Here is a 72,089-nt window from a genome sequence, read left to right on the forward strand (position 1 = left end):
GGATTTGAACTCAGGTCCTCCTGACTCCAGGGCTGGTGCTCTATCCACTGCACCACGTAGCTGCCCCTTCTTTTGAAGCTCCAAATGCAGACTGGATCATGAAAAGTGAAAATCCTTCTAAATTGCTGAAAAAGCATAAGGAACTAGAAACTTTCCCAGAAATCCTCAAAATCCAGAAGGTAGTAAAATTCCAGACAACAAATTTCCTGTGGATTTCTGAAACACATAGGATGATTCCAATAGCTGTCCAAACTCGATATTCTTCGGGAAAAGCAATATAACTTACAAAGAAATTAAATTTACAAAGGCCTCATACATGTGAGGGTTAACTCTCTACAATTTTTTATGGGGTTAGTTACTTTGTAGTTTCTAGGCCAACAGGAAAATTTTACCTGATGTACCCACAGTACTTTAAGGATCTCAGAAAAACTGTCTATACTCATCAGAGTAAGGTAAGCATTTTCAGTTTGCTTAAAGGAAAAAATAATTAGCAGGGATAAGCTTTCTCCATATGCTCCAGGCAAATTACTAAGCACTAGCATGCTCCAGATATGATATGCATACTATTCATATCAGTTTCTATTCTCATAACAGACACAATAATAAAACAGGTATTAGTAAATAAAGATTTTTAAAAACTATATATTTATTTCCAAGAAACAAGTCTGGCATAAAGGAAACACATTAGAAAACAGACAGCATATTTACAATCTAAAAACTAAAGGAAAATATTTTTCTTCTCCAATGGATCATTGTGCAGAGTCATCAAGAAGGAGAGACCCCAATGCAGACTCTTTCTAGCAAGTCTCTACAAATGCACATATTCTGGTTGAAGCCAATACAGTACGGAACCCTTTCTGGGATACATTCCCCCAACTCATTCCTATAAGAAAAAGTTGGGTCATTTGAGAGTAACTTCCCTCAGAATCTATGAGCATAGTACTCGGGTATATTCATATAAAACAAAGAGCTCATGAGCTTCCAGGGCATCCACTATGAAATATTTAAAGGTTACTAAGTGGCAAAGTGCCCAGAGAACTAGACCTGGAGTCATGGTGAACTGAGTTCAAATCCAATCTCAGCCATTTCTTAGCTGGGTAATCTTGGACAATTCACTTCCCTTCTGTTTGCCTTAGGTTCCTTATCTGAAGCAGCTTTATGGTGTAGTAGATAAAGTGCTCAACCTAGTATCAGAAAGACTCATCTCCCTGAGTTGAAATCTGGCCTCAGACACTTCCTAGCTGTGTGACCCTGGGCAAGTCACTTCATACTGTCTGTCTCAGTTTCCTCATCCATAACATGAGCAGGAGAAGGGAATAGCAAACCACTCCAGGATCTTTGTCAAGAAAATCCCAAATGAGGTCATGAAGTCAGACACAACTGAAAAACGATGGAATGATAATATTAACAAATTTATCTGGGAAATGGGTTGAAAATAATAGCAACTACCTCCCAAGGTTATTATAAGAATCAAATAAGCTACTATTTATAAAGTGCTTAGCACAGTGTCTAATACAGAATAGTTACCATATAAATGTTTTTTCTTTCATGACAGAATCACTAGATGGAGGACAGATGATACTGTAGCAGATTTCAGCAAAGCATTTGACAAAATCTTAAGTATTATGTATGCTGTTGGTGGTACTGGTAATAGTGCTGGTGGTGGTGGCGGCAGTATAAGTGGTAGTGGCAGTGATAGTGGTAGTAGTACTAGTAAGGAGGAGGAGGCTCCAAAAGAAAGTGTGAGAAAGAAAAGGAATTAGACTGACCACCAGACAAAAGGTCTACAGAGCCATTGGGCAGACCTCATTGTTGTATGGACAGTCTCTACCAGTGCCAGGTCAAGAAACTGAATGGCTTCCATTGAAATTGTCTTAGGAAGATTCTGAAGATACCCCCGCAGGAGAAGATACCAGATAGTGAGGGCCTTTCCTGAGCTAAACTGCAAAGCAAATATTACTACAGAGAACATAACTATGATGAACTAGCCATGTTGTTAGAATGTCAGAAGTAAGCTTGCCAAAAAGACTATTTTATGGAGAACTCACACAGGGTGTGTGTGTGGTCACAGGGCAGGTCAGAAGAAGTGACACCAAGATACTCTGAAGGTCTCTCTTAAGAACTTTGAAATTGATTGGGCAACATGGGAGACACGGGCACAGAACAGCCCCAATATGGCGTGCCCTCATTGGTGATTGTGTTGAGCTCTGGTAAGGCAGAATGGAAGCAACTCAAAGAAAACAAGAGATACATAAGTTTAGAGTAAGTAGCCCAGGTGTTCACATGGATTATTTGTGTTCAACCTGTGGCATGGCATTCCAAGCTCATGTTGGTCTGATCAGAAACAGTCAGACACACTAATTTGTCTCTAAGATAGTGATGTCATTTGGGTCTTCTTTGATAACAAGGGATAAGAACCAACCAACGAACCAATCAACCAGTAGTAGAAGTACTAGTGACTAGTGCTAGTAGTAATAGGAGGCAGCCTCTGGGGATGGTAAACCAAGTCTCAGAAGAAAAATTGACCTGGGAGTCATCTCTACAGAAATAATAATTGACACCATGGTAGCTGATAATGTGTAGTGTGTGGTAAAAGAATGAAAAAGGGTTCAAGATAACTTTCTGGGGGAATAATCACAATAGGAGTGGCATGAGATGGGTGACAAACCAGTGAAACTGACTGAGAAAAAGTAGTTAGATAGATAGGAGAAGAATTATTAGACCGTAGTGTCACCAAAACCCAAAGAGGAGCAAGTACATAAAAGCAGAGGATGGTCCATGGTGTCAAATACAGCAGATGGGTCAAAAAAGATGAAGATCTGAAAATACCATATGTAGCAATTAAGATATTGTATTTTGAGGAGAGTAGTTTCAGTTTGATGATGTAGGAATCAAGACTTCAATGAACTGACAAGAAGACAGGAAGTAGATACAACCAGAATAGATAACTTTTTAAGGAATTTGACCAACTAAAGAATGGAAATCCAAAGTAAAGTAAACAAATGTTTAGAAAAGATCTTAGCTACTACTAGCAACAAGAAGAACAAACCTGGAGAACATAATTCTGACTGATTCACTGTCCATCAGATGAGAAATCTTATGAAGAACTGAAGAAGCAGGGCAGATGACCAATTTTCACAAAGAAAGAGACAGTGGAATTTTCCAGCTAATTGGCCACTGAGCTTAACTTGACTGGCAAGTCCTCAGAGAATGACATGATTATGATAAAGAACCACCATGGATTAAGAGGTGAACACCCTAAATTTACCCCATTTCCTCTTTTATGACAGGGTCACTAGACTGGTAAACAGAAGATGCTATAGTGGATCTAGCAAAGCATTTGACAAAAATCTTATGTATTCCCTATGGACAAGAAGGACAGCTTCAAGTTAGATCAGGCAAACTAAGGGGATTAAAGAAATAATTGGATGACACTATGACATATTTAAGGGCAGTGTAGCATAGTGGATAATTAGCTGGGCTTATTATATTCACGGAAATTTAGGTCCAAATCACATCCGTGATACTAATTAGTTCAATGACCATAGGTAAGTAGCTTAACACCTGTGAGCTTCAGGTTCCTCATCTTTAAAAGGGAGAAATAATACATGTAGGATTGAGATTCAATTGTCAAAAATTTCTTAAAGAAATAAAGATCAATTTTAAATAGGAAGAAGCATGTTCAGAGCTCATAGCTAGGCTCTACCAAACTAATAAAAATGATGATACTACAAAAGCTAGTTTACAGATTAAATAGTATATGCCGACAAAACTACCAAAGGGATAGTTTATAGAGATAGAAAAAAATAACGAGATATATTCGAAGGAACAGAAGATCTAGAAAATCAAGGAAAACCATTTTTAAAGGTAGTCCTGAAAGGAGAACAGAACTCTCAGACAGCAAAATATATTATAAAGCAATGATCTTCAAAACAATTTGATATCAGTTTTTTAATTAAAAAGTAGACCAATGGAACAGTCTAGTCAAGAAAGGATAAGAAATAAAAGAGCTTAATAACTCAATATTCAATAAACCCCAAAACTTAGAAAATAACTCCCTATTTAATAAGAACTTGAGAAAAAAACTAGCAACTGGCCTAACAGACATTAACTTCTTCTACTGTAATCCACAATCAATTCAAAATAGATACATAACCTGAATAGTAATCATAGTATCATAAAAAATTGGGAGACAGAATATATACTCTCCACAGTCACAGGTAGATGAATTTTAATCACACAAGGAAGAGATGATTAAAGATATAAAAAGATAGTTGATTTTATAAGAAATTGAAAAACTATTGCACAAACAAAAGCAAGCATTAAGGAAAAAAAGAGAAGCAATTGACTGAAAAGTAAGTGTGTCAAATAACTATGATAACAGTTTGAGATTCAAAATATATAGAAAATTGACGGAAACATACAAGAACAAAAGGAAAAAAAAAAAACATCCACAACCTAATTCCCAGATATATGTGCAATAATTCTGACATAAAATGAAGTGCTAAATTAAAAAGGTTGCAAACTTAACAAAGGAAAAAACTTCATCCACAAAAGAGCTATCATAACACTCCCCTACTACTTTGTAGAAGAGGGGGAGTCTGCAGGGGAAGAACATTGCCTATAATGTCATAATGTGAGATATTTTTAGTGTATTGGTGGATTTGAGTGACTTTTTTTCTTTCTCTTCTTCCTCTTTTTTCTTTTTTTTAAAGTTTATTTTAAGGAATGGCTTTCTGGGGATGGAGTGGAGGATACAGGGGAAAATCAAGGCAATGAAAAATAATAGTAATAAAATAATAATGAAAAACTTAGCAATAAAATCTATTTTAAAATAGTTAACAAGGCCTACTTAATAGTTATAAAGCTTAAATAAGACAATGAATGCAAAGCTCTTTGCATACTTTAAAGCCCTATGTAAATGAGTTATTATCCATGTGTCTCCTATGTGTCTTTTGAATCCTAGTTTTCATGCATTCACACATGTCATCCAGCCTCTTCCTCTCTCCAAATACCCAGATCCCTTAAAACATACAGGAATGTATATTTAGTCCAAAACATTTAGTATTACCCATCTCAAAGTCAATTATTCCTTTATTCTTGGCCTTTAGGCCTTCTGTGTAGTTTTCCTATTCTTTTAAGAATCTCCAGTATAAGTGCTTCATCTCCACTAGACTAGATAATTCTCAAAGGCAGGTATCTTGCTTTTCATTTCTTTTGTATCCCCCACAGAGCTGAGCAGAGTGGTATGGCTATGGCTGATTCACCCAATTATTAACTGTGTCACCAAGCTCAAGGTACAACCTCTCAGAGTCTCAGTTTCCTCATTTCCTAGGATTCAAGAAGACTTCAGTTCATTTCCTGCTACTGACACAAACTACCTTCATGACCATGGCTAATTTCCTTATCTTCTCAATGCCACCAGGAAAATAAGACTTCATGCTAAAGATGAATGGCCAGTTTACATTGGCAGAAGTCATTTCAATGTCACTAATTTCCCACATGGATGAAATCACAAGTTTGACTCTATTTCACAGAGCTGTTAAGGAAAGGAGCTCTGAAAATCTTCAAACATTATCAAAATGTGAATTACTGTTACCTTTTAATCACTGGTCACTGATTGAGAATAGGAACATTCATCCAATCTACTCAAGAAGGAAAACGCAGAACAGTTTATGCTTCTTTGTAATGGACCAGGGCTGAATTTGGCTCTGATAATTCTATCAGCAGTAAATATGTCAAAGAATCAGTTACAGGGTTTAGAGGAGATCCGAGGAACGGTGCCTCTGATTTATTATTCGAATAAGACCATAAAAGGGCAGCAGGGAACTTTGAGAATTGTCCTGGAACAGAAGAAGGCCACACCTATTCTTGTCAGCTCTGATCTAGCTGTGCTCCCTCTCCCCAGAGCACCAGATGGAATAAACTATTCATCTTCACCTTGAGGATGACAAATTCAGTCAGTCATCAGGATGTTTTGTCAAACCAACACCAAACATCTGGATGTTTGAAAACATCTATATGACTGATGATGGCCTTTCATGGGTGGCCAGATGTTTGCTGTCAGGTAGACACAACCTAGTGCTCACAAATATGGAATCTTTGACATTATGCAAACACTCATTCATTTAACAAACATTTATTGAGTGCCTAGTCCCATTACTTTCATTTCCTCAGAATCAACCTTCAATGGACATATGCTCCTACCAATGACCAACCCATAATAAGCTTTAAACTAGACAACCCATAGTGATCAAAGAAGTTCCAGGACTGAGCCAGAGCCAGAAGAGCCAGGACTTCTCTCTTCTCCTTGAGTCTTCATCAAGGACAAAAAGTCTGGCACCTGCAGCTCTAGCATCTGGGGCCAGAAACAGGATTGGGGGCTCAGATCAACTTTCTTGAACTATAGTTGGGGAAGAAGAAATCCTTAGACAACAAAAGGCCACTGTGGGGATGTTGCTGCTATAAAGGGAGCAGGGTGATGTCAATTCCCCAGAGTGTGACTGCCAAGGAGAAATAACATGCGAAACTAATGTCATATTTAAACCAATGTTTCCTACCAACAAGGTAATAAGCACATTTCTACTTATGCTGTCAGTACCATCTATAATCTGGTACCCTGGGGCAAAGACTGAAATACATAAAACTCCCACTCCCTCAATCCCCAGTCACAGCTCTGTGTATACACTTTCTCCTCTATCCTTCCTACATATGCTTCATGACTGCTCAAAATACAAATGAAACTGGGAACATAATATGGAAGGATTAAAATGAGGTACATGGAGCTCACATAGACACATTTCTAATGAAGAGTCATCATGAGACCATTTGCCCTTATCCATCACCACTCTAATTTATATTTATATAACCTTTAGCCCTTACAAGTTTGCAAAAAAAGATAACAAATATAGAGGTGAAAGCCAGAAGCCATCACATTCTAACATCTCATTTTAGAGATGGGGAAACTAGGTCAAGAGAAATGACCAAAGAGTAAGTGACAAAGCAGGTATGAAAACTGGGTCTTCCCACATTGAGGTTCATCATTTTGTGTACTAAGCCAAACAACTACTCATATGTGGTAATGCTGTCATCGTACCTCAAAGGTTAAAAGAACTGCATAGATGATTTAATTCAACAATCTCATTGCACAGATGAGGAAACTGAGGCCCAGGATCAGAGGTGATGTAACTGGCCTTAGGTCATCTTACAGATAATAAATAGCAAAGGCAAGATTTTAATGCAGGTTTTCTGCCTCAAAAATCAGTGCTCTATGTGCCATACTGGCAAGGGACAAACTCTTTCAGGTCATGGACCGCCTTACTCATTTTCATATATTTCACAATGCCTTTTATATAATATAATATAGGCATTTAATATGCAGTTTACTAATAGTTACTTAACATTTTAATCAAAAGTATCAGTGTTTGAATTGGGAATTTCCTCTGAATTTTTCAGGGCATTTTATTTTATTTTTATTATATATAGTATTAAGCTATGGATATTCCATTTCCCAAAATTCACTTGAATTTTTCTCTTCCTAGTTTTAACAACACATTTTATTTAATTTTTTTGTCATTTAACCTTTATGTTTTGTTAACATTTTGTTTTCCAATTATATTCAATAGTAATATGTACCCATCATCTTGTAAGGTTTTGAATTTTACAATTTTTCCCCTACCCTCCCTTCCCTTCCACTCCCACAGAAGGCCGTCTGATACTCTTTCCATTGTTTCCATGCTATACATCAAGGCATTTTACAGAATGGCCCTACTACCTTTCTGGGAGAAAAGTGAGAGTCAATTACAATCATCTATGCAAAGCACCTGCTGGCCCAGCATCTGTTCAAAGTATTGAAGATCTGGAGAAGACCAGAGAATTTATAACCCCTTATGGATACATGGGTCTTCATTCTCCTAGGTCAAAGTTCTACAAAGTGAGGCCTGAGGTCCCCTGGGAGCCATGGTCTGACACTAGGGGTCATATGATTATTACATCCGAGGGTGACTGCTTAGATACACTTCATCCATCTGATGCTGAGACAGCTAATTGTGGGGCCCTACCTTTCATTCATTCACCAGTACTCTGTATCTCAGCCTCCTTCCTCTGCCATGGAAGTTTCCAATCTTTCCTCCTCTGAGCTGAACACTTCCCTTCAGGCAGCTATAACCTTACTTCTACCTGGGCATCCACCACAAGCAATGATACAATTGCTATTGGGAAAATTCCAACCCCAAATCTATCTCCAGATCAACTTGTTCTTGCAGCAGGGTACACACTCCAGGGCAGTAATTGGTGAGTAAGTGTTCCATCTCACCTGTTTTCACTTTGGGAGGACAGAGTGAGTCATACACAATAAGAAATGATGGATGGATTATGATCTTCATCTTAGATCTCATTCCATTCTCTTTTCCCCAAAATCCACTCCTTGTCCAGATCTCTCCATCACAAAAGGCACCACTACCTTAACTGTCATCCTTGTTCCTTCATTTCTGCTTATTCTCTATCTCTTACAAGTTGCCAAGTCTCATTATTTCTATTTCCACATATCCCACATCTGTCCCCTTCTTTCTTCTCACTCAACTATCATCCTAGGTCTGCAAAGCATCTGTACAGGTCATATTAAATCTTCTGTGTCACTGAGGCTTGGAATCATGATGTGAGAATCAGTTGGGTGGATATGTAGAGTTAACTGAACCCCACCCCCAGACATGGATACATGATTTGTGAGGGTGGGGAGCAGTTCCTCTATCAATGCAGATGAAATGTTCCCTATATCTTACTAGATGTGTGTGTGTGTCTGTGTGTGTGGTGGTAAAAAAAATCAACTACTAATATTAAGCCTTCTGGTGATAGTAGAAATATAATCCATCATGTAACCCATACTCAAATCCTTTCCAACTTGTGGATCTGCCAAAAATCAGGCTCCTCTGAAGTAGCTTTTAAAAATTCAAGGTCATCTCCATGACACTAAAGCCATGGGAGGAGTTGGAGCAGAAGTCAGTGGCTGATTCTTTAGATAAGTGGTTAAGGTGAGGTCACAGAGAACCAAATCTATTTCTTACATTTTCAAATATCTGTTATTTTCTAATTTCAGGTGCTTTCTTTACCAATATGCATCTCACATCCCACCTGCTTCTGGCCAGATGGTTTTGTAAGTTGTAGCCAAATGAAATCCATGAACTCATGGGATGGGTTGACTTTCTGAGGATGGGTATCTTTGTCTTTGCTAGACTAGTCCTTGGACAAGAGATGAACCAGGCTTTTATCAAAAGACTGTCTAAACTGATATGATCCAGCCTGTCAGAGCTCCAGGTCAACAACTCAGACTCATTTGTTCATCAATTCATTCATTTGTTCATACAATAAAAATGTATTATGCAATAACTCTGTGTAAAACAGGGTTTGAGATTTTGAGCATTTTAAAGTAAACGACAACTTTTACCCTCATTGAAATGTCAGTCACTGTAGTGATGGCATTATTTTTCTGCGCCTTAAGCCCCACAAGACAATAATGATATTTCAGTCAGCACAGTTTTGGTTCTTAGAGCAACCCTGTCAGGCATCCCACTGTTCACTAAAGTCTCAGTTCTTCTATGCTTTGCCTCCAGTACCAGGGCTTATATCCTGAGGACTTTACCCTTTCAGCTCTGGAAGGCCCACCCCAGGGCCTGGCTGGCCCATTGTCTCAGAGTGGCCCCAGCCATTCTTCATTTTATTCCCTAGCAACTTTCTTGGCTTCTGGCCTGTTGCAACACAGGCTTCTGGCCTGTTGCCACATGAATATCTTCTGAATCTTCCCACCTACCTTCCATTTTCCCATCTTGGAACTAGAATTCAATCAAAACTGCCATTGCTACTTCAAAGGGCATGCTGATCCACTTGTCATCCTTGTGATAATCAACCTGACAACAATTCCTCTATTTGTGCAGTTCTGGATAATTAAAATGTAAACTTCCTGAGGACAGAGACTGCCTTGGCATTTGTATTTGTCTCCCCAGAACTTACCACAATATTAGGCTCTTATTAAATACAGAAATAAGTAGGGCCAGAGGGCTCATTCATACATTCATACCCTTATCACTTCTCACCAGGTCTAGTATTGCAGCTTCCTCCTAACTGGGCTCTATTACTGAAGGGTTTTTCCAATCCAATGGATCCTCCTTACAACTGCCAATATAATTTTTACCACTTCACTCTCCTATTCAGTCAATTCCACATGTTCCCTATTATGGCTAGGATAAAATGAAATTTCACCTTTATCTCATCTTTTTTAAGTTTCTATACATGTTTGTTTTGTAATGTATATATTATTGCAGTCATACAAAAATATATTTCATAAATAAATATGTATACACATATTGAGGATACATAATCAAATTCTATTAGTAGAGATAGGGGTATGTAATAAAAAAAGATGGGAAACTACAAGAGCTCTCTAAATTAATTCAGATTAATTTAAAAGCAAATTTCAACCACATTTATTTATCTAGCAATCAGCTTTAATAGTCACATTTCCCTGTATGGATTGTTACTCAGGAGTCTGCCTCCTTTTACTTCCCTTTGCCCAGTGGTAATTCTCACTCGTGATTGTCACTTGTGGGGAAATGTACTGTAGTTGATTTCCTTCTGGATGGCCTCACATAGTGGAGGGCAGAAAATGGACACAGCTGAAGGGAGGTGAAGGGAGGATAATGACTTCATTTTCTCCAGGAAGAGATGAGATCATTTTTTAAAGATGTCATTTCCTTTTCTCAGTAGAAGGTTGTTAAGACTCCCCTTTCTGTCCTTTCATCAGCCAAGGTCATAGGAGGAGGAGAAAGAAAAAGCTTAGAGGGATAAGAGTGTAACCTGGGATATCAGAAAGCATTTAGCCAGGATGATCACAGAGTAGTCTGAGAACTATTGGGCAACCTTAGGCTCTTGGGAGGGTGGATCATGTTAAACACTACACTTGAGCAGGTCTACAAGGCAGCTTTAGCTCAAGACAAGAAAAATAGTGCAATAGGGAATTCAATGGAGGCAAGAAGCCAAGAATGGACTTGACCAACCTGGAGCAGAATTTTCAAATGGATCCATAGTGCTGACAATGGTCTTGTTTCAAGAGTTCATTTCTGCTAGCACAATCCCTCAGGGTGGTGACTGAGGACATTAGATAGTGTGGTGTAGTGGGCAGATCACAGGATTTGTATTCGTTGGACTTAAGTTCAAATTTCAACCCTGCAACTTACTAGGTATGTGACCTTGGACAAGTCACTTCAATTTGGCAGGCCTTAATTTCCTCATCTATAAAATGAGGTTATTGGACAAGATGACGTTTAAAGTCCCTTCCCATTCTCAATTTCCTCTGATTTGTTTGTCTATACCCCAGGCTGTGTCTAGATAGTCAGTTAAAAGTGAGAGAAAAAAATCAGGAAATGATTTTTGGTTTATATTATATGAAATTTATATTATATTAAATCTAGTCACCAATCTGTATATCTAGAGGGATTAGCCTTGGTGAGGGGACAGCAGGGGAAGTGGAATGGAGGGAGGAAGAGCAGTTCACAGAAAAAGAATCTTGATTTTCTCAGTAAAATCTAAATTCTAAACCAACATAGCACAGATCACTGCAGGGTAATCATAAGAAATCACGGCACTTGTAAGCCCAGATGAGATGAAATAAGATCTGAAATCAAGGAGCTATTATTAAAACCCAACGAGGGAAAGTAGGAGCTTGTGAGGTCACTGAAAATACTCACTTAAACTCCAAAAATTCAACCAAAAACAAAAGGGACTACAAAAACAACATGAATGTCTATAACGACTGAAGATGAGTCACTTACATACACTACCATTTCAAAAGACCCTTTTTAAACTTGATTGTTTCAATCCACCTAGTAGGCCAACTATATATCAAGGCAAAATATTCCCCAAAGTTGGCATTTCCCATAAACATCCTAAACAAACACATTCTCTTAAGTTTGATGGAAAAGTATCCAAATATTTCAGGACCTACACGCAAAATATAGTAGCTGCTGTCAAGATAAAAGCTATGGGAACAAAGATGGCTGGAACAAGGAACACACACTCTGAAGGACACACATCTCAGGCAGCATCTTGATGGGGCAACTTGAAGAAAGTCCTTGGAAATGGGTGGAAACACATGGAAAATTTACACCAATATCTAGCAGGTGCACACAGTAGCAAATGTGGAAGCCATATCTCCCAAGTCAAGGCAACAAAAAAGAAATATATTTAATGGGATGCAGAAAACAAGGTTCTATTAGAAACTCAAAATTCCCTTAATTAGTAATTGAGTGAAAAAGTCAAAAGTTTGAAGATCAAACAAGGAATCAGAGCATCACAAAAAACAAAATGAAAAATTCAACTTAAATCAAAACCTTTACTACAAGTGAAAGAAAATCCCCAAAGAAGGTTATAGATTTCTAGTCATTTTTGTGGTCACAAAAAAACACAAGAAAAATACCATTTGGATCAAATGCAAAGAGAAAGTTTGTGCCCATTAATAGAATAAAGAGTTACTTCACAAAAAGTGACTGAAATCCTAATTTCTCTGCAAAACCATAAAGGATCAATCAATGAATTTACATACTATGTGCCAGTCACTGCGCTAGGCTACGGGGATTTAAAAGTGGAAAAAGTCAGTCCCTGTCCTCAAGGAGCTTCTGATCTAATGGGAGAGACAACATGTCAGCAAATATGTTCCAAGCAGCCTATATAAAATATAAGTAGGAAGGCGTTTAAAAAAGGAATTAGAATTAATGTGGAAGGCTTTCGGTAAAGGCTGGCATTTAGAGAAAACCAGAGAGATCAGTAGGTGGGGGTGAGAATGGAACAGTTGAGGCATGGAGGACAACCAGAGAAAATGAACAGTAGAGCAAAATGAGAGATGGGGTGTCTTGAACATGGAACAGTCAGGAGTCCACTGTCCCAGAATCAAAAGGTACATATCAGAGAGTAAGATGTAAGAAGACTGGAAAAGTAGGAGGGAGCAAGGCTGTAAAAGACTTTTAATGTCAAAGAGAGCATGCTGTATTTGAACCTGTGGGCAAGAGGGAGCCAATGGAGCTTATTGGGGGGAAGAGTGACATACCTGGAACTGCCCTTTAGAAAAATCACTTGAGCAGCAGATTGGAGTGGGGAAAGTTATGAAGTGGGCAGACCCACCAGCATGCTATTACAGTAACTGAGACCTGGGGTGATGAGGGCCTGCACTGAGAGGGGGACTGTCAAAGAAGAAGAGGGGGCATATTTGAGAGATGTGCAAAAGTAAAATTGGCAGACCCTGACAACAGCTTGGATATGGGGAGTGAGAGAGAATGAGGAGTCAAGAATGACTCCTAGGTTGGGAGCAGCCTGAGGGACTAGGGATCGTGCTGCCTTCTACAATGATTGGGGGAGTGGGACATAGGGAGAATTTAGGGGAAAATATAATTTTCTTCCTTTTGGACTATTGAGTTTAAGATATTTACTAGGTAGTTCAAGATGTCTGAAAATGCAAGCCTGGAGTTCAGTGGAGAGTCTGAGGCAGGTTAGGTAGATATGAGAATCGTCTACAAAGAGAAGGTCATTAAATCGCTGGGGAGAAGATCAAATGAAGCAGGAAAGAAGAAGAAGTGAAGAAGGCTCAGAACTGAAATCTAAGGAATGCCTTCAGGAAGAGGGTATGATCTGGAGGCAGATACAGCAAAGAAGACAGAAAAGGAGTGGTCAAGGAGGTAGGATGAAAGCCATCAGAGAAGGGTGTGGAGAGTAGCAAGAAGAGGAAGACAATAAATTGTTTCAAAGACTGCAGAGAGAATGAGGATTGAGAAGAGGCCAATGATTCAGTGATTAAGATTACTAGTAATTTTGGCAAGCTCAGTTTCAGTGAGATAATAAAGTCAGAAACTCGATTAAGGGGTGAAGAGGAAAGAGAGAAGATAGAAAGTGGATCCATCTATTATTAATGGTCTTTTCAAGTTTAACTACAGGGCAGAAAATATATAGAATGATAGTTAGGGGGGATGGAAAGATCAAGTAAGGGCTTTTTCAGGACAGGGAAGACTTTATAAGAATAAAAATATTGGCTCAAATGTATCACAGTGGTACATGAATTATGAGCAAAGCATTCAGACAGTTTCCCCTCAAAAAGAAAGCCAGATACCATATTTCTATGCAGAAATCCTTCTGTATTGATTACCAAAAGATGGGAATACCATTGGTCACCACTGACCTCATATAAGTCGATTTTGTGTCTTAGTACTTTAGAGAAAGCATTCATGGCTTCTGTCATTTTAAAAAGATTCTATGTACATGTACAGAAAAAATAACATATTGGAAGAAAAAATGGTATGCCAAAAATTTCCAGGAAAGGAAAAGAGCAATTTATTATTGATTTAATAATTACCGAATAAGCTGTCTGAAGTACTTATATTGTCTATTCATTATTGCAAAGCCTTTGATTCAGGTCTCTACCAATGGCTTATTCACAATTGAGCAAATTTATGAAATAGAACCAAGCTTAATGAAACACTAGAGTATTTGACTGCCTCCTCTAAAACATCCTACCAACACAATAATGTCAAAAACTGGTGATATATAAAATACGACATGTTGCGTGAGAATTTTAAGCCCCATAAAGGTCCTACCTAGGCTTAAACTGATTATCATTTTTCCAAAACAGATCAGAGTATGGTTTCCAAATTAAAAAGGGAGTCATATGAAAAATATCTTTTATCACTTGATGTTCAAGGGTAACACTGAGTTAGATGGTTCTACCAAAAATGCAGTAAATAGCTGTCCATTTCATGGGACCTTTTCCCAATGATATCAAAATCTCATTTGGCTTCCATTAGTGTAAAACTCTTAAAGTGAACCAACGAAAAGTAGATACTAAAAGAAAACTTCAAGCTTTATAGATGATGGCATTTTTTTTAGTTTTTTACAAGGCAGTGGGGTAAAGTGGCTTGCCCAAGGCCACACAGCTAGGTAATGATTAAGTGTCTAAGGTCAGATTTGAACTCAAGTACTCCTGACTCCAGGGCTAGTACTCTAGCCACCCCCAGATTATGGCATTATTTATAAATATCTTGATGAAATCAAAAAGTCTTCCATGGGCAGTATTGACATGAACTCCACAAAACCTTGGGTCAAAACAAAAGTGTCTCCAAAATTACTAACAGCCAATCAACCAACAAGGATTTATTAGTTATTACTCTGTGTCATGCAATATTCTGGGGATACAGAGACAAAAATCAAATGGCCCCGTGCCTTCAAGAAGCTTATATTCTAATGGGGAAGGACAACATTTATACATGGAGTTATATATAGAATATATTGTAGGACAATTTTGGATGGAAGATGCTAATTTAGGAAAAACTGACGGTCAGGAGAGAAGAGCAAGACTAAGACTAGGAAAGGCTTCATATGGATATGTCTGTCCAATCCATGGCCCCCAGTCTTCAAAGTCCATTCATGTGGCTACATCACAGAACTGGAAAATGGAAGGGATGGGTAAGTGCATGGGCTAACATTGCAACATCACAGACCAGCTTAACCCTTAACTAGCACAACTCGTCTTTTTCATGTAACTAACATCTCGCCGATCACCAGAGTATTTTGTTTTTGTATTTTTACAAAAATACGCACATAGAGATTGGGATCTCTGTTTTAAATGTCATATGATTCGTCACATTTGCAACAGACAACTATTGTTATTATTTTCTTTCCTATAGTGAAAAACTAACATACATTTATGTGTATTTAATGTAGCATGGCTGTAAATGGTACAATCCAACAATCTAGACAACACACTCACTGGGGGAATGCAAAGAATATATACAGTTGCAATCAGACAAGCAACTTAAAGAAAACTTTACTCAAGTGTCTTTGAAGGACTTTTATAAGTTGTACCAGACTAAAGAAAATAATCAGAATTTCACAAACATGCCCTGTTCAGAACATCTCTTTTGGGAAGAATGCATATTTGCAAACAAGTTTTTTTTTCCAATATGAAGCATACAAAAAAGTTAAAAATGAACAAAAAATTTCAGACAAATTTCATCTTTAAACAATTCTTTACAACCTCTATCAAATTGGATATAGATGCACTGGTATAGAAAAAGCAGGCTCACATTATAAATGTGTTCACATTAAAAATGGCATACTCGGGGCAGTTAGGTGGTGCAGGGGATAGAGCACTGGCCCTGGACTCAGGGGGACCTGAGTTCAAATGTGACTTCAGACACTTAATAACTACCTAGCTGTGTGACCTTGAGCAAGTCACTTAACCCTATTGCCGTGCCAAAAAAATACCCCCAAAACAAAAAACAAAAATGGCATACTCTTATTTTTTGTTTAAAAAGTAAATGTTTTATTATTACACTCATTATTTTTATTATTATATTTGATTACATTTTATCATATTTTATTACATTATCATATAGTTATAAATAAATATTAAATTATATATGCAGCTCTTGACAAGTTTTTATTGGGCAGTGCAGCCCAGAAGGGTTACAAGGTTGGATATTCAGGATGTAGATGATGATTATTGAGCTCAGACTTGAAGGAAACCAGGAAGTCTGAGAGGCAGATTGCAGAGTGCAAGGAAGGGAGTAGAGGGGAAGAAGAGAAGCAAGTGAATAGAACGGAGGACTGGACAAAGGGTCCATCCTTGGAGCAGATGACGTCTTCTTCCTGCTTTATCTTCACCCCCTAGTCTGACAAAGCCTGTTTATGGCCACGCACAACAGAAGGACTCCCCCATCTCTGGAGAACGTACAGATAACACTATTTCTACTCAACTCACTGTATGATTTTAGATGAGTTCCTAAGCCAGAACTAAATGCTCTTCCAAAAGACTCTCACAGGAATGACTCAAGTCTCTTTTCTGACAAGCTAAGAAGGAGGCAAGGACTGATGGTAGCCTCCAGGTGGAGAGAGAAACAGTATCAGTGGTCTACTCTCCCCATCCAGGTAGGAACAATAATGAACATTTATAAAGTTCCTTAAGGTCTTCAAAGTTTATAAATGTTAACTCATTTGATCCTCACAAAAGCCCTGGGAGGTGTCCATTACTGTTATCCCCATTTATCAAGGAGGAATACAGAAGTTAAATGACTTGTCAAGGGTCAATTAGTAAGTGTCTGAATCTGAATTTGAACTCGAATCTTCCTGCCTTCTGGCTGCCTTTTCCAGGTCAACATGAAGTTAAGAAAACAGTCTTGCTACTGCTTTACTTTCTGCAGTGTCTATTCTTTCTTGCCTTAGGTTCAGGAGTGGGGAAAGTAGTGGAGAGAGGGAACTCGAAATTCAATAAATCTAGGAACATTTTAGAGGTCAATTAAATGCTTGGCAAAATATAGTCCATGAATGATGTTATAAATATCTAAATGGCCCTTGGCAAAAAAAAAAAAAGGTTCCTCTCCCCTGCTTTGGCTAAAGAGATATTGGAGGAAGAAGAAAGAAGAAGAAGCATTTAGAGCATAGCTTCTTTGTGCTGGATACTGCACTAATCACTTTATAAATATTATCTAATTGGCAAAGAATGAACTAGGCTATGAATCGCAAGCTTTAAAAGGTAATGGGAGATCATGCCAGGGTTTCCAGGCAGCCAAGCCCAATGAGGAGTAAAGACCAAGATCGAGTGGAAAAGTGGATCAAAGGCAGCCAGGAGGCAGCATGTACTGTATAATCTTAATTTCATACTTCCCAAACCTCTCTCTAAGCAATGATATTCTGCTTGGACTAGCTCTTCAGTGTTTTTTTCAAACTGTCATTCTTCTATATTTGCTTCTTTCCAGGAGTTATAAGGGATAGCTAAGTGGCACAGTGGATAGAGCACTGGAACCAGCAAAAGGAAGATTCAACTACCTGAGTTCAAATCTGATCTCAGACCCTACTTTGTATTACCTTGAACAAGTCACTTCACCCCATTCTCCTCAGTTTCTTCATCTGCAAATTGAACTGGAGAAGGAAATGACACAGCACTGCAGAGGAAAAAAAGCCTAAATGGAGTCACAAGAATCAGACACAGTTGAAAAAATGACTGAACTAGAACCTTATCTGTAAAACTGGGTTGTGAAATGATCAACTATGATTGACTTGGTTCTTCTAAGTACTACAATGACCCAGGACAATTGCAAAAGACTCATGATGGAAAATATTATTCACATCCAGAGAAAGAACTAAGGAGTCTGAATGCAGATGGAAGCAGAATATTTTCACTTTCTATTTTTTATTTTTATTTTTGCAAGACCCCTAGTTTCACTTTCTTGGGGTTTGTTGGTGGTTTTTTCTTTTGTTCTATTTCTTCTTTCACAATATGACTAATGTGAAAATGGTTTACATGATTGCACATATGTAATCTACATCAAATTGTTTGCTCTTTGGGGGAGACAGAAAGGGGTGGCAGGAGTGATAAAAATTTAGAACTCAAAATCTTATAAAAATAAATGTTGAGGGGCAGCTAGGTGGCACAGTGGAAAGAGCACTGACCTGGGAGTCTGAAGGACTCGAGCTCAAATTCAACCTCAGACACTTAATAATTGCCTAGCTGTGTGACCTTAAGCCGATTGCAAGTCACGTAACCCCACTGCTTTAAATAAATAAAAAAATTAATAAAATAATGAGTCAAATTCCACATGCAGGAGGCCTTTCCTATTCTCCTCCATGTGTTGATACCTTCCATGCCCCCCCCCCCGTTATCTTCATGGTTTAGGGTAGTATCTGGCACATAAGCATTTGACTAATTCTTGTTGAATAACTGATAAAACAAAAGAAGGTAACACTATTGACCTCTCTAAATATAGACCAATTATGTGTTTATGTGCTTCATATAAAACATTCACAGTTTGTATCACTCAACAGCTTGTATCATTAAACAAAATCTATGAACATATAAATTGGCTGAAGAGCCAAAGAAGTGTGTCTGAAAGTCCCAGAGGTATAAAAACAACTTATAATCAATGTCATAATTATTGAACAAGATCCCCTAAAGCACCTGCCCTTTATCATGTCAAGCAAAAGATAACCTGGTGGCTAGAATTATGTATCAGAAGCTCACAATATTCCATAAACTGACAGATGACAAATCCCCAAATTACAAATGCAAACCTCAAAATATCCTTACAACAAAGAAGTTCCATCTGAATTCAGAGCATTATCCAGACATGGTTGTTGCCCCAAAATACCTGGACATAACATGGATTCATAAAAATTCAAGAGCATATTTAACAGGGTGGTCAGGCAAACTATTCATAATCTCTAAATTGTGTGAATAAAAATGCTTTCAAAGCATAGAGATCTAGTGGATGAAATCAAAATCATGTGGGAACATCACTGAATATACACTATCTCCAACTGTCATGTCTCCTACAGAAATCACACCAAAGATATTTTCATTGAGCCTACAGACCATGAGCTTACATCCATTCTAATACTTGTATTCAATTACAAAAACACAATCATTTTATCTTTCTGCTTAATAATAGTATACAGAACATTAAACATTAAGATATTTCCCTCATTATTACTCCTATCTGAACTCAATCGAATGTAAGATAATGACAAATAAATTACAATTATATATGTATATATATGAATAATGAATGTACCATATCTCAAATCCCTTATATTTACAATGAGAAGTATAGGTCAATGGAAAATGAGAAGATTTCTAGCCAAGAAGATTCACAGTGGGGACTTTGTGTACCCTGAGACCATTATGGTATTTGTGAAGTTTTGACAGGAGCCCTCAAACAGAAGAAGCTCATTGTATTCTGGTGGTATTACTGATTGAGTTATCACTTGGTAAGTGAAATTGAAGTATTTCATAGAACCAAGAAATAAATCAGACAGTATAAAGATGCAAGAAAGGCAATGATGATAAATGATATAGAGAACAGTATAGCTATTCAGTAGCTTTGCTTCTGGTAGATCTCTGGTAGATAAAACTAGATATATGAAAACAAATAAAAATCCCAATAGTCCACCTACTTGAGATACTTCAGCAGAAATGGCACCCTCCACTGAACTGGATAACTATAAAAGTAGATGGAGACAGGGGAGGTGAGGATGGCAAAGTGGCAGGTAAAAGTTATTGAAGACTTTTCATATAAAGCCAGCATCTGCAGTAAAGTGTACTGAGTAGTAGCCCTTAAATATAGGTTTCCCCTGATAACTGGAGGATCAGGAATATTGGGAGAGAGACACAGGATTTGATGATTAGGTCATTGGTGACCTTTGACACAACAGTAGAATGGGAGAAGGCAGGGTTAAGGGTCTGATGCATGAGTAAAAGCTAAAGAAATGTGGGCAGCAATGGAGAACCTGAAGAAGGGAGCTTTCAAAGAACTGGTCTGTCCATTTTGGCCATTTCTCATTGATGAACACCGACCAGAAACTTAGGTCAGAAATAACAGTTTCAGAATTACTCAGAGTTTACAAAATTTGAACCTTTCTGAGACAGGATTTGAATCCAGATCCTCTGACTTCAGTCCCAGCTCTATTTCCACTAGACTGCATGACAAGGATTGAACAGTCTTTCCTTCAACCCCACTCTCAATGATACCAAGATCAAGCAACAAGTTTAGACAATCCTGCTCTAAGCCACCGAAATCAACACCCACAAATACAATGAGTTCTCTCACTTTTTGCCCCTTTTAGCCAATATTTCCAACCGCTTCCCTGAATGAATGGATAAACACAAAAATGAATGGGCATACACAGTCTGGAGCAATTACCTGAGGCTCCAGGACAAAGGAATACCACTTTCCATATATAAAATACCTACGTATTTTAGGTGAAAAAAAATTGGGGTGCAAAGGCTCCAGTCTAGGTGACTTTTTTCCAATTTCCAGCTTCATTCTGTCAGTATGGACTTCATTTTTTTTTTTGTCCCAGCTCATTGTCTTGGAATTCATTTGCTCCTTCACCTTGTAAAAGTTTAAATTTTTCAGTATGACTGAAAATTTGACAGCCAGCAGAGACAAAGAATTGAAATATTTTACGTGAGCAGTTACACATTCATAAATTATAGATATTAAGACATTCATAATGAGGGCAAATTACAGAAAGGCAAAGAACAACAAGATTTGCATATTTAGCAGAAGTTTCTGCACCAATAGTAAATGGCAGAATTAGGAGATGAGTTATTTGCATACATGAAAGATTTATCTCAAGTTGAAGAATGAACCAGTGCATTTATTGATTCCGGTGTCTGTTCCATTCATTAAATGACTCCTAAATGGTCTGTTTTGTGGTTGCAAAGTCATCATGTGTCATTAGACATTATGGAAAATGTCAGAATGCTAGGCTTCCATATTAAAAGTGCCAAAAACAAGGACAAGCAGAGAGATGAGCAAAATTTTTAACAAGAGCTATAATAAAGTTGAGACTTTGGTTTTAATGAAGAAATCAAATGATATGCAAGGAAGGTTGGGTTTACGTGTATTGAAATGAATTCCCTGAGATTGACTGGGGTATGGCCAATGTTCCCAGTTGAATAACAGAGCAGCTTGGAATGCCAAGCTCTGGATAAAAGGAAAGCATGAAATACTTGAGTCAGATTATGAGCTTGGGCCATTTGATCTGAGTCAAGTGACTTGGTGTCTTTGTACCTCAGTGTCATAAAGGAAATAATGATGATGATGATGATGATGATGATGATGATGATGATGATGATGATGATGATGATATGAGCAAGGGATGATGCTAGTTCTTCATTCTTGAAGAAGACCATGGCATCAGGGGAGGTGATGCCATGACAATTAGATTTGAGTGAGGGGGTGCTGTGCTGAGTCACCAGTGTCACTTTCTCCTCCAATCTAGATATAAATCATTACTATGTCCCTGCATGCAAGGCAATCAGGGTTAAGTGACTTACCCAAGGTCACCCAGTTAGTAAGAGTCAAGCGACTGAGGCTGGATTTGAAATCCCTTCCTCCTGACTCCAAAGTTAGTGTTCTATCCACTGCAGTACCTAGCTGACATGTACAACTTGTGTTGTAAGGTTATGGTGGGCAATGGAGCAATTTGTAAATCTTAAGGTGTTCTATAAAGAAAGTCAGAGAGGAAAATAGTCAATTAGTCAAGGAACAGATCTACAAATTAATGGTAGAGCAGATTAGACATTGTGATACCTTAAGCCACTGTATCCTACAAACATTGAATTTCCTCACTTTTGAGATGATTCTCTGGCAGTGCCTGAAAAATAGCATTAAACTAAACCTTGGAATGAGCAGGAACCTACTTCCACTCAACATCCACATCCCAAGTCATACTAGTCAAGCTGTTTTTGCTGTTATTGTTTTTAAACAGGAATTCATTTACTAGAGTCAAATGCCTGGCAGTGTTGTTGGCTCAGGCTTCCAAAAGTACCCTCCTGCTAGTTGCTGGAATAGCCCTGGCTGGCCCTGATACTGATGTTGTACCCAGCTCATCTCTGGCCTCTCATAAGTTATGATGGGGAAGAGAAATGGGTTCTTCAGTGGGAGAATGTCACCTACCTTCTCACAGTTTCCAACAACGACTCTCTTCAACTTGTGTCATTTTGTTGAGTTTGGAGTGAAAAATTCCCAGGTGTTATTTATCTACATTTCTCTTCATTTTCTTCACCCAGTGCAGTCTTTTCATCTGACTGTAGAAAGTCCCTATTTCTTCTTTTGAGAACCATTTGATTATATTCTCTGACCACGTATTGATTGGGAAATGGTCTTAGTGCTTATTGGTATTAATTCCCTATATGGGGTATTCCATAATTCTTAGTGCTACTACTTTGTCCCCCAGAAATTTCCTCTAGTGATATCAAAATGTTTCTAAGCTTTAATAGTTCTTAAGAATTCTTAAGCTATTGTGTGTCTGTTCCTGGGCCAAAAGTCTTAGTGCAGTTTTAAGACTTAATAGCTATTATTAAAGTATACTAAGACTTTTTGGATATCTTATACATCTTTTTTTTTTTTTTGCAAGGTGATGGGATTAAGTAACTTGCCCAAGGCCACACAGCTAGGTAATTATGAAGTATCTGAGGCTGGATTTGAACTCAGGTCCTCCTCACTCCAGGGCCGCTACTGTATCCACTGTGCCATCTAGCCATACCAACATCTTATACATCTTGAATGTGAGACCCTTATCTGAGAAAGGGCCATGAAGATGATGATGATATAACCGCAGTTACAGTTTGTATTACTGCCGCCACCACCATCTTCCCAGAGAATCCATTCGCCATGAAAACAGAGACATGTGAAGAGAAAGCCAGCTTGTGGAGGTGGGGAAAATTGAGAAATTAGAAGATTTCACTGGTGATGAAATCACTGAATTAGATTTCCTTCATGACAAATGTAATTGAGCAATGTTTACTCTGTTAAAGGAAAAGGGGGGATGGAGCAATTGTTTTACTTTTATATTAGTTATTTCTTTTGCGCTTATTCTATGCTTTCCTTTGCAAGGTAATGGAAACCCTCTGGCTGGAACCTGGACCTTTGTCATTGACCATGGGATCCAAAAGGAAGAGGGTGAGATCAGATGTGTCCCTCCTCCTCCTGAGAACAAAGGAAAATAGATTTGATGGCAAGCTAATATCAGTTTGGACAGCTAGTCTGGGCCCCGACATTGGCCATATTAAATCCTGTGGCTTTAATGGCATATAAAATGAGATCTTCTCATTTGTTGCCACTTCGATTTTCCTCTTGGGTGTCTGCCTTACCCTTTTCACTCCTCATCAGATCATTTGTGGATTTGCCGGTGCTTCCTGACCTCAGATGTGGTCATTGCCTAACATTTCAAAAGGAATTAAAAGAGCTAAAGCACATCTGTCCTGTAGAGGAAAAAAAAAAAAAACAGGAAGGGACAAAATAGGCAAAAGCTTCCTTTCCTCTTCCTGTTTTAAAGTAATAAAATTATGTGAATGGGGGATGAGATATGTACAGATTTTTTGGCATCCACAGCACACATATATCCACCTAAAACACACATGCATGCTCACAGATACACACACACAAACAGAGCAAACCTTCAAAAATGGATATTCCATAAAAGTTACTGAATATGGCTCCTCTCTTTTAAAGAGCTGCCAACTCCCTGATCTAGTCCAACCCTTTCATTTTATAGATAAGAAAACAGAAGCCTAGAAGGCTTGTGGGAATAGCCCAACACAAGTATCTACCAGTGCTAGATGCAGGAGTAGAGAGAAACCTGGTATCCCACCTGGGATTATTCTAACCCGACTCTTCACTGAAGGTCAATCGAGGCTCTGACTAGAGTTGTGGTTGGCAAAGCCAGGTCTGTGCTCTCTCCCAGGGCTCTTTCAAAAACGTATCTGCCAAAAGACCTGAAAGGAGAAAATTCTAGACCACCAGAAGGGATGAATTCCCATCTTTTCCACTTCAAACACTGCTTGGAAGTAGGACTCGGAAAGGTAAATGGAACCGAAAGATAAAGATTCCCTACCAATCATTTTGTTTCATTTGAGGGAAGGTACAAAGGCTGTATCCCTTTCTCATCTTCCATGGGCAATAGCCAGGCCAGCACATTTTGGGGAAAACCTGCATAACCTCTCTTCCATTGGCAGAATCTGCTTTGGCCCTGGAAATGGGGATAACAATAGGGAACTCCTGATTTGATTGCTACTGCATAACATTCAGCATAACTCCATATGTATGGGGACTCCATTAAGCATAATTATGTTATTATTTTTATTCTCATTATTTTGCTTTAATTTTTCACATCTGCTTTATATACATAAATTATTCATTTTCATTTCTATATTTTAAACCTTTATTTTTAAACAAATACAAAATAAGAAATCTATTTTCATGTGAACAGCAAAATATGAGAGGAATCATAATATAAAGCAATAAATATTCTTTTTGAGAAAGTCTAAATAATACAATACACATTGTGCTCAAAACTGTCCATCTTTTCTTTGCTTCCTTGCTGCCTTTCTTCTATTTTCTGCTGCATATTTTTTCATTTGATTATCCCTCTTCTCTCCCCCAGGCTACAATTAATAGTGGATATACATACATCAGACATACATGTATGCATGTATCTATATGTATTTGTATATGTGTATATATTTATTTATACATATAAAGATATATATACACACACATATAAATACATATAGTATATACACATACACATACAGATGCGCACACAGACAGCAGATAAGCATACATGTACATTGGATATATGTACACAGAAAGATGTACACACATACAGCAAATATACATGCATGTACAGTACATATACGCACATGTATATATGCACACATGGACAGTAGATATATACATTTATATGAATACATATATTTTATATATGTATATACGCACATATATCTACAGATATATAAATATATTTACATGCATACACATATATATTCATATATATCTATATATTTGGTTTGTAAGTATCTCTCATTTTTATAACATTTCCTGAAAGCAACAATACCTCCTCACTCCTCTACTTTACTTCTTGCTACCTTGCTCCTATCTTCCTTAATCTCCCACCCTTCCAAGAATCACACCCTTACACACCCTTCTCCACCCCCTTGCCCATTGTGTATACATCTTTCTATATACCCCCTAATCCTATTCCTTCACCATTCTAACTTAGTATCCTCCTTATCTCCTCCTCTTATTTATTTCTGAATTTAATAGGTGTTATACCTTTCTTTAAATATATATATATATATATATATATATATATATATATATATGTATGTATGTATGTATGTATATTGTTCTTTCTTTAACTCATTCCTGATGAGAGTGGGTTTCCTGAATTACCAGCTCTCCTTCCCCATCAATTCCCCTCTCATTAAATTAGATGGGAACTTATTTTTCTTTATCTTTTCCCATAGCATGTTACTTTTTAGAATCACATGCTATTGAGCTCTACTCCAATTTTTCCTTCAAACAACTCAGTTACTAATAACAATCTCCACAAATAAATTTCCACATATAAATATTAAACAATTTATCCTTATTGAGTGCCCTGAAATTAGTCTTTCAAGTTTTCCTTATATTTTTCTCATGTTTTGGTGTGTCAAATTTTCTATTAAGCTAACTGCAACAAAATCCTGAAAGTCTGGCAGTACACTGAGTATCCTTCTTTTTTGATCAAGATTATGCTTAAATTTACTGGGTATGTATGGTATTTCTGACCACAACCCTGGTTCTTTTGCTCTTCAATTTGTACTATTTCAAGACCTGCGGTCTTTTAATGTATCTGGTCCTAGGTCTTAAGCAATTTTACCTGTGTTTCCTCCATATTTGAATTATGCTTTTTTTGTTGCTCTTAATACTAGTCCTTTAACCTGGGGGGTTTGGAAGGTAGCTATGATATTCCTGTCAGTTTTCCTTCTAGAATCTCCTTCAGGTGTTGATCAGGAAATGTTTTCTGTTTCTACTTTCCCATCTTGTTCTAACACTTCAGGACAATTTTCTTTAATTTCTTCTTATTATTGTATCAAGATTTCTTAATTAACTTTTAGGTAGTCTGATTATTCTTATGTCTTCTCTTCTTGATCTGTTCTCCAGTTCTCTTGTTTTTCTTATGAGATGTTTCATATTCTTTTCTATTTTTTCATCCTTTATATTTTGTTTTATTATTTCTTGGTTTCTAATAACTACACTTGTTTCTTCTTGCCCAATTCTAGTCATTTTCTTCCTTATGATTCTAGATCTCCTTTTCTGGTTGACTAATTTTCTTTTCATAATCTTTTTTGTTTTTCTGGGACTGTTCTTATTGTTTTTAGTTTTTCTTCAATCTCTTTTATTTGGATTTTAAAGTCTTTTTTGAGTTCTTCTGTAATTTCTTTTGGAGCAAGTAGCCATTTGATGTTACTTTTTGGTGTAGGAGAGGCTTTTTTGCTGTAGTATCTTCTTCTGAAAACACACCCTGGTCTTCTCTATTCCCGTACCGTCTGTGATTGAGGTGCTTATCCTTTCCTGTTCATTTTTACTTTTTTAAAAAATTTTAGCAGCTTGTTAATATTCAACTCAAGTCCTGGAGTGTGGAGGATGGTGTCTCTGGACTCAGGAGCTTTCTCCTGGACTCAAACTCTGAACTCCCTTCCCCCTCTAAGCCACAGTTGGAGCCCCTCAGCACATAGTGCTGGAAATGATCTTATTCTGTGAGAACCCTGCAGTGACTCTAACCTTCAGTTCCCTGCTCTAGCCTGGAAACAAAACCATCAACAGAGTCTCCCCTCTATTCCCCCACTGATACATCTGTCTCTCCACTCTGTCCAGGAGGTAAGGATTCCTGTGGCTGAGGCAGAGGCTATCTCCTATTCCAGTCACCCTTAGGACTCTCACCTTTTGATGTTTCAGGGAGTTATCCTAGAAGTGTTCACACTTCTAGGCTGAACCTTGATTTCTTTGAATCTTCTCTGGTTGTCCCAGGTAGAAACCACTATTCTGCCCCAACTCTTGTTCATTTTGCTGCTCTATATTTACCCCAAGATGTTTCTTTGACTTGTTTGTGGAGGAAATCTGGAAAGGTTGGAGTTTTCTGACCTACTCTACCATCTTCCCAAAATCCTCACTGTGGACACTTCAGAAATCAAGAAAAAGCACATCCCTAGTGCCATTTCTGCCATTAAGTGTGGTCTTTGTGCCTTTGTTGCTTTGGGATGTCAATACCTTCTTTTCTGTACTTTATAAACAAGAACTTTGCATAGAAGAGGACTCTTTCATGACAACCAATCTGGTTTACATACTTGGGGATGCCACAGATGATCAAGGATAGCAACAACTGGAATTGGCACATTGAAACGTCGTGGTAACCCTGACAGGTCAGTGCCAGAGGCATGATATATACCCAGTTGTAGAGGGAAGCCAAGGTTCAAAGGGAAGAAGTGATTTTCCCAGAATCACACAGCTGGTGAGTATGAAGGGTGGGGTATGAACACAGATGCAGAACTAAGTCAGGGCAACCAGAAGTATTCCTGAGGGCAAGGGAAAAGTAGAAGCTTAAAACTGGAATACATTCAGAAGGAACTGAGGTTAATATCTAGTTAGCAAGTATGATCAGTTATAATAAAATGCTACTATATTAATAACCACCATCCAGGAGCCACTATTCTAACATTCACTTTCCTAAAGGCTAAATCCATCTTAATTACTTCCATTATTTTCATATCATGAATTACGAAGTTTGTACACAGGACGAATATTGCACAATGCTCAGCTGTCAATGACTTAGCTATTCTCAGCTACACAATGATCTAAAACAATTCCAAAGGACTCATGATGAAGATTGCTCTCTACCTCCAGAGAAAGAACTAATGCAATTTGAATGGAGAGCGAAGCATCTTTTTTTTTTGTTTTTTTGCTTTCTTTCTTTTTCTTTTTTGGTCTGTGTTTTCTTTCACAATATGACTAATATGGAAACATGTTTTGCATGACTACATATGTACAACCTCTTTCAAATTGCTTTCCTTCTTGAGGAAGGAAGAGGTGAAAGAGGGAGAATTTGGATCTCAAAATTTTAAATAAAGAATGTGAGTTTTTTAACATGTAATATGAAAAAAATATAAAAGATCTGGAACAAAAAAAAAACAAAACAAAAATTACTACAAAGTTGATCGGACAATATGCTTTCAAGTGGCTTGGACCAGGGACAAAAATGACCAGTTGTAACTTTGATCCCTAGGTCTTCTCTGACCCTGAATTCTGCACTCAATCAATTAGGCAACCCACAGACACTCAACAGTTTGCATTTCCAAAATACTTTTGGGTATATACAATTCGTGTTCACTATGCTACACTATGCTGTTTTTATTCAGGTGTTTGAAAACTGATACAGAAATCAAAATGTGATTTAAAAAATGTCTCTTTCTCCAAGACCCAGTCAAGGATAATTCTTAAGTAGAAGTCCTTCATTTCACAATCTCCCTTTAAGGTACATTCAAAAAGTCAGTCAAGTGGATGGCTATTCCCCTCAGCCCAAACTAATGTCAGTGGATGACCCTCATGAATATCTGTCATTGCCTCTTCCATGGTAATCTCCATATACTCTGAGGCCTTGTGACTTTATTTTCTTTTTTGCAAATGGCTGCAGATGCAGAGAGATCATGTATCTTACCTAGAATGCAAACCAATAGCCCCATGTGATGGTTAGTCAGACAGTTAATCAAGCATTATAGATGATGTGGAGAAGTGGGGGGGGGGGGGCGAGAGTACAGGACAAGGAGGCCCACGGGAGAATTTCTCTTACTAAATGTTCTGCAGAATGGCAAGGTTTCATAGTCACGGCCTTGAGCCATTCACTCCCCAGTGGATATTAGTTATAAAAAGAATTTTTAATAGTCTACTTTATAAATGAATTCACCTTACTCATCAGATGGCTAGAAATGAGACCAAATCATTATTACTATTTATCAAAGCCTTTCTTGGGTATGTGAACAAAGAACTAAGTTGCCTTTTCTGCCCTGGGGGGGAAGGAGGGAGGATTCCAAAAAGGGCCAATTAAGAGACTGAAGAAAACACTGAAATATGGCAAAAATCCAAAGAGAAAAAGTGGAGAAGTTAAATCTACTTTGGCAGAGTGCTTAGGTTTAATTGGCAATGGGAGCCTAATGCTGCCCATTAGGAATGTTCTCAAAGCCTCTCAAAAGCACCATGGGGTGTACTGCCACTCAGGGTGCACATCTGTATCTTGGAGGGTCTTCGGCTTTTTCAGCAAACTGCTCTCTACATCTATGCAGTTCAGTCCCCATGGGTGTATATCAAAGATGGCAGGCCTGCTTCCCCAAGTCTGGACTGCATTGTGTAATTCCTTTCCTGGAAAACTTTCAGTCATTCCCTGTTGTCCCTGGACATGTTCTTACTGCCCTCTGCAAACTGCCTCCCATTATTCTTCCCAGTTTGATTTTATCTTATTCCCTTTGGCCCTCTCAGCTCATACTGCCTTGTTTATTATTTCCAGTGTGGGATATTCTATCCTCCCACTGCACCCTCCCTGCCCACCCATCTCCCACCCCCAATGCCTTTACATACATACTCTCTCCCAAGTCTAGACTATAGTCCCATCATAACTTCATTTCTTATTATTCCCAATTTCCTTCAAAGTATACAGCTTAGATGTCAGAGGCCCTTGCTAATTGCTCCCCTAATCTTTGATAGCAGGAGGTTAGCACTAATGGATAACTTGAGATTGGGAGTTTTGAGCTGCAACAAGGCCAAATTCAATCAACTATCTGCATTGGCCCACTTAAAATACTGTGAAAGCTTAGAGCAAGAGGCCATCAGGCCGCCTAAGGAAGGGAAGACTGGATTAGTCTGGATGTGGAGTGGGTCAAAGCTCCAGGCCAGTTTGTATTGGGATTGGACTTGAGTCACTGCATTTCCCATATGGGTGAAATAAAGAGATTGAGTATCAAAAAAAATCAATCAAGAAAGCAATACAGGGGTGGCTAGGTGGCGCAGTGGATAGAGCACCAGCCCTGGAGTCAGGAGGATCTGAGTTCAAATCCAAACTCAGACAATTAATAATTACCTAGCTGTGTGGCCTTGGGCAAGCCATTTAAACCTTGCAAAAAAACCTTAAAAATAGAAAGCAATACGAAAAGAAATGTGTATTGAATTGAAATGAGCAAAAGATATAGGGGAGAGAGAGACAGACAGACAGACAATAGAAAGACTCCAAGGATATGGGTGTATATTAACCCACACACCTGTAGTTTCCCTCTACTTAAAGAGAGCTAGAAGGCACAGTGGAAAGAGCAGAGGACCTAAAGCCAAGTGTCAGGTCACTTAGCCTCCAGGATCATAAGAGTACACACTTCCCAGAGTTGTTGAGGAGCAAATGAGATCATACCTGCGAAGTGCTGTGTAATTAGTCATTATTATTATTATTATTGTTGTTGTCGCTGTTATTTCTGACAATTGCTGAGGGCTTTCCTGACTCCCTTGCCTCTGCCACTGACCCCACCGTTGTTCTCCCAATCACACAGGCTCCTATCCTTGCTGTTATATGACTCCATCTTTCTAGCTCGAATATCTAATTAGAAACAGTGTTTTTGACTTGTCTTTGAAATAGCCTTTCTCTCATCTACCTTGTCCAGACACACATAATCTCACGGTGCTTTTGGGGACTCTCCCCAGCTCATTTCCTCGCCTCCACATTGTGCCTAAATCAAACTTCCTGTTGAAGTTACTCTGAATCAAAAGGTTATTCTTTCACATACTAATCCGAAAGCGTGTGGATATCCCTGTTTGCTAACATCCAGTCATTGCAACTTCAGTATCATCTGTGACCTTGCATCAAATGCAAGCAGAAATGCTAAGAGAACGTTATTTTGAATTGTGTTTCTCTCCCAATCACATCACAATACATGCCTCCCTCTCTGGCCTCTTCATCTCCCACTGATCCTGCCCAGTAATAGCAAATGACAAACAACCAGAAACTCTATGCAATATTCTGCAACTGGTACCTTTCCTACCTAGGATGCAGAGTAGATGGAGCCCTGAGCCTGGAGTCAGGAAAGCCTGAGTCCAAATCCAGTCTCAGACACTAGCTTTGTGACCCTGGACAAGTCACTCAACTTCTGTATGTCTCAGTTTCCCTAAGTATAAACAAAGGCTCAGAAGCACCATGGGCAGCAAAGGTAGATAAAGTGAATAAAATACCAGACCTGGAGTCAGGAAGACTCCTGTTCGTGAGTTCCAGTGCAGTTTCATACACATGCTAACTGTGGGACCCTGGGCAAGTCACTTCACTCTGTTTGCCTCAGTTTCCTCATCTGTAAAATGAACTGGAAAAGGAAATAGCAAGAAATTTCAGGATCTTTGCCAATGAAACCCCAAATGGGGCCACAGAGAGTCAGATCCAAGTAAACAACAACATGAGAGCCTTGATGAATTCCTCTTGATGCTGGCGCCTTCAATTCTTTCCAACTTAGCTCATCTAGAGCTTGTTTATATGTTTTTTCCCCCATTAGACTCTTTAGAAGAGGGGCTTGATGTTGGGGGGGGGGGATTTTTTACCTTTTTTTTATTCCCAATGATTACCATAGAATTTGGCACTTCATATGTACTTAAGACATGTTTACTGATTAATTCCATTATTTTTCTGATTCTGCGCTCTTTACTCTGCATCCAAGTCTCCTGAATTCCTTATAGTTACTGGTTGTTATGGAACAGTTTGAGTGCTATGTCACACACCACCACTCATTCAGTCGTTATCCGACAAGCATCCATTTATTCCCCAATATTTTGCTACCACAAAATTAGTATTACCATGAATACTTTGGGATCTATGGGATTTTCTGGGTTTTGACCTTCCTAGCGTAAATGCATAACAAGGAAATCTCTAGGTAAATGTTTGGTTTGGCGAATTATTTCAAATTGTTTTCTTAAATGATTAGATCAAGTCATGTTTCCACTAACAGTGTATTAGTGTTTCTGGCTTCTCCCAACATTTACAAATTTCATTTTTCCCACTTGTTGGGTGTGAGGCAAAACCTCAAAACTATTTTAATTTGCACTTCTTTTATTATTAGTGATTGGGAGTGACTGTTGATAGTTACAATTTGTTTCTCTTTTAAAAACTGGTCTTCCTGGTGCAGCTAGGTGGTGCAGTAGATAGAGCACCAGCCCTGGAGTCAGGAGGACCTGAGTTCAAATGTGCCCTCAGATACTGAATAATTGCCTAGTTGTGTGGCCTTGGGCCAGTCACTTAACCCCATTGCCTTGCAAAAAAAACAAACAAAAATTGTTCTTCTTATTCTTGGACTACTCATTTTTTGATGAAAGGCTCCTGCTCTTATGTAGTACTGTCAATTTCCCATAAGTCTTTAATAAAAGAAAATTTTATTAAAGATAGGTTAGAGGCTAGACCCAGGACTTCATGAGTCTAGGGAACTCCCTGGTGAGGAAACTCTCTCTACCATTTCAGGTCAATATTGCCTCTGAAACCCAGAGAAATAAGAGGTTCAGTATTTTATTCTGTGTCACACAGCATTGTGCATCAGAGGTCAGTGGTGGGACTTGAACCCTGGTCTTTCTGGCGTATAGATAGTCTCTACCCAGTTCGCTGAACATGGCCTTATTTTTATCAGAAATACATGAAGCAAAATCAGTGCAGCCTGAATAAGAAGACAAATCACTGGAAACAAAAAGAATTTTCATAGAATTTAACTTACCCATCAAAACTGACCCCTTTAAAGGAAAGCACTATAGGGTTTAGGGAATCTATATTTCCAAAAATGGGCTATTGATATGGAGACCTGAAGAGTACAAGGTTTTTGTTGTTTGTTTTGTTTTAGAAAACCCTGATTTTCAGCAAAGGATCTAGATATAATGCCAAATGAGTTGATATGGGAGTAGAGGCCTGGGGCAAGAATATAAGGAGATAGAAAAAAGAGAGTTGGAGGCATGGGGGAGGAGACAGAATCTCAGAAATGCTTAAATCTGTCTTTTCTACATCTACCTTTTGCTGTCCTCCATAGCCAAGCAAATCAAAATCAATCCAATCCCTCTTTCAAATGACAGCTCTGAGTTTCCAGTTTATTCTTGACTCCAGTGACTTGCATTGCCTCTTGATTGGGTGGGAAAAACGGGGAAGGGGGGAACAGGGCTGAGGGATGGTGACAGAATGATCTGTATGAACACTTGAGAAAAGGTTTTTGAGCAAAATTATGTATTTTTTAATCTCTCCACTTCCGTTACCCAGCTGGAAGCTAAGTTCCTCCTCATCTTACTGTTTTTGATGAGAGCAGCTGCTTATGATGACATCGGCAGCACTTTTTGCCTTTTTCTTTGAAATTGCCTGGGACCTTTGGGGTTCTTTCCTGTTCCTAAGGCACTTGTAAGACCTGGAAAAGGATCCAGGCATCTGACCTTCTCCACGTTCTTTACTGATTTTTCAGGGTAGTAACTAGAAAATAAGGAAAGTACAAAAGGAGCATCCTAGGGCTAGACCAGCCTTGGTATTTGCTTACAGAAAACCAATCATTGCCTTATAAGCTCTTTCACAACAAGGTACCTCACACCCATACATCAAAATCATTCAGATTTCTGTTAAGGATTAAGGAATACGCAGTGAATAGTGAACAGTCCGCTGGGCTGGGAGTTAGGAAGATCTGAGTTCAAATCCAGCCTCAGACCTTTACTAGCTGTGTGACCCTGGCCAAGTCACTTATATTCTGCCTTCACTGGGTTCTCTAACTATAAAATGAAGAAAATAATAATACTTACCTCTCAGGATTACCATAAGGATCCAATGAAATGATACCTCAGCAAAGCATTACTATGGAATAGCTGCTATAGAAAGGCTTATTTCCTTCCCCTTGTGATTTTTGGGTGAAGATGGGAATGAACTAGGACCTGGAGGAGCACAATCTTCTACCAACATCCCAGGGATGGTGCTCTAAAAATGTAAAAGAATAAAGAAAACCAAAGAGAACAGACTAGACATTCATCTGGCTAGTCCAAGACTATACTAAAAACTACACAACCCTGCAGAACCCTGCAGAAGCAGTGAGAACAAAAAGGCAAGCGAGGTCAGAGGCCCAGCCCCAAGGAGTCTGATCTCCCAGCAGGAAGCCAGGCCAGAGTAATGCCTTGGCCTCTGCCTCCAGAAGACTCACCCTGAAGCTCTGCCAGAGCCATAGCAATGGGTAGCACTAGGGTTCTAAAAATGCTAGCAATATGACAAGAGAAAAGAAATCGGGAGAATAAGCTGAGGAAAAGAGGAAACAAAACTATCTCTTTTTGCAGATGATAGGACGGTGTGTTTAGAGAACCCTAGAGAGTCAACTAAAAATGAATTGAAACAATGACCTATTTCAGCAAAGTGGAAGAATATAAAATAAACTCGCATAAATCATCAGCATTTCTACATGTGACCAGCAAAACTCAGAGATAAATTCCATTCAAAATAAGTACAGAATAAATAAAGTATGTGTGACTCTATCTACCGAGGCAAGCATACAAGTATAGAAAACTCTTTTTCAGAAATAACAACAGCCCTTAATAATTAGGGAAATATTAATTGCTCTTGGGTAGGCCATGCCAATATAATAAAAATGATAATACTGTTGAAATTACTTTACTTATTCAATACCACACTAGTCCAAGTACCAAAGGATTACTTTAAAAAGCTAGAAAAAAATGAATAACAAAATTCATCTGGAGGAACAAAAGGTCAAGAATCTCAAGAGAAATAGTGAACAAAGAGGGAAGGAAGGAGGTCTAGCAGGAGCAGATTTCAAACTCTGCTACAAAGCAGTAATCATCAAAATGACTCATTATGTGGGAAAAAATAGAGTGGTGGATCAATGGAACAGATTAGATACACAACTTATTGAAGCAACGACATAATAGCAGGGCATTTGATAAACTGAAAGCTTCTAGGACTCCTGGGCTACGGACTCACTAGTGAACAAAAATTTCTGGGAAAAGTGAAAACTGGTGAGTCAGAAATTTGGTTTAGATCAGCAGTAACAAACATATTCCAAAATAATGACCACATATTGTTCTTGTTCAGTTGGGCCTGACTCTTTCCAACTCCATTTGGGGTTTTCTTGGCAGAGATTCTGGAGTGGCTCACCTTCCCCAGATCATTTTACAGATGGTTAAACTGAGGCAAACAGGATAAAGTGACTTCTCCTAAGGACTTTAATCCTTACAATAACCCTGAGAGGTAAGAGCTATTATTATCCCCATTTTACAGTTGGGGAAACTGAAGTAGAAAGAGTAGAAGCAACTTGCTCAGAGTCACAAACTAATAAGGGATCTGAGGCTGGATTTGAACTTAGGTCTTCCTGACTCCAGACTTAGTACTCTGTCTACTACATCACTTTTTTTGCTGGGAAATCCTTAGGGACCTCTTATTGGTGACTTATTCCAGTTAGTAGATTAGGCAGTGGAGAAACGCTCACCGACTTGTCACTTCTGGAGAGGAATCCCAGTCTTCCTTGATGGAGAAAAGATGCATAAGGCTGAGATAGTGATGTGAATGAATATATACACGCACTATATAATGTTTTTGTAAGGCAATGGGGTTTAGTGACTTGCCCAAGGTCACACAGCTAGGTCATTATGGAGTGCCTGAGGCCAGATTTGAGCTCAGCTACTCCTGACTCCAGGGATGGTGCTCTATCCACTGTGCCACCTAGCTGACCTGAGATCACATATTCTTAAAGCAATATGTTTGCTGAGTATTATACATATCTGTATAATAGCTAGGTTTCAGATCAGCTAGGTGGCACAGTGAATAAAGTGCTAGTCCTTGTTGTCAAGAGAACCTGAGTTTAAATCTGCTTATAGATACTTACTAGCTGTGTGACCCTGGGCAAGTCACTCAGTCTTGTTTTCCTCAGTTTCCTAATCTGTAAAATGGACTGAAGAAGGAAATGGCAAACCAGTATTTTTGCCCAGAAATCCTGGTCCTGGAGGGTCAGACATGACTAATTAGGCAAAGGAAAAAACCTCAGTTATCTGAGTTAGTATTTTATTCTCCTATTAGATTGAAAAGTCAAGACCAGAACTTAGATAATCTGTGTATTTCCATCCTTTCCCTATATGTATTCCCAACACCTAGCACATTGCTTTTGGTCCCTAAGAAAGTTAAATGGTCATTGATTGTATTTAAACACACATATTTTTGTGTGTTTGTGTGTGTGTGTGTGTGTGTGTGTGTGTGTGTGTGTGTATGGTGAGAGTATATTTTCCTATTATACGTGTGAATTCAGATTAGGATAATAATAAGAAATCTTTTCTGCAGTACAGGAAAGCAAAATTGTCAAAGAAATACAAATGGGAAAGGCACAATAAATGGATTATTGCAAAGCTGAGAATGAATTGCAACTTATAAATGACATAAAGGGAATGTGAGGACTATTCTTTGAATGCAAAAGGAAGATGGGAAGGCATGAATGTAGCCCATGTATTAAGGAGTGAAAGTAAGGACATAGATCACATGGAAACCAATTTGTATTCAAATTCATTGGCCTTGTCAATTATATCCTAGAAGATTTGACGGACTGACTTAAGTCACCACTGCTACACTATCACAGCTTAGAATTTCTTTTTTATCTTTTTTTTAGTTTTTGCAAGGCAATGGGGTGAAGTGGCTTGCCCAAGGCCATACAGCTAGGTAATTACGAAGTGTCTGAAGCCACATTTGAACTCAGGGACTCCTGACTCCAGGGCCGGTGCTTTATCCAATGTGCCACCTAGTCGCCCCAGAATTTCTTGAAAAATCCAAAGTCCAGGAAAGAAAAATGCTATTCCTATTTTAAGAGAAAGACAAAGATGAACTTAAAAATGAAGGGCTGAAACATGAAAAAATACATTATATTTGTGTATATATGGTTATATATGCAGGTATAGTTATATATGGAAAGTTACATATACCCATCTGGGTATTTATAGATAGGAAATGCAATCCCCAGTGATGACAACTTTCATAGAAGAATAACATACTAGCAAATAATCAACTCTATGTCTTATCTAATTCCTCAAATATGCATTTTTCAACAGCTGAGTCTATATAAGTTTTTGAATGACTGAGAAAAAATATATTATGTATGTATGTATGTATAAACCTTGGCCACAAATAAATAGTTATTTCAAGAGAAATGGTTGTTAGTACCTGTTAGCCAGAAAATTGAGGGTAAAATGTATTTCCTATGGCCTCCAATGATCTGAATAATTTGCTTCTCTCATACCAACCTATCTGAGAACAGGAAAGGGAAGCGATTGGATGGATCTTGGCAAGGATTCTGATTTTTTCTCCTATTTTTGGAACCCAAACTGGAAATTCTAGGACCTGGGGCAAATTCAGACAGAGGAGTGCAGCCTCGAGGACATTCCAAGACTGGTAAATGCTTTTAATTTGGGGTGTCCTATGGAGAACTGGGTCCAAGGCCAGACAGAACATGGACACAATAGCCATATGCAATCATACTACTGCAGTAATAATTCAAGGCAGGCCTTGGGAGATAGGGATGATAGTGAAAGGATGTTTTAGCTGGGCCATGGAGGCATGGGAGTGTTATGGCATCAGATGAGAAAACTGGGGGGGGGGCAGGGAAGGAGGGAAGGTCTTCCTTCTCACAAGGTACCAACATGGCAGGGGAGGTGGGATAAAAACATCCTCCCTCCTACTTTTCTCTGCTCACCCTATACCCCTTGTTATACTATGCTATGAAGCTCCCAAGAACATGGATACCCTGGGGCAAGTCGCTGATGATTTCGTGCTAATCATAGCTCCGAATGTGAGTCAAGACCCAAAGCAATAAATAACCAGGAAATAAGCAGGACAGTAACTGAGTCCTTGGAAAGCTGTTGGGTAGCTGCTGGCACTAGATGATTGTTATCCTTGGGGGAAGGTAGGGCTGAGACCTAACAATCCCAAGCTTCACAACAAGTTTCCCCTTTATCAGGAATGCATATTAGTAGTAGAGAAGGAGCATTCCTGCTTTGGAGGGGCAGAGACCAAGGAGATTGATTTCCTTATCTCTGGAACATTCTGTGGTAGTGGTAGGAGGGACTGCCTTATGGATGCACAACAGGAATTGCTCTCTCACTGACTGATATGTGTGGATACCCTACACCCAAACAATTATAGCCTTCATCTCCCAAGTTTGTCCTGCAGGAAAACATTTGAAATAGGATACTTTAGGAGGTGAAGGGGATAAAAGATTTGGATCCTCACCCTAGACATTGATGGCACAGTTTGACCTTTCAAGAAGTCTACAACCTACCTGAACAAAGAAAGAAGGACCCATCAAGATTGCTTACTTACTTTTTCTCTCCTCTCCTCTTCATCAATAAACATTTTTCAGCCCCTCCTGTGAGCCAGACACTGTGCCAAGTGTTAGGGATACAAAAAGAGGCAAAAGACAGACCCTACCCTCAAGGTGCTCAAAGTAAAATATGGAGACAACCCACAAGCTACTTCAAGGATAACTTAGAAACAATTAGCAGAAAGGAGGCATAACAATGTAAAAAGATTGTGGGAGATGGGGCAGTTAGGTGGCACAGTGGATAGAATGCCAGGCCTGGACTCAGGAGGACCTAAGTTCAAATCTAGTCTCAGACATCTAAACTTACCTAGTTGTATGACCTTGGCCAAGTCACTTAACCCCATTGCCTTGCCCAAACCAAAAGACAAGAAAAAGATTTGGAAAGTTTTTTGGAGGTGGAAAGTCATGAGGTAGAGATAAGAACAGAAAGAATTCAAGGCAGAAGGAACAGTCAATAAAATGTCCAGAGTCAGGATGATGGAGCAAGCTCAGCAGTCTCTCTCTTCTCTGTCTCTCTCTTCCTCTGTCTGTCTCCTCTTTCTGTCTCTGTCTTTCTCTCTATTTGTCTGTGTCCCTCCCTTATCTGTATCTCTCTCTCTCTCTCTCTCTCTCTCTCTCTCTCTCTCTCTCTCTCTCTCTCTCTCTCCCTCTCCCTCCCTCCCTCCCTCCCTCTCCCTCTCCCTCTCCCTCTCCCTCTCCCTCTCCCTCTCCCTCTCCCTCTCCCTCTCCCTCTCCCTCTCCCTCCTCCTTTCCTCCCCACCCCAGGAAATTTATTTTGCAACTAGTTTAGAAATCTTTTTTCCACACAAAGATCTGACTTTCTGTCCTGTATCAGCCTCTGTGACCATCACATTTGGTGGCTGTCCATTCCCCCTCCTTTTCTTTCTTTGAAAGAAAAATTGCTGAGGAAACAACTCTGCCAACATTTCTTTCCTTTGGGGTGCAGGAGGAGGGAAGAAAGAGGTTTTGAACTTTTATGTGAAGAATCAAATCAATCTAAGGTCAAATAAAACCAGAGGCCTTTTTCCTCCTGCAGACTAATGGATAAAAACCAATGTAATCCTGCCCCCTTTGCCCTATTCACTTTCTTTACATTGAGGAGGGGAACAAAGCTCCTGGTAGCCAAGAAAGCCACTCTTCTCATGGCTACCTTCAGCAAAGGAGCACAACATCCCTAGCCCCAAAATTCACCATCAGACGGGTGGCTTATTTTTATCTGAATTCACAGAAATTCCTAACTTATAACCTGCACTTTCCTAGGGAGCAAATGCTGGAGGCTGACAACTCAGAAGAAAATAAAGGAAAAGCCTCTCCCACATATTCATAGGATCTAAGATCTAGAACCACTTGGGTCTGGAGAGGTTACTCAGGCCAACTCCCTCATTTTACAGATGAGAAAAATGGATCCTCAGAGTGATCAAGTTATTTGATCATGGTCACATAGCTAGTATGTGTCAGGAGGGAGATTTGAACCCAGATCCTGAGACTCCAGAGTCAGTATTCTATCCTTTGCTTACTAAAGTTAGCTTTGGGCAAGCCCTGGTCTGGGAGTCCAGGAATCTTAGCTTCATCACTACCAGAGTGATCTTGATCAAGTTACTCTCCTTTTCTGGAATCAGTTTCCCCCTCTGTAAAATAAGGAGGCTAGACTAACTAATCCCTTCTAAGGTCCATTCTAGCTCTGTCACTTCATAATTATTATACGTAGCCTAGGAGCCAGAAGGAATAGAGCCAGAGGACGCCAAAAGGCCTAGATTTGTATCTTGCTTCAGACTTTTATGAGCTGTGTGAAATTAAACTGGAACCTCAGCATACTTATTTGTAAAAAGGGGTGTTGGAAGATCAGATGAGATAATGTACATGAAGATTCATTTTAAAAAATCCTTGAAAGGATTAGATGGATAGATGGAGGGGTGGGTGACGGACAGAGAAATAGATGACTGGCTGGCTGGCTGGCTGGAAGGACAGATGGATGGATTTCTGGGTGTAAGAATTTGTTTTGCTTGTCTATATGTGTTGACTTGAAGATGGCTATAGCAAAAGAAAAAAAAAACCCAGGCACAAGTTAGGGCACCTTTTATAGCCTACCCAGTAGCACTGCTGTCTGAGAGTCGGTAGACATGGAGCATCAAATTAACAATACATACATACATATATATATATATATATATGCATATCCTTACATACATGTACATGGATATGGAAAGACACATGTCTATGTAGTCATATGTGGGTACATGTGCTTGTAGGGAGAGAGAAGGGTGGAGACAGAGAGAGGCAAAGGAAGATAGAGACAGAGAATTCATAGAGGAATTGATATACCAAAGTAGATTAAGAACTAGTCCCCCAAACTGAAAAACCCCAAGTTCCAGATCGGCCTGTGACATCATCGGTGTGATACAAGACATTCACCCTCTCAAGAGGAGATCAATCATTCACTCCCCAAAAAAGAGTTGCTCCCCAAAGGGTTCCCTAGACAAACAAAGTCATCAGTTTGGCCCCCTAGAAGAGAAGTCTTCTTTAAAAGGGAGTTACTTTAAACAGCTTACCATAAACACACTCACAAATGAATCACAAAGCCTTCAGAGCCAAGATAAGATGGAGCACATTGGGCCCTTGATCACTGATAACTTGGCAAATGATGGAATGAGAGTGACAGATGTAGGAGGTGAACATCCAAATCTATTCTAATGTCTGAAATGTATAATCAATTGATTGGTTCATACATGTTGTCAGAAGGCTTCATATTCTTCCTGGGAGTTAGATTTTTCCAGTGTAGAAAATTATGTCATCTGAGTACTCCATCACTCAGGGAGAGCAAGACAAAACAATGAATTTGCTGCAATCTCAGAATTTTGCATTAGCTATTAGGAAAAGCCCAAGAAAAAGCTCCAAGACCAATGAACAGCCAAGAAACATTCCCAAGAGATTCTGGAGCCTGTGTTTAAGAAAATCCCAGCCACATCTTGCATTTACTGGCCCTAATCTTGTTTTTTAATTTATTTAAGGCAATGGGATTGAGAGTGACTTGCCAAAGATCACACAAATAGTCAATTATTAAGTTTCTGAGGTCAGATTTGAACTCAGGTCCTCCTGACTCCAGGGCCAGTACTCTATCCACTGCACCAACTACCTGCCCCCTGACTTGCTCTAATCTTGCCTGCAAGGGAACAAAGTAGACCAAGAGCTAAATGATGACCTGGTATTTCTCTGGACATAGGTAACAAAGTTAGATTTGACAGAACAGAAGCGGAAAGGGGCCAAGACAGGAGTTGAAGGGAGAAAGTGAGATGGGGCTCAGCTAAAAAGGCTAAAGGATGAGGAAGGAGAAAGAAGAGAAGACATTTCTATTCCTGAGACTTGGACTTGGTGACTGTTGGATGAGTCTGCCATCGAGTCTAATTCATACCTGTCCAGAATCCCTTCTAAAACACCTCTAAGTAGAAAAACTTCAGGGACAGGGATCTTACTCCTATCTCAAGATGACCCACTCACTTTGGAAGAGATGCAGTTCTTTTAAAAATTAATTTCAATGTCTTTGCATCTAGACTACTGCCTATAACTTTGTCATCTGGGGTCTGACACACCAAATTTCCCTGCTCTCCTGCAAAACAGCCCTTTGCATACTGGAAGTCAACTCTATCTCTTCCTCTTCTGCCAAAGCGCCTCTTCTCCAGGCTAAACATGTCTTGAAACCTTCAACCCATCTTCCTATGGTATCTGGGATTGCATGATGTCTTTGGATCCCTAGTTTCTAAAAATGGTGACCATTTCACCAATGCTTGATAGATTGCATTAGATCTTGAGAACCATCACTATCCTGATCATGCTGTTCTGGAAGCTCTCCTCCTGAGGCCAGAATACAATAATCTGCATGTAGTCCAGGCAGAACAGAGTACAACTTGAGAACCTGGATATTATGGTTTTCAAAGCTGTGAATATAGTTTACCTCATTCGAGCTGCAAAATTATCAGCAAGCAAGAGTGTTATGCCCATTTCATGGCTTAGGAAAGTGAGGATGAAAAGGTCACATGGTTAGTAACGGCCATTGGTTAGATTTAAACTCAGGCCTGACCAGACTCTAAAGCCAAAGCTTTTCCCACTCTACTCCAAGAGGAAACTACTGAATGTGATCAGGAAAATTACACCCTCTGCCATAAACTGTCCACTCATAAACTAGATGGTATGTCAGTATTCTTTCTAGTCTTTGGAATCCCTAATGTCATCTCAGTGATCCAACCAGGAGCACTTTTCTAACAGTGAAACCACCCCATTGCCTATGCTGATTTACATTTCAAAGAGATATTCAGAGGCTGAGCAGCAGTGTACAGAAGCAGGAAACCCAGAAACATGTTTAACCAGAGGCATTCTGTGACCCAATGGGTAACTCTCAGAAGGAGAAAGTTAACTTCTTCCACCCCAACATGGCTCCAGGTAAAAGTGGCTTTTGCTGCAGTGCTCCAGGAAAAGCTAATGTGATGATCAGGTTCACTGATTGAGATCAAAAGGGAAGGGGGGGGGTTCTCAGACCATATTTCAAAAAAGAAAGCCCTCTCTGGCTCTTCTACATACATAGTATCTCTACAAACACAATAGCACACAGGTTCATTTGGGAAGCAGAACACTCAGTTTTTGGAATCAATGAGTTTCCCTGCAGCCCACATACAATCATTCTCTGAAACACTGGTAGGGAACCACTCTTTCTTTTTTTAGAAAGATTTTTATTTTGAGTTTTACAATTCCCCCCCCCCCCATCTTCCTTCCCTCCCCTTATCCCCCACAGAAGACAGTCTGTTAGTCTTTCCATTTTTCCATGGTATACACCCATCTAAGTTGAATGTGAAGAGAAAGAAATCATATCCTTAAGGAAGAAAAATGAAGTATAAGAGATAGCAGAATTACATAATAAGATAATGGGCTTTTTTTCCTAAATTAAAGGTAATAGTCTTTGGTCTTTGTTCAAACTCCACAATTCTTTCTCTGGATACAGATGGTATTCTCCATTGCAGACAGCCCAAAATTGTCCCTGGTTGTTGTACTGATGGAACGAGCAAGTCCATTAAGGATGAACATCACTCCCATGTTGCTGTTAGGGCGTACAAGGTTTTCTGGTTCTGCTCATCTCGCTCAGCATCAGTTCATGCAAATCCTTCCAGGCTTCCCTGAATTCCCATCCCTCCTGGGTTCTAATAGAACAACAGTGTTCCATGACATACATATACCACAGTTTGCTAAGCTATTCCCCAATTGAAGGACATTAATGTAATTTCCAATTCTTTGCCAACACAAACAGGACTGCTATGAATATTTTTGTATATGTGATGTTTTTACCCTTTGTCATCATCTCTTCAGGGTATAGACGCAGCAGTGTTATTGCTGGATCAAAGGGGATGCACATTTTTGTTGCCCTTTGGGCATAATTTATGGAGCCACTCTTGAACCCGAACCAGGAACCCAGCTATCAGGAATCTTAGTCTTATGTGAGCTGTTCCCTATCAAGCAAGGTCTCCAAGGATCTCCACGGGTGACCAAGAAACATTTTTTGCTCACTAATAAAAAGACTTAAATGACCTGAATTGAAAACAGCAGGCACGTGAACTTAACAAGGAAGGGTGGGGGAAATGTCTATTGTTAAAGGGAAGTGAGAACTATCTTGGAACAAAAGGAAAAAAAAAAACTATCACATCATCCCCATGATGTTTACTCCCCAACTTCCATATTCTCCAAATAGAAGGATTTTTGAGGGGAAGGCAGACAAAATGATCTGCAAAAAGGTATATTAGTTTGACTCTTAGTTTCTGCCACCAGACAAGACCTTCACTACCTTTCCCAAAGCTGCTCTCTTTGTTATTTCAAAGAGCATGGATTCTTTTTGAAAGGGGTCTGTGAGTCCTTTGTGAGGCTTTTTTCTTTCAGTCTGGATAAGAGAGGTATTTTCATCTCTGCAAGTAGCAGAGAAGTATCTTCCCTTCTCCAGGGTTTCTTTGCCTCCTGTCTGACCAACTCCTTAATGGGCTCTAGCCTCCTCTGTTAAGATCAATGGATTTGAGCAGAAAGGAACCAAAAAGACTAATATAGATTCTTCACCTTTTTTTTTTTGACATGGACCCACTTGGCACTATCATGTTTGGATATGTATAAAATAAAACATATAAAATCACTAAGGAAAACAAATTAATGGAATTATAGATATCAAAATATTGGTATTAATTGCTCTTTAAATATCTGGAATAATCCTCCTGTGAATCTAACAGGCAATTCTTTTACTTTTTGATTTATAACTAGTTCTATTTACTTTTCTAATATCAGATAATTTAATCTGTTTTTGTTATTATTAATATTTCATTTTTTAATTATTATACTATTTCTTTGATGTTCTCAGGTCAGTTGGCATATAACCATGCATAGTAGGTTCTGTTCATTCTTTTTTATTTTGTTGTCATTTCTCTGTTCATTCAAAAATTTTCTTTGATTTTTTTTCTCTTCTTTAATATGGTTGGCCAAAGGAATATCAAATGTGTTGATCTTTTCAAAGAATCATCTATTTTTCTTTGTCAAGTTGTATAACCTTTTTGGTTGCCAATTTATCTACTTCTCTAGTGATTTTCGAGATTTCCTCTTTTGTTTTCATTTTGTGTTTATTATATATTGTGTTGTTCTTGTTGGTCTTAAATGTTCTTATTGGGGTTTATATTGAGTATATGATTTTTCTAAGGCATATTCAATTTATTAGTCCTCTCCTTTAAAACCTTAGTAACAGGGGTGGCTAGGTGGCACAGTGGATAGAGCACCGGCCCTGGAGTCAGGAGTACCTGAGATAATCATCATCATCATCATCATCATCATCACTTAATAATTACCTAGTTGTATAGCCTTGGGTAAGCCACTTTACCCCGTTCCTTTACAAAAAGTCTAAAAAAAAACCTTAGTAATGTATGTTCCTAAATATATGTGTGAGTGTAATTTTTTTCCTCTGAGGATTGTTTTACCTGTATTCTAAAATTTCAATATGTTATCTCATCCATATCATTATCATTCCCATAAGTAATAATTATTTCCATGAGTTACTATTTACTTATTATATGCCTTAATATGACATCTCATTATTTAGAATTTCGTCATTTTATTATTTAGTCTTTTAAGTCTATATATTCCTGGGTAGTATTTATATTGCATTATGGTCTGTAATGGACATACTTGGTATTTATGACTTTTCATAGTTACTAATTTGTCTGTACCCTAAAATGTCACTTTTTTGGTTTGATAAAAAAAAAGTTTCCTATTTTCCTGAGAAATATGTATATTCTGTCATCATCTTATTCAAAAAGTGTCATAAGTTGCTAAATTAATTTTTCTATCGGTTTCCTCAATTCTATATTTTCCTACTTGTTTATTTTTCTTTAAAACTTGTCCAGCTCTATGACAGGAAGCATTTAAGTCTCTTCCTATTATTGTGTTATATCTATGGCTTTTTACATTTCCTTTAATTTTTTCTTTATGAATTTAGATATTATGCCATTTGATGTATATAAGTATAATATTGCTATTAGATAATTTGCCTGTAATTTCTAGAAGCATAATGTAATTTCCATGTTCATCTTTGCTAATATTCTGAATTTTTACTTTGGATTTGGTTAATAGAATGATTACAATTCCTATTACTTTGGATTCATCTGATGCACTAGTAAATCTTATTAAAGTTTCTCATTTTGAGCCCATATATGTCTCTTTTTTCAGATGTGTTTCTTGTAAGCAACAGATTATGGGGTTTTGTCTTCTTATCCAATTTGTTAGGGTTTCATTTTATTATAACATTTAATCTATTCAGATTTAAAGCTATGAAAGTTAGGTTTGTGATTTCCATAATTTGTGTTTCTAGTATATTTTAGGACTTATTTTTGAATAAGTCCCCTTATTCTTCCATCCTAACATGCCTCAGTCTTTTTGATGACGAATAAATATTAATTTTCCCACCCTACACACATACATGCACTCACATATATGCAAACACATAAATTCAGTCAAAATTGCCTGCTAGCTGTTCTCGTCACTCAACATTCCATTTTCCCATCTCCTGCCTCTGGGACTTTCCCTGGATTGTCCTTCATGAGCAGAAGACCCCCTCCCCAACTTCATCTCCACTTAACATCATTAGTGCAGGATTCCAGGTAAGTGAGACAATGAGTACAAACTCACCTAACAGCTGTTTCTTTTTTTAAATTTACATTTTTGTTTATTTACACATTACTAAAATAGTCTTGTTGTAAGAGTAAACACAACCCCCCCTCCACGAAACAGAAAAAACCACGAGAAAGAAAGTGAAAGAAAGAGAGAAAAATGACCTTTAATCTGTGTTCAGGTAGCGTCAACTCTGTCTCGGATGAATCACATTCTTTTCATAAGTCCATCATATTTTCCCACAGTTGCTGTTGCTAATTGTACTTCCCTCCATCCATTCCTCCCCACTACTATTATATTTTCTCTCTCCTTTCACTCTGTCCCTTTTCAAAAGTGTGCTGTGGGGCACCTGAGTGGCTCAGAGGACAAAGCACCGGTCCTGGGACCAAGAGGCCCCAAGCCTACATCCCATCCCAGAGACCCTGCAACCACCCAGTCTCATGGGCCCAGGCAGGTCACCCAATCTCACCAACTTACAAAAAGTAACAAAAAATGTGTTGTATTTGACTAACCTCTCCCATGATCGATCCTGTCCTCTATCTCCTACATTCCCCCCCTCCATTATCCCATCCCCTTTCTCTCCTTTTTCCTCTAGATTTCTATACCCTATTAAGTATGGGTGTTGTTTCCTCTCTGATCCATTTCTGATGAGAACGTAGGCTCAATCATTCGCCCTCACCTTCCCCCCTCCCATACTATTGCAAAAGCTATTTCTTGACTCTTTTACATGGAATACCTTAGCATATTCTACCTTCTCCTTCCTCTTCCTCCCAATACATTTCCCTTTCACCCAAAGATTCCATTTTTACAATATATTATACCTTCATATTCAGCTCCCTCCTTTGCCTCATCTGTAAAAGCTCCTTCTACCTGCTCTATTAAATGAGAAGGTTCATATGAGTATTAACAGTATCATTTTTCCATGCAGGAATACATGTAGTTCATCTTCATTAAGTCCCTCATAATTTACCCTTCCCGTCCACCCTCTCTTATGCTTCACCTGAGTCCTGTACTTGAAGATTAAATGTTCTGTTCAGTTCTGGCCATTTCAACAGGAACTTTTGAAATTCCCCTGGAAGAGGATGTTCAGTTTTGCTGGGTAGTTGATTCTCAGTTGTATTCCAAGTTCTTTTGCCTTGTGGAATATTATATTCCAAGCCCTATGAACTCTTAATGTGGATGCTGCTAAATCTTGTATTATTCTGACTGTAGTGCTAAGATATTTGAATTGTGTCCTTCTGGCTGCTTGTAATATTTTCTCTTTCGCTTGGGAGTTCTGGAATTTGGCTATAATATTCCTGGGGGTTATTTTTTGAATCTGTAAGGAGGAGATTGGTAGATTACCTCAGTTTTTCTTCAGAATTATTTTTGAATCTCCTCGATTAAGCTGTTGACTACATTTTCATGTTTTTCCTGCATCTCTGTCATTTCTCTTCCCAATTTTTCCTCTACCTCCCTAAACTGATTTTCAAAATCTTTTTTAAGCTCTGACATAGCCTGAGATCAATTCCTACTTTTCGTGGAAGGATTGATTCCAGAAGCTTGGACTTTGTCATCTGAGCATATATTTTGATCCTTCATGGGACCAAAGTAATTGTCTATGGTCAGGTTCCTTTTTTTCTGTTCACTCATATTCCTAGCCTGTGCCTGGTTTTGGGGTGTTTCCCGAGCTTTTGAGTATTATTGGGACACCACCACAAGGACCTCAGTTCCTTCAAGACCTTAAGAGAGGCTCTGAAGTTTGGTATTGTACCCAAAGGGCAACAAAAATGTGTATCCCCTTTGATCCAGCAATACCACTACTGGGTCTATATCTTGAAGAGATGATGAAAAAGGGCAAAAACATCACTTTTACAAAAATGTTTATAGCAGCCCTGTTTGTGGTGGCAAAAAATAGGAAATTAAGTAAATGTCCTTCAATTAGGGAACGGCTTAACAAGCTGTCGTATATATGTATGTCATGGAACACTATTGTTCTATTAGAAACCAGGAGGGATGGGAATTCAGGGAAGCCTGGAGGGATTTGCTTGAACTGATGCTGAGTGAGATGAGCAGAAGCAGAAAAATATTGTCCACTCTAACAGCAACATGGGGGTGATGTTCAACCTTAATGGACTTGCTCATTCCATCAGTGTAACAGTCAGTGACAATTTTGGGGTATCTGCAATGGAGAATGCCATCTGTATCCTGAGAAAGAATTGTGGAGTTTGAACAAAGACCACAGACTACTTACTACCTTTCATTTAGAAAAAAAAAATTAATTATCTTATGTAATGTTGTTATCTCTTATATTTTATTTTTCTTCCTTAAGGATCTGATTTCTTTCTCATCACATTCATCTGAGATCAATGTATAGCATGGAAACAATGTTAAAAAAAAACAGAATTTCTTCTCTGGGGTGAGGGCAGGGAAGAAAGCATGGGGAAAAAATTGTAAAACTCAAAATAAATAAAATCTTTCTGAGAGAGAGAGACAGACAGACAGACAGACAGACAGACAGACAGACAGACAGACAGAGACAGAGAGGGGCTCTAACCACTCTTCTGGTCTGGGCTCTGGTCTGTGAATGACCACAGACACACCCCTCTACCCTGGAGCTGGGAGGAGGGTCCCTGCTCCTCTATGGTAGTTTGAGACCCCTGACTTTGACCACTGTCTGAATATGGACAAAGTACGAGAGTACTGTCGTCGCAAGGACAGAGTAGGGAGCTCGACAGTCTCCCCCCACACCCCTTACATTCACTGAGCTGAGTGCTCCGGGAGCAGCTGCCAGGAAGCTCCCTCTGGGCAGTTCTACAATGCTGCTTCTGTTTCTGGGTTCTGGGCTGCACTGAGGGTAGTGGAGGTAACTGGGCTGTGGCAGTGCCGAGGGCCTCGAGGGTACTGAGAAGGGCCATGCTGGCCTGGACTCCACACTCACTGCAGGGTCTACCCACTGCTCTTCCAAGTTGTACTTGGTGCTCCCTGGGTTGGCAGGCAACACCAGGGCCCCAGGTGCCCTGTGGGCTGTTGCCAGAAAGCTGGAGCTCCTTTGCTCCATGGCGGTGTTCCTGACTGCACCTTTGCTCCCTCCAACCTCATGGAGCAGAGCCTTGCCACCATCTTCCAGGTTTCCTTGGGCTGGAGATTCACCTCACTGGGTCTTTCTGTGGGTTGTGTTTCTCAAAAGTTTAGAGTCATCCCTTTAAGATTTTTGAAATATTTTGGAAGAGAGCTCCTGGGGGGAAGCCTGTCCTCACATTGCCATCATGACTCCCCCCCCCCGCCATAACTGTTTCTAATCACTCTCAGTCTAGGTATCACTTCCCCTTAGTTATCCACAAGGAAATCAAGGATTAACCAAGCATCTGGCTAGATATGTGCCCTAGGACAACTCCTCCTCTCTAAACTCCCCAATCCCTGGTTTCTCCCTTCCTTCTTTTGTCCTTCAAACAGCAATTGAAAAAAAGACTACTATGGCTGCAGGAAGGAGCATCCAGCTCCACTAAGAATCCCAAATACTTTGCCCAGCACAACTCCTTTCCCTGGTTTCCAACAAGGATTGCCTTAATGTTTACTGTATCTCCAAAGCTTGTTACAAGGTTGGCACTTAATGAAATGCTTTTTAGTTTATTCACTCAATCCATCAGTCATTGGAATCTCTCTCTCAGTCTTTTGGGATCACTTTAAGTGAAACCACTTTTTTTTTTAGTTTTTGCAAGGCAAATGGGGTTAAATGGCTTGCCCAAGGCCACACAGCTAGGTAATTATGATGTCTGAGGTGGCATTTGAACTCAGGTCCTCCTGACTCCAGGGCCGTGCTCTATCCACTGCACCACCTAGTTTGTGCCTCAGGGGAATGATTTCAACTATTGAAAGTGGTTTCGGGTGGGGTGGCTAGGTGGCGCAGTGGATAGAGCACTGGCCCTGGAGTCAGGAGGATCTGAGTTAAAATCTGACCTCAGACACTTCATAATTGCCTAGCTGTGAGGCCTTGGGCAAGCCATTTAACCTCATTGCCTAGCAAAAACAACAACAATGACAATTATTTCCCTGAATATGCTAGGAGACTTCTTTTGAGACAGAGGATGAAATCAATTACTGAAATACTTGCTATACTCCTTTCTGAAATGTTAAATAAAAAACCTAAATAGATGGTAAGCTCCTTAAAGGCAGGCATACTGCCTCATTCATATGGATCCCTCTTGGCCCAAATCCAATCCAGGCCTATCACAAAGCCTTATACATACTAAACTCTCAAAAACCGTATAACTGGGGGCAGCTAGGTGGCATAATGGATAGATCACCCACCTTGGAGTCAGGAGGACCTAAGTTCAAATCTGGCCTCAGACACTTAATAAATGTCTAGCTGTGTTACCTTGGGCAGGTCACTTAACCCCATTGCCTGAAATAAATAAAATTTTAAAAAAAGAAAAACTGTACAACTGAATTGAATTAGACAACAAATGGAAAAGTAGTGCAGCACAGTGGGTAGACTACTGGACAAAGGGTCAAATACTGCCCTGAGACTTTCTAGTTATTCGATAACGACCACATCAGCTAAACCCTCAGCTTTCTCAACTGCAAAAATGAGTATAATACATTTGTGTATACGACCGAGGGACGACATAAGGAGAAAATGAGATAAAATAAGTAATCCGATTTATAAACTTTCTGGAGCCAGTACTTGTTATTTGGGGGCAAGGGGAGGGAGAGAATTTATTTGTTGCAACTTCAGATCTCAAGAAGCCTTTCTTTTTATTTTAACTTCAAAACTCCTATGCTACACTTATAGATTTGGACATTTTAAAAACACCACTTATACAGCTCCCACGATTGATTACTTCCAAAATAATTCAGGACATAAAGGAGACACTGGTTGAAAGCACTTCGCACTATTTCTGCCCTTCCAATAGAAATAGTTCCCAAGTTAGAGGGCACTCCAAAGATAGAGCACTCTGTTCAAGGTAATGACATATACATTTATTCACCAAGGCAGCATTTTCTAAATGTCAAAGTTTCCACCCCAAGGCACTTCTCTGGACACTGTAGAAAATACAGTTATTTAAATAAAACTTCTATTACCTTTGTCATCTTTCTTTGGGTCTATCTATAACAGGGGGAGTTCCCAATATCTTGACAGTGCTAGGTCTATAAAAGGAGGAAAGTAGTTTCTAGGTTGCTGAATTACTGTTTCCTCCATTTGCAGGGTTTTTCCAGCCTTCCCAAGTATCTAATTTGGTAGAAAGCCCCTAATCACGGACAACCATCATGGACCTTCCCACATAAGACAACAGGGTCATGTGATAGTTGGTTAGAGCTCAAGGTACATTGATTCCCATTTCTCAATGGATAAGAACACTGAAGTTGACTCGACAATCCACTAGATAAGTATTCTATAAACCTGAGAATGTCTACTACTAAGTTATCTGGGGCTCAGAGAAGTTACACAATTTGCTTAGGGTGACACAAATAGCAAGTGTTCTGGGGGTGGGGGTGGAAGAAGAGTACCAACCAATGTCTTCCTGACTCCAAACCCTGTGCTCCTTTACTGTGGCCTCCAGGCATAGGACCTCAAGATCACTGAACAGTGATGATCATATAGTCATAAGTAGGACTAGAATGGACTCATTGAGTCCAATCCCCCTTCTTTTTTCAGATGAAGTTACTGAGCTTTAATGAGGTTAAGTGATTTGCCCAGGGTCCCACAGCTGGCATCTGAGATGGGATCTGAACCTAGACCTTCCTGATATTGGGTCCATTACTGCATCTGTTATCTGATGCTACTTTCTGACTAAGGGATCATGGGCTAAAACCTTTGAGATCCTAGTTCTAATGACATCAGTCTATTTTTTCAATGCTTCCTAATCCAAAGTCATCTCCTTCTTCCATTTGACCTGAACAAGCAGCTTTCTCCTTAGCATCTTTTCTTTCACCATCTATTGTCTGAGTATCATGAAACAAAGTCTTACCATATGAAAAATAGGTCTAACCATGGACTCTAGCCCATTGTGCATTTAGATAGAGACTGGAGAACTGTATGGAATGTGATTGCTGATGGATCCAGAAATAGGAGGGGGTTCTGGGTAATAAGCATTTTCTGTAGCCCATTCTCATTGCTTCCTTCTCTGTGGGACTACCAGGGAAAGGACAAGATGTCCTTCAGTTCTTAAAAAAGAAAACTGGGAGAGGTCATGAGGTTTGGATTGGATTTACTGTAATGGACTGACCCCACCGCCAAGTCCCTAATTCTTTTTTTCTGGAAACTATTTCCCTTACTTAGCTTTTAAATGCAAAAGAAAAGATGGAAAACCTGGAAGGGCAGATGGCTTTCAATGATTCTGTTTTCCACTCTGGGGCAGCAGTCTGTCACCAGATTTTTCTAATGCCTTCTTCATCATCCATAGGCAGGACACTGGGCTAGGAGTCCAGAAAGTCTGAGTTTAAATCTGCCTTTCAACACTTACTATATGATCCTCCACAAGTCACCTGACCTGGTCCTCATCTCTAAAATGAGAATGATAATCTTAGAAGGTTAAAGTCAAGCTAAGTCAGTTCTGATGACCATTTCTATTGCTACTCAGTCTGATTTTTTGGGTAGGGGAGGTGTGTTTCATTGGATAACGTGGCAGAGCATCGTAGAACTGACATAGTTGGAAGGGTTCAAACTGTCTTGACATTTTTACAATAATTTTAGTAATAATAATAACAGTTGCAGTAATAATAGTAGTATTAGTAGCAGCAGTAATAATAGTAGTAGCAGCAATAATAATTATAATAGTACCAGTAGCAATAATAGTCATAATCATAGCAGCAGCAGCAATAAAACAGTGGTAATAATAACAACAGCATCACTAATAATGAGAGTAATAGTAGTAGTGATGGTAATAGTAATAGCCATAGCAGCACCAGCAGTAATAATAGGAATAGTAGCAGTAGCAATAGTAGTAGTAGTAGTAGCAGTAATAATAGTAGAAGTAGCATAGTAGTAGTATAGTAGCAACAGTAGTAATAAGAGTAATAGTAGCGGTGGTAGTAGTAGTAGTAGCAATAAGAGTAATAGCAGTAGCGGTGATAGTAGTAATAGCAGTAATAGCCACACCAACAGTTATATTAGGAATAGTAGCAGTAGTGGCAGCCGCGGCAGCAGCCACCAGTATTTACACAGTGCTGGAAGGTTTACAAAGCCCTTTGACTACATTATCTCATTTAGTCCTCACAACAATCCTGGGAGGTAGATGCTATTATTATCCCCATTTTCCAGGTGAGGAAACTAAGGAAGACAGAATTTAAAGGGTCTAGGGTCTCTAGCATTTGTCTAAGGTTCTATTAGAACTCATCTTTCTGACTGCAGGTCCAGGGCTCTGTGCACTGTGACGCCACCTATTGGTTCCCAGTCACTAACACAGAGTGTTTTGTACACAGGCCCAGGGGATATTTTCAACCCTGGGAGATAAGTAGTTTTGTACAACTGAAGACACTAAGGTTCAGAGATGTTCCATAGTTTGTCCAGGTCATGTGGCTGAGGTAGAATTGAACTATCAACTAACCCTCCTGATTCCAAGTCTAGCATACCACCTATTGTGCCACATAACTTCCAAATATTATTCTTGTTTGAGCTGGACAACTTTGTGAGATAAGTGCTGTTAGATTATATCCTACCCATTTTACAGATGAGGACACTGAGATTTGGTGTCAGAGCAAGGATTTGAACTCAGGCCTTTTTGACTCTCATCCTATACACTACTCCAAGTTTCCTTTGATAGCACCAGGTGACTCTCAGGGCCTCCTTCACCTCTTGTCTCGCCCCTTGCTTATGTCGGTACATTCACTTAGCTCTCAAGTCTCCTCTGCGGCCTTTAACAGGATGAGGTACTGGCAGGACAACAAGAAGCCCGCCATTACTAAGCATTACAAAGACAAACACACTTATTCTTCTTTATCCTTCTCCACATAATTCAGCTCACAAATTATTAACATGTTCCTTCTTTTTTTGTTTCTTTTTGTTTTTGCAGGGCAATGGGGTTAAGTGACTTACCCCAGGTCACACAGTCTGAGGTCAGATTTGAACTCGGGTCCTCCCGACTCCAGGGCTGGTGCTCTATCCACCATGCCACCTAGCTGCCCCTGACATGTTCATTCTTGCCTCCATACATTGGCTTGAATTGGTCCCTCAACCCTCCCCCTCCTCACCTCTGCCTCAGCTTCAAGATCTGTTGTCCTCCTTCAAATTCTCATCATATTGAGAGTCAAGTCCCATGGAGTCCAGTATATATTCCCTAAGTTGGTCAAGGAGTGTTCATTTTCATTTGAAAATCGTTGATGAGCTCTTGGAGGTCAGAGGCCTTACAATGTGCTCTTCTCATATCTGGATAAAACTCAGTTTGTTTCCCTTCCCATGCCTATGAAGATGAAGGGATCATCTTTCCCTCCCCTCAGACCATTCCCTCCCCTATGGTGCTTCTTTCTCATGGAGAGCTCAATATGCTTATGAAATCATGGGTCCTGACAAAAACAAAAATCATCTTAACATTTTTGAGCAGTGATACCACTTACCCAGGGAGCAAGGGCAGGAATCAGGAAGACCCGAGTTCAAATCCAGTCTCAGACACGTCCTAGCTGTGTGACCTTAGACAAGTCACTTTACCCCTGTATGCCTCAGTATCCTCATTTGTAAAATAAACTGAAGAAGGAAAGGCAAACCACTTCAGGATCTTTGGCAAGAAAATCCTCAAATGGAGTCACAGAGGACTGGATATGACTAAAAATGACTGAACAGCATATTCTTCAATCCTTACTCCTTCATCCACTTTTTTTTTGGTTTTTGCAAGGCAAATGGGGTTAAGTGACTTGCCCAAGGCCACACAGCTAGGTAATTATTAAGTGTCTGAGACCAGATTTGAACCCAGGTACTCCTGACTCTAAGGCCGGTGCTTTATCCACTATGCCACCTAGCCACCCCCTCCTTCATCCACTTTTGAAAATCCTCCAACACCTTTTCCAATATTCCTCTTCTTTTTCTTGAATCCCACTCCAAAATCCACATTATTTTAGTCTCTTGAGAAACTGAATATACTGAAATACTAAGCTAATATCTTTAATACAGCTAATATCTTTAACTGGTCTGCCCCCACAATATTCTATGTCCAAAATGCCCTCTTGAGGCCCATCTCTACCTTTTCCTGGTCCTGCTGGTACTGTCAAGCCCCCATCTAGACGCTTCCTCTTTCTTCATCGCCTCTGTCACATGTGCTGGACCCCTTTTCTGAATTCTCAAAACACTCTGCACTTCTTTTAGGCAGTGATTCTACTGGGTAGTTTTTCTTCATGGTTGTGGAAATTGAGGTGTCACCTCCCTTACGAATGTGAAAGGCAGTGACTGTGTGTCATTAACCTTTGTCCTGCCCCTCACACCATATAAGACCTCATTCAGACTTGGGGATCCCTATGGGGTTGTAGAAAACACAAATATTGAAGTTAATGGATAAAAAGGGAGTTTACCTGATCGGTTTCAAGATACAAAGAGCAGCAATAATGAACACATTTCTTGTGGCTGCCCCAACAGGTCCCACCACAGTTCCCAAAGGGAGTTTGTTCTCTGGGATCACTAGAACTTGAAAGTTTTCAATGAGCCTCGGGTACAGTGTCTCTTTGGAACCTCAGAACAACCCTCAATTCTTATGGATGGCATTCTGATTTCACAGATAAGGCAACTTAAGCCTAAGAGCAGAAAATGTTAAGTGTCAGCGGCTGGGTTGGAAGCCACATCTTGCTTGACTCTAAGAATAGCATCATGCTATTAGAACACACTGTTTCTTAAAAAAAAAAAAGTTGTAAGAAAGAAATTAAAATTAAATTAAATTAAAAATTAAATTTGAAAAACACACTGTAGCTCAGAATAAATATATTCCCCCAAATGATTAGAAATTCTGAATTTGTGGCATTCCTTGGAGTACTAATCATAGCTAATAGCTAACACTTAAAGAGACCATTGAGGTTCGCTGAGTATTTTCTACATGTTAACTCATTTTAATTTCTTCACCTGGGGCAAAACCAGTTGGGGTTCACAGTAGTGAAGAGCACGGTCAAAGAAGGTAGAGGTGGCAAGCTGAAACCAAAAGATATACAAAGCCTGAGTCTGCCCTACCCTTTGTTGGCAACCAGACCAAAGCTCCAGCCATTCCACCCTAGTTACAACTCTGAGGACCCCATTTTAAAGAATTCTTATGGCGATTCATTACTTAAAAAACTACTTTAAAAATGTCCCTCAACTAGGTGGTACAGAGGAAAGAGCACCAGCCCTGGAGTCAGGAGTACCTGAGTTCAAATCCGGCCTCAGACACTTAATAATTACCTAGTTATATGACCTTGGGCAAGTCACTTAACCCCATTGCCTTAAATTAAAAAAAAATTAAAAATTTAATAAAAAAATGACCCTACCCCTTAAGTGCACTGACCCCAAGTTCTATCTGTTCCACCTTCTGGGCCTTTCCCTTCCCAGGCTTCCCTCTTTGGGTAGCTTCTGCACAACACAATTCCATTTGTACCAAAATGCCAGTAGGTCCACCATTTCCTTAAAGCTATTGAATTGAGGCCTATACCTTTTAAAGGCCGAGGAAAACATGGCTTTTGTCTTTCCTAGAACTCTTGATCCATCCCAATTGCTGGCACTTGGAATGAGAGCACGCATTGTAGCTCAGCCCCTCTTGAAGTCTGTCTGAAACCTGCCGAGCTCAATCCCTTTGAATTTGGACATAAAAATGCTGGTTTGTTCCGTACTGGAACAATTCAGTTGTTGTTCCCAGGCTTGCTTTCTCTAGGAGATCTCTTGGTATTTGTAAAGAAAACTGATCAAATATTTGGCTTATAAATAATATTTGGAAACACTGCATGATACCGTATCAGTTGGTTTGTATTTACCATGAAAAGGAATGAAAGAGAATTGCAGACGACCCTCGCCTTCATCAGGTTTCCAGTTCTATCTTCCTGGGACTGCAGCTAATCCAACTGTTTTATCTTGCTTACAGATCAGCTCTGCTTGTTTCACATACTGAGTCATTTACCCTAATCCAAAACCAAGCCGGAAAACCAAGGCTGACAAGACCCACAAATGGAGGCCCAATCTGGGCTGGCCCCTTGGACTAGAGGAACCATTTCCCAATGCAAAGAATTAACTGCAAAGAGGAAAATGGTAAAATCCTGACCTACACAGACAACAGGGTTCATTTCCTTATGGTATTTTACATAAAAAGGGCTAAAGATAGATTCATTTCTAATAGAACTGTACAGGCCTGCATTCCCCAGTCATCCCATCTCTACCATCTCCTGTCACCACCAGACCCAGGTCATTCCAGGAAAACACTCATACCATCCAGCTACTCAAATTTGGATGAGATCTACTTTGTTTCATTTCCCATCATTCAATGGCAAAGAAAACAACCAATTTTATACTATAGTATTCATGCTGTTATAACATAAGTGATACTGAGGAAAAAAATAGAATAAAGCATATCTTCAGTTGAGAGGGGTTGAGATAAAGGTTGGGAGTTCACCCCAGAGTCCCCAATAGCTTTCTACTTTACCTCAGTATTCACTTTAGTCCTATATTTGGCCATAGTGAAGTTCTGAAGAAAAGCCCTGATTGTCCCATCCTGGTTTAGCTTTGGGAAGCTCTTTCAAAAATTCCAAATCTCTGCAGAGCAAAGCTAGCAGACTAAAGGGGAAGGGGAAGGGAGAATGAGGCAGATTATCTCACATAAAAGAGTTTTTACATAGAGGGGAAGACAGGGGTGGTGGATAATGCTTGAACTTTACTCTCATCAGAATTAGTTCACAGAAAAATTAATAGATAATAGAGAATATACATTTATCTTACCCTATAGGAAGTAGGAAGGGGAGGGGATAAAAGAAAAGAGGGGGAGCTGATAAAAGACAAGGTGGATTGGGGGAGGTGGTGGTCAGAAGCAAAACACTATTAAGGAAGTAGTACATGGTAAAAGGAGATCTCTCTCCTTTTAGAAGGATAAAGGGGGGAAAATAGTATGGAATGAAATATATAGTAATCATAACTGTGAAAAAATTACAACACGCAAGTATTCTCTGATAAAGGTCTCATCTCTCAAATATATAGAGAACTGAGTCAAATTTTCAAGTCATTCTTCAGTTGATAAATGGTCAAATTATATGAACAGGCAGTTTTCAGAAGAAGAAATCAAAGCTATCTATTGTCATAAAATGCTGCAAATCACTATTGATTAGAGAAATACAAATTAGAACAACTCTGAGATACCACCTCATGCCTATCAGATATAATATGACAGAAAAGGAAAATGACAAATGTTGAAGGGGTCAGGGAAAATAGAGACACTAATACACAATTGGTGGGATTGAAATCGATCCATCCATTCAGTAAAACAATTTGGAAGTATGCCCAAAGGGCTCTAGAATGCCATATACCCTTTGGTCCAGCAATACCACTAACTTGGCCTTTATCTCACAGAGATAACTAAAGAAAAGGGACCTAGACATACAAAAACATTTATAGCAACTCTTTTAGCAGTGACAAAGAACTGAAAACTGAGGGGATACCCCAAATTGAGAGGATGCCCATCAATGAGGAAACAGTTGAACAAGTTTTATGATTGTGATAGAATACTAGAGTGATATAAAAAAATGACAAGCAGAGGAGAACCTTGGGAGACTTATTACAGATATCTTCATCCAGAGGAAAGCATAGAACCAATAAACAAACCAAAAAACCACCATGGAATCTGAATACTATGTTTAAAAAAATAACAAAAATTTCTCTTATGTTTTTCCTTCCTATCCCATGTTTTTTTTTCCTTTTCCCTTAGTTCTAATTGCTCACAAGCAAAATAACTAAAATGTAAACATGTTAAATACAAATGCAGACATACAACTTTTACAGGGCTGTTTGCCACTGAGGGGAGGAGGGTGGGAAGGGAGAGTGGTAGAAAAATGAGTAATATAATTATGCAAGTAGATGAATGTTAAAAAACTTTCCTATAATTGGAACACATAATTGGAAAAATAAGATTAAGAAAAAGAAATGATAAGCTGAATGCTTTCAGAAAAACCTAGAAATATTCACATGAACTGATACAAAGTGAAGTGAGTAGAAGCAGGAAAACAGGGCATGTGGTAACAGCAATATTTTAAGACCATCATCCATCTGGGAATGACTAAGCTATTGTCGGCGATATAATGTTCCAAGATAATTCTACAAGATTCATTATAGAAAATACGATCCACATCCATAAAAAGAACTGATAGAATATGACTACAGATCAAGTAGCCTTTTTTAACTTTATTTTTCTTGGGGTTTTTTTGTGTTTTCTTTCACAAATATGGTGGATATGGAAGTATTTTAGTATGTTTTGCATGACTACATAACTCATATTCAACTGCTTGCCTTCTCAATAAGGGGAGAGGGTTGGGAAGGAAAGACAAAATTTAGAACTCAAAATTTTTAAAAAAGAATATTTAAACTGTTTTTTGGTGCAATTAGAAAAAATTAAATATTTTTAAAAAGAAAGGACTTAATTCTTATTTAATTTGATTGTAGGCTAACAAATCTGTGCTGCTTTCAGGGATCCTGAGACCACTGATAAGTAGGGAATGAAACAAGAAAAAGGAAAAAACATTCTAACAGAATTAAATCAAATAAGAACCAAGTAGATTGCACCAGGTCTCCAGTGAATGACTTGTAGCTGATTTCTTAAAGGATAGCAATGTCTTTAGAAAAGGAAATCAATGGTAGAAACACTGGAGAGTTTCTTTGTTAAGGCTTCTTTCCCCATTTTAGTAGGGTAAATGACCCCCCCCCCAGCTGACATATCTGAGAACCCAAACAGGGAATCTACATTAGCCAGGATCCTTTTTTCAGCTGATTGTCACACTGTGCATCAGAGGCAGATGAATTCTGCTTCTTGCCAATGCGTATTTCAGATCTGCTCCTCCCCAGGACCCTTCCTGCCTCCCTCTGAGCAATTGAACAAGAAACACCTTTCCACCTCACAGCAAGAAGGAAAACCAGAGTACAGCAATTAGACAGCAGCTCTGTGATACAATGGGAGGGAGGGAGGGAGAGAAACAGACACAGAGAGAGTGAGAGAAAGACAGAGAGAGACAGAGACAGAGACAGAGAGACAAAGAAAGGAAGAAAAAAAGAAAAGGGGGACTAGAAAAGAAAGAATGAAAGAAAAAAGAAGAAAAGAGAGGAGGCTCACGCAGATGTGTATGTGTGTGTGTATGAGTGACAGAGAGAGGGAGACAGACAGACACACACAATATGTGTGTGCCCACGAGCACTGGTGCAGTGATGGCAGGATGCAGTCCAAGGTTGGGGGGGGGGGACAAATGACCAATCGTCCCTAGACCTGACCGAGACAATGCTTCAGTGCTGGAGAGATCAAATAGACCCACAATAAAATGTGTCCTCTTAGATGTGCTGCCAGTTGGAGTGGAGTGAAACAATGTGACATACCTGAGCATCCCTTGACAGACCAGCTGGACCCCTTTGGAGGCTGGGAAGAACTGTCACTCATTATTAAGGGGCATCCTCAGAGGCCAGGAGGCAGAAGATTGGTTTTCCAACCCCAGCTCCCCTGGAGGGACTCTGGGAAAGCAGTGCCAGCTGACCCTATGGCCTCCTCCCATTGACTTCAGGCCTAGTGGAGAGGTTGCAGGAATGGGGCTCTGTGGCTACTGATGAGCCACTGATTACATTTCATAAACCAACTGACTCAATTCATTTGGCCACCCAAGTGCGGGGGGGGGGGGGGCGTTTGTTGGAGGCATTATATAATGCTGCTCTCCAGAGGATTCATGTGTTCGTATTTGTAAGGCACACTGAAGATGAAAATTGCTATATAAATAATAACCATTATCCAGTGGTACACACAGCAGCAGCTACTGCATTAGGAAAGCAAAATAAATAACTAGATAAAATACAAGAGATGCAGAAATAAATGACCAGTATGAAAAAGTCTGAGGTTGGGTCCTGCACCAAGCCACCCCAAGTACACTGAAGGGATGTGGCTGAATGGCTGAGAACTTCCTTTCAAACTCGTCACTTTTTTCACCTGGCTCCCAATCGGAAAGAGGTTGAAATGGAGACACCTATTTGGTGGTTTCATTTCTTCATGGTCCAACTCCAACACGATTTTGCCAACTGATTGCAGACTGCTGTTGTTCCAGCACGGACGCTGATTGTTCATCCAAAGAGACAACTCAATCTCCCATCTCTACATTTGTACTTGAACTCTCACCCCATACCTGGAAGGCTTGTCCTCCTCACCACCATGTCATGGAATCTAACAACAATTCAAGATTTCCAAAATGCTTTACAAAAATTTTCTCATTTTATTCTCTCTATAACCCTGTGAAATAGGTGGGTGCTAAGATCCTCCCATTTTACAGATGAGAAAACTGAGGCAGTCAGAGTTGAATGACTTGCCCAAAGCCACATAGCTATTAAGTACCTAGGTGATACAGTGGATTAGAACACTGGCCTTGGAGTTAGGACAGGAGTTCAAAACCAGCCTCAGACACTCGACTCCTACTAGCTGTGTTACCTTGGGCAAATCACTTGACTCTGATTGCCTCACATAAAGGACCATCACTAGTCACCCTGATTCCTATCTGACCATTGGACCCAGGATGACAAAGTGAAACTGATAACTTAGGACAGCCCTCCAAACCCCTACTCCAATCCAATTCACTTGTTTGTCATAGTATCACCTCCCCGATGTCATAGACTTCTTTGTAAATGAAGGACAATACACATCAACATTATGAAATCAATAACCTAGATGGAAGCAGCTCCTCTCAGCAGTTCAGAGAGCTAAGACAACTGTATTAGACTGCCTATGGACTATAATAGTATCCCCATCCAGAGGAAGAAAAACAAAACATAAACACACACACACACACACACACACACACACACACACACACATAAAAAACCCAACCCTCCAGAATATGATGAACACTTTATAAAAATGACCTCTTCTGTAACACTTTCCCTTAATCCTAATTCCTTATACTGAAAATGACTAATCTGTAAACATGTTTATGAAAATATGTGTGTTCAATGCTCACCGGGCTGCTCACCACTGAGAGGAGGGCGGTGGGAAGGGACAGAGGAAGGAAATTTTGTAACTTAAAAATATGCATGTGCAAATAGATGAAAAAAAATTAATTAAATTTTTTAAAAAGAAAAAAAAGAAAATGAAGGACAAAACATTAATTCATTGAATTCAGGTCTTCCTGACTCCCTTCAAGATTCAGTTCAAGGATATATCATCCACCAGAAAACTTTTCTTGCACCTTGCATGGCCTCCTCCCTCCCCATCAATGCTCAATGGTTATTTACTTTAGATTTGCTATTTCTAAGTAGTAGAACTGAAGGTAATTTTGCTTGTATCATTGAATCTGCAGCCCCTAACCCAATGCCGATGACAGAGGAGTTGCTTCATAGTTGTTACCTGAATGAGATGGAAGAACACGTCCTGATTCCCAGGGAGATATTAAACTGATTGATGGATAAACGTCATCCATTCTACTACTCCATCACTCCTATCTGGCTCCTGTCCATTCACACAGCTACCACCCTCAATCAGTCCCTTATGAACCTCCTTCCTTGCCTCCCCCAATGGGTCTCCTGCTTACCTGCATCATGTTCACCTCCACAGAGCAGCCAGACTACTCTTCCATAGGACTAGGTCTAGTGCTGCCACTATCCTGCTCATAAAATTCGCTTTGTTCCTTTATTTTTGAGAGGGGGAACAATTTGGGTTAAATGACTTGTTCAAGGTCACACAGCTAGGAAGTGTCAAGTTTCTGAGGCTGGATTTGAACTCAGGTCCTCCTGAATTCAGGACCATTAACCATTGTGTCACCTGGCTGCCCCTAACTCATAAACCTTCAATGGCTCCCTATTATCCCAAGAATAAAATATGAAACTCCTTAACCTGACATTCAAAGACCTATACAACCAAGCTACAATGTATTATTTTAGACTAATTATTTGATATTATTCCCCTTCCTGTTCTCTTTATTCTAGCCAAACTAGTTAGTTATTTCCTGATCCCCATCCATTATTTCATATTTCTGAATCTGTACGAACCATGACCCACTGTCAGATTTAGAGTTGCTTTCTTTTTCATTCTTGGCTAGTTATCTGACTAGAGCACACGGATTTCTTGGAAATGAAGGAATAATAAAAACCAAGATATCCATTTTTTTTTTCCTTCTGTCTCTTCCTTCTCCCTCACCTACCAAATGTTGTGAGTCACCAAATTCTGTCCATTCTTCCCGTGGAGCATCTCCTCCTCCCCTTTCCCACTGGTTCCCCCCTTGTTCCTACGGTTCTGATTATAATCACCTCCTCACAAGTCTTCTCACCTCTTCACCACCCCACCCCCCGCCTGCAATTCATCTAGATTTCAACTGCCAGAATAAGCTTTCGGAGGTTCCCATCTGATCATGCCATTCCTCTGCTTAGAATTCTGCAGGACCTTCCTGTTACATACTAAGCAAAGTTCAAATTTAATTGCCTGAATCTCCAGGCCTTCTCCAGTCTGACTGCTGCCCTTCCAGCTTACTTCCAATCATCTCCCTCCCTATAGTCCAGGCACTGAAGCATGCCTGCACTCTCATACTTGTGTGTCTAGGCTCACACTGAACCAACTTCATTCTCCTCTCTTCACTAAATTTCTACCAATCCTTTAACCCTTAACTCAGTTGGTGTTTTCCTCATAAAGTCATTGTCATGCCCGTGGTCAATAATGAGTGATCTGCTCCTTCATACATCACATAGACCTTTTCTGGGGAATTCTTTAATCCATGTACCAGGGAATGTGTAGGATAGTCAACTGAATAGGTGTCAGCTCCACAGAGTAGCCAGCATCTTATCTAAATGGTGCCTCTTCTTCAGCACTGTACTGAAAACAGATGGCAAATAAGTATTCATTAAATAAATTAAAGATGATCTGGTCCTCTAGGGATTTTGATTCTGTTGAGAATGGTTTCTCCTCCTAGCGGTTAAAGCTGAAGCTACTTTAGATTGAGGTCCTGGAAATCATTTCGTCTTTTTTTCCATTGTTGAATGTGATCTTCAAAAATCAGATATGCAAATAGTTTTTGATCGTCATTGGGTCCATTAAAAACCTATTCAATAACCCAAACTGGCTTGGAGCTCATCTACCATTGGGATCATAGATTTACTGTTGGGAAGGCCCTGAGATGATATTTAGTTCAACCTTCTCAACCTTTTGAAAAATTCAACTTTAGTTTTTCCAATAACACGCATTTATTTCTTCTACTCTCTCGCCACTAAAGGGGAGAAAAGCAAAAATATTGTAACAAACATGCATAGTCAAGCAAAACAAATTCCCATTTGGGCTTTCTCCATAAATGTTTCTCATTCTACATCCTGAGTCCATCTCTGATCCCCTAAGAGGTGATTATAGAAAAGACGTTCCAAAGATAGAAATCACAAGACTTGGCAACAGAGTGGTTAGGGAAAGTGAGTAAGAGTGGGGAGTCAACAGTGATACAGAGGATGCAAGGCAGAATGACTGGGAGTTTGGTGATGCTTTCAACAGTAATAGGGAAGTTGGGAAGGGAGGAAGGCTTTGAAAAGAAAGAAAATGACTTCAATTTCAGACATTCTGATTTTAAGATGCCTATGAGACATCTAGTTCTAAATACTCTAATAAAGGAGGGATAATTAAAGCAGTAGAGTCTCAGTCTTCTGACATCTAATCCAACATGCTTCCCCTTGAGTCAGCCAGACTTTAAGTGTCCCAGTCACCACTCATTCTCGGCACCTTCCTTCTACAGTTCCCTGAATGAAGACCTAAGTAACCACAAAGATAATAAAGCTGCTCAGAGTTACTGCCCAAATAGACATTCCCATGAAACCCAAAGAAGGAAAGGGTGTGAAGAGAAGGAAGGTGAGAATAAGGATGCAGTCAGATTGCCAATCTCAACTCCTTAGTAAAGTAAGAAAATTCTTACTGAGTTTAGTTCAATTTATTGTGCTCTTACTATGAACAAAACTAGCAGGGAAACAAAGACAAGATAAACGTTTCAGTCCTTCAAGGACCTTAAATTATACTGGCAGTCTGGGACCTTCCACACCTACACACAGATAATAATATATGCAGCACTGCATATATTCCCACTGCAGGGAATGAAGAAAACAGCACAGAGGAAGGGGGACACTGGACCTGGAAACACAGTTCAATCTCAAACAATGACATGGAAGACTGAAAAGAGGAAGTCATTCATTCTAGACAAGGTATAGACAGGAACAAGAGATAGAGTGTTGAGTTCAGGGTGACAAAGGACTAGAAATGGAGGGAGGAACAAGATTGTGGCTGGCCTTGAATGCCAGACTACACTGTGGGCATTTTATTTTAAAGGCAATAGGAAAACAGAGAATGTTTAAATAAAAGGGAATGAAGTGGTCGTTGCAGGCTTTAAGAATATTTTGGAAGCTATATGAAAAACGAACCCAAGAAGGGAATAGAGAGGCCAATCATTAAACCCATTTTAGAGATGGAGAAGCAAAGGCATAAGCACTTAAAAAATTCCCTTAAACAAAGAGTGGAACAGGAAAGGAATTGGTCAATGAAGTCTAGCATTTAACATGTTTTTGAAAGGCTTTCTTCTTCACAAGATTTTCAAAGCTGCCTTAGATGTTTATACCTTAGAGTTTGTGGAAAACTGATACCCAGAGAAGAGTTCATTTCACATAAATGATGTAGGTGCTGACTCTCAGGAGTTCTGCATCATTGATATTAGGTGATGACTGAAATGTGGTCATGGATGGGAGTGACTTTTCAAAGAGTGCCAATGCCCAAGGGTCTCCTGCAGCCTATAAAAGGTTACTTGGCCTGCTCAGTTGAGCTTTGACTGTCCCTTCCCTGCTGCCTACCGACCTCACAATTGTTCTTAGTTAAGTTATGGTATTGGACTTCTACATTAATAATCACTAATAATGATGTGGACATAAATTCAGCTAAAATATCACATTCTCAGTCTCCCCATTCTTTGCCCATCCTGTAGCTCTTCAGTGACCACTAGTTTGTACTCTTAGTTATGTAGGCCTTAGAGATGAAGGCACTCCAAAATCTCCAAACCTTCCACACAGGCTTCTCCAAATGTCAAAATTAAATCCCACCTGCTGCCTTTTTAACCCATTCCCTTTGATCCTGTCCTTGGTTGATTGTTTGCAGGCATCCTGCTGTCCAACTGTCGGTTCTGATATCAAATTGAATATGTTTCACCATTAGGAAGAAGCAGTTAAATGTATTCCGTTTTTTGGCTGGGAGGATAAAATTAAATATGTCAAAAGCTGTGTGGTGGTCGGGTTTTTTTCCTTGAAAATTATTATGCAGTTCCACTCAACAGCTCAGACTTTTTTAACGCAGACAGATCCTCTGGACCTTCCATCCTCTGCTCTGAGGCTTCCCTCCCTCCCCTTTATTTCAACTACATTGTGGAAACTTCAATTTAAGCATGCACAAAAGGCCAGGCAATTCGGTTGCATTATGGTATGTAACCTTCCACTGAAGTTTTTGTTTTTCCCTCTGAATACCATATTGCTGCATCCTGTTGACATCCACCCTTGTGGTGCTCTTAGGACATCAGCCATACATTTATTTACATTTATTTATTATTCCCTTAGCAAGGAAAGCATATTATGGGAAGTTGCAACCATTTTTCTGCCTAAAAAGAACCTAGAACCTAGGGTCCACCCTATAACCATTCAAGTTCCAGGGAGAAACAGTATGACTTTCTAGGCTTCTCTTTGGCTCATTTCTGAGCTTGCTCTCTAGTCTAGCTTTCTTCTCTCTTTAAGGTTGGAGTACTAGGAGCACAGAAACTCTCAACTACTCTTTAGGGTAAGAGGGATAAATCACTCTTTTGGCAGTCATAGGTAAAACAGCATTTGGCTTTGCTTTTGTATATAGTTTCAATCTCTGTGTTAGAAGTTAGGAACTTCATGTGGCCTGGGATAGAAGTAGACCCATCTGGTCAAAGAACTGGTATCATTTTCGATCCATTGTCATCCTCTTTCCAGGAACAATCCTTTGACGTTGAGGACTGCAAAGAATTTGATTCTCATTACCTAAACGTTGGTTTTGGTGAGAAGAATACTGAGATGAGCAACTCTGTGGTGAAGGACCCTGAGTACATAGGATGGGATAATACATTAAAGAAATAGGCAATGTTTAACTGGAAAAAAAGAAGGCTGGGGTGGGGAGGGAGAATGATAGCAGTCTACAAAGATGGAAGGACTGTCACCGAAAAGGACTAGACAGGTTCTGCTTTATAGCCCAAGACAGAATTAGGAGCCATGACTGGAACTTCAGAAGCAGCAAAGTGAGGGCCAACAAAACACGTCCTGATCATTAGAACCATCCCCAAGTCTAATGGGCTGCTTTGGGAAGCAGTGAGTTCTCTGTGACTTGAAGTCTTCAATCAAAGGATAGAGGAATACTGTCATAGATGTGGCAGAGAGCAGTCTTCTTTATATACACATTGAAAAAGATGGATGTTGGAGAACTTGGATTTTCTCCCAATCTTGAGATTTTGTGATTCATTTGGCCTTAAATAAATAAAGAGATACTCTATCTAGCACTGGCAGAAATCTCAGAGAAAAATGATCAATCTTGGGAGTTATTTAGCTTGTCAGACATTTTAATAACCAAGTTCCTTGAGCATATTGTCTTTCATTATGAATATATTATATTCACAAAGTCCCATGCAGACATGTATATGGAAAACAGGCTGCTAATCTGGGGCTGGTTAGTCATCTTGCTCCTTGAGGGCCACAACAGCATTTTTGGTTCCCCATTTCAGCACAATTCATACTAGACTAACTTAATTTTCTTCTTTGACAGGGTTATTACCCTGGTAGATAGGAGGAATCCTGTAGATACAGCAAATGAAGATGTAAGCAAACTATTTGACAAAGTCTCCTGATAGGCTTGGAGACATGACAGAGAAATGTGAATTGGACAGAATAATTAGGTGGCTTCATAACTGGTTGAAAGGCCTTGAACAAAAAAAGCATTTATTAATAGATCCTAGGAATCTAAATTTCAAACTAGATGGGATGTTAGTGGTCATCTGGTCTACTTTTCCCCATTTTACAGAGGAAGAAACAGTGACCTAAACAGATTAAATGGCTTACAGCAAGGCACAGGGGTATTATGGACAGACATGGTACTTGAACTGAGTGCTACAGACTTCGGAGTCACAAACAATGCATGGTGGGAAGTTTCTTCGGTAGGCCTCTTGGTTTTGTCCTTGGCCCTATCAGCAGTAATACAATTGGGTTCCAGCCAAGATGGCAGTCTGAAAAAAATCATTGCTGGCATCTGGAGCGGAGAGATGTGATATCTTTTTTCATCTCTAGCTCCCACATACTTCACTCCATCAAAATTCTCAATTTCACGCCATGAATCATGATCAAGGAGGAAGTCAGTGGGGGGGGGTGAACACCAGATGAACCTCACTTTGTCTGAATTGGACAAAAGTTGAACCCACAATTTGCTGTAGAAGTATGTCAAACCACAGAGAAAGATGTAGGGATGAGAAGAAAGATTGAGAGAGGGAGATAATACTAGGGTTGGAATTGGTACATGAAAATAAATGTTCTGTTCTTAAAGATGGGAAAGTTAAGGGCTAAGGGAGGAGGTAAAGACTATAATTTTAGGTGGTGCCTATCAACTGAGGAAAGTCTATACAAATTGTGGTATACAGAAATAAAGAAATATTATTGTATTTCAGGACATAATAAAATGACTACAGAGAATCCTGGGTACTCTAAAACCAAGAGGAGTAAAGACAGCAGAAGCAAAAGAACAATGTCTACAAGGATAACAGCACTATGAAGAAAAACAGTTTGCAGATACTTGGGGACACAATCTGATCAATGCGATGACCAATCATGTCTCCAAAGGATGTAGGATGAAGCAAATCACTCACTTCCTGACAGAGAATAAATGGGACAGAAAGAGACATTACAAGACATGACCATTGTGTGGATTGGTTTTGCTTGACTGTATTTGTTAGTTACAAAAGATTATTTTGCTTATTTTCCTTTTTCTTGGTTTTCAATGGGGGGAGGGCAAGGAGGCAGGGAGTGATGACATAAAGAAAAATATTTTTAATACACAAAAATTTGGAAGAAAGTAGATGGACTTTTAAAGATACGTGGGATACATTTTTTAAATCAAGAAGTTTGAAATAGGCATTCACAGTTTGATATTCTATTCTCTCTATTCAAATGCATATGTAGAAATATCCTTTTCTGATCATTAGATTAAGAATAAAAAAGAAATATTAAAAATAATTCAACTCTTTACAAAACCAGCACCTCTTACTTCCCAGGTACCATGTGAGGATCTGGGAATGCAAAGACCAATCATTGCCTCCATCCTACAAAGACCTCGCCAGTTTTACAGATGACTTAACAGAAGACATTGATGGCATACTTGTCACATTTGTAGACTTCATGAATCTCAAGGGGATCATTACTAGATTGGATGACAGAATCAGATCTCAAAAGGTCTCAACTCTGGATGAAATCTATCCAGGTGAAATTTCTCTTAGAAAGGTATAAAGTCTTCTAATAAGCTTGGAAGACAATAGAATAGTCAATTACAGAATGGTAGAGGGATGAAAAGGGATATAACATGCCAATAGTTCATGTACAGAAGACCAGAGTTTTCCAAGAGGCTCCAAGTGAGTTACTAATTGGGCAAGTCACTTAACCCTGACTGCCTCCCATCCAGGGTCACCTCTAGTCGTCCTGATTCCTATCTGGCCACTGGACCCAGATGACTTGAGGAGAAAGTGAGAACAGGGACTTAGCACATGCCCTCAATCAAATCCAAATCATGTGCTTGTCATGACATCACCTCCTCCCTGATGTCATTGTTGTCTGTGAGAATGAAAGACAACCATTATTATTGCTTTGTTGTTCAGTTGTACCCAACTCTTCATGACACCATGGGGTTTTCAAATGATTTGTCATTTCCTTCTTCAGCTTATTTTACTGATATGAAAACTGAGACAAACGGGGTTAAATGACTTACCCAGGATAAAATAGCTGAGAAATGTCTGAGAATGGATTTGAACACAGTTCTTCCTGACTCCTGCCCTGGGGCTCTGAGTATGTGGTATCACTGCTCAAAAACTTTAATATGATTTTTCTTTTAATCAGAACCTATGATTTCATAAGCATATTGAATTCTCCATGAGAAAATGACCTCTGCCAAAGCACACTGGCTGCACCTTCTGGTCTTCAGGAATTGCCTAGAGCAATGACACATTAATAATGTAACCAGTATCACAGAGCCAGTATGTGGCCCAGCTGAGGCGAGAGGCCTGGTCTGTCCATATCTCTGACTGGGGTCAGTTTGCTCTCCACTATGCTGTGCTGTCTCCCTAATGGAAACTTCAGTTGCATTTACAGAAATTTAGTGCCCAGAATGAAAGAGGCAATAATCCCACAAGTCTCTTTTGGGCAGCACACATCCCAAGTTTCAGGTTAAATTTGGTGTATTGCTATAGTTTAAGGGGGATGTTGACAAAATGGAGTGGTCATGTGAAGGAAACTCAGAAGAAAAGGGGATTTAAAAACATGTTTATCCTGGAGAAAGGAAAACATAGGGGAAGACAGGAGAATGGTCATCAAATATTTGAAGGGCCATAATATGGAAGGATAGCACTTACTTTATGTGCTTCTAGAGAAGAGAACTAGGGCTGAGGCCTCCAAGTTCCAAGAAGACAAATTTGGACTCAACATAAAGAGAACTTGCTAGCAATTCAAGCTGTCCCATAATGGAAAGAGCAGCCTCATAAGGCAGTAAGTTCCATCATTGGAAGTGTTCTCATAGTGGCTGGATGAACCCCTTGTGGGCTATATCATGGAGGGGATTCATGCTTCTAATATGCTGGAGAACTGGATGACCTCCAAAATGCCACCCAATTCTCAGATTCTATGATTCAGGCTGACAGTACAAATCACTGGGTGTGTTAGGCTTCTCCCTAGAGGCCCCTTCAGATAAGAGAAGCATCTCCAAAAGGCACCTGCTGAGTTATATATAGCCATCTGGATCATTCTTAGGGAAGGGGGGGTATC

Source organism: Macrotis lagotis, chromosome X, assembly GCF_037893015.1.
Source record: "Macrotis lagotis isolate mMagLag1 chromosome X, bilby.v1.9.chrom.fasta, whole genome shotgun sequence".
In the NCBI taxonomy this organism is placed as follows: domain Eukaryota; kingdom Metazoa; phylum Chordata; class Mammalia; order Peramelemorphia; family Peramelidae; genus Macrotis; species Macrotis lagotis.